Here is a 72,089-nt window from a genome sequence, read left to right on the forward strand (position 1 = left end):
GTAATGTGAGAAAAACAGAGAGAACAGATGGGAACATCAGTAAATGGGGAAAAATGAGGAAAAGGTAAGAGGCAGAGATGAGGTGAAGAGATAGAGTGAGTACCTTAAAGGAATGTTGTATGTATATGATGACAGAATGGCAGACACATGGTATCCAGGGTAGGAAGGTAGCTGAAGTAAGAGAGCCATGGCAAGTGGCGTGGTGAAAAGAGAAGAGGTGGTGAAAGCCTTGTGTATAATGAAATGTGATAGGGCAGCTGAAATGGATGGTACTGCAGTTGAATTTCTTAAGAGGGGAGGAGACTATTGTTGCTCATTTCCAGTGTGTGTGAGGATCACAGTGAGGCCCCCGAGGACTTGCAGAATGCATGCATAGTGCCACTGTATAGGGGCAAGGGGTATAAAGGTGAGCATTCAAATTACAGAGGTAAAAGTTTGTTGAGCGTACCTTGTAAGCTGTATGGAAGACTAGTGATTGAGAAGATGGTGGCATGCACAGAGAATAAGACTGGGGAAGAACATTATGATTTCAGAAGTGGTAAAGGATGAGTGGATCAAGTGTTTGCTTTGATGAATGTATGTAAGAAATATTCAGAGAAACAGAAGTACTTATATGTGGCATTCATGGGTCTGGAGAAAGCATATGATAAGGTTGATTGAGATGTTCGAAGGTAAAAAAAAAATATATGGTGTGGGTGGAAAGCCATTTGAAGAAATAAGTACTTTTTCTCAAGAAAGAAAGGCATGTGAGAAATGTGTGGAAAGGAGGGTGAGTGGTTCCAGGCGGAAGTGGGTCTAGAGCTGGGGGTGTCTAATGTCACCATGGCTGTTGGATCTGTTTATGGATAGGATTGTGAGGGAGGTGAATGCAAGGTTTTGGAGAAAAGAGCAGGAATGCAGACTTTTAGGAGTGTTAGGGCCTGGGAGGTAAGGCAGTTGTTTGCTGATGATATAGTCCTAGTGGCAGAGTCAAGTAAGAAACTGCAGAACTTGGTGTCTGAGTTTGGGAATGAAAGGAAAAAGTTAAGAGTAAATGTGAAAAACGTAAAGTCATTAGGTTTGCAAGTTATGGAGACTTACCATGAGGGAGTTCCCAGTATCAGAGATATAGATAAATAGATAGAAGGGACAAGTTGTTTGGAGTGTAAAATCTGAACATAGAGAACTTGGAGGAAGTGGAGTATCTTAGATACCTGGGAGTGGATATGGCAGCAAATGAAACCATGGGAGCTGAAATTAGCCATAGGGTGGGTGAGGAGGCAATATCTTGGGAGCAATGGAGAATGTGTGGAAGGATAGATCACTGCCTTAGTGCAAAGATTAGCATGTTTGATGGTACAGTAAGGTAGTTCCATTGGTGCTGTATGGATGTAAGGCATAGGCCTTAGAAAAAAATTATAGGATATTGTGGATGTGTTCGAAATCAAATATCTGAGGACAATATCAGGTGTAAGGTGGGTTGATTGAATAAGAAATGATAAGGTAAAAGTAATTTGTGGCCATGATAAGAGTAAGTATAAGAGAGCTGAAGAGGGTGTGCTTTAATGGTTTGGAAATATGGAGACGATGAGTAAAGAAAGGGTATACAAATAAGGAGAGGAAGGAACAAGGAGGTGGAAGGGTAGAGTGGAAGATGCTTTAAAGGTTCAAGGGTTAAAGATGCTAGGGGCTGCAAGGTGTGCAAAAAATGGAGTGAACTGGAGTGATGTGAATTACATGAAAAAATATACTGTCAATGGGCTGATCCAGGGCATATGAAGCAGTTAGTGGAAACCAAGGAAAGGTCTGTGGGGCTTAACTGTTGATAGAGGGACATGGTTTTAATGCATTATAAATGACAAAGAATGGATGTGAGCAAAAGAGGCTCTTCTTTTGTCTACATCTAGCACTACCTCATCTATGAAAGTATGAAATATATATACAGTCCTGGCAGAAAAAATTGACGTGATAGGGCCCGTGCCAGTATTTTTTGTCTATTTGTATTACCCCCCCAAAACATGACTCTGAAATGTTGAAAAATACTGGGCAGCTCACAGACATTGGTGTTGGTGGTGGGTTTGTGCTGCAATGCCTGGCCCTAAGGAATTGTCGAGTGGATACTGCTGCTAATGTAGCCTTATACAAGGCAGGAAAGTATTATAAAGAAATAGCTGAAACAACAGGGCTGGCACTATGAAGTGTGCAAGGATGGACAAAGTGCTTTGTTGACGGTGGTGGCATTAACATTCTTATCCAGAAGAAACAACCTGGACAACTTTGTATCACTTGCCAATGCACTTTGAAGATCATCCAATGTCAAGGAGACAAGAATCCATGTATGACAGTTAAAGGAGGACAATCCCAGGCTACTTGGTCATGTGTCTGTACATACTATTCGAAGCCCGCTTCATGACTTAAAATTCAAGAGGTGTATGCCTCACAATAAAACACTTCTGACGGACTACCAGAGCAAGAATAGACTCGCATTTGCCATGAAATATCTGCAGTAGGACGACAAAATGTGGAAGAAAGTGTTGTGGTCTGCTGAGGTTACATTTGATGTTACTAGCAGCCACAGATGCACAGTGGACTGGAGGCCAGGCAGTGACCCATACGACCTTAAGTACATCCAAGCAACTGTAAAATTTCCAGATTCACTAATGGTTTAGGGGGGCTTTTTTTTGGCTATAATGGTGTTGGAAGTCTTGTGTTTTTACCTAGAAATGTGACCACGAATCAGAATTAATACCTGGAGCTGTTGTGTGATGAATTACCTGACGTGTTTTGAAAAGACTGGTTGAGATAGTTTTATGCAAGATGGTGCACCATGCCACACTGCTAAATTAATATGTGAGTGGTTTGCATTTTGTGGTGTGACACTCATTCAGGACTGAACAGGTAACTCACCTGACTTTAACTCTATTGAGGACTTACAGTCGATTATAAAGTCACAGTTGTGTGAGTGGGATACAACCAGCATTCCTATGCTCCAGGACACCATCCAGGATATTTGGGACAACCTTGACCCTACAAACCTTTTGCATCTTGCAGCATCTGTTCCCAAGCATCTTTAGGATTGTCTTCAGGTCAAGGGATGTCATACAAAGTTCTAAGGGGGTAAGTACCTATTTTATCTTGTTTATTGATATTCTTTTATGTTGTGTCACACTGTAAGTAGAGCATGGCAATTTTTTCTGCCGAGACTGTATGTCATTAAATTATAATTAACCAGAAGCAACTTCTATAAAAAGAGTTCTGTGTTATTCAGGATATCTTTCTAAAAGGCTCCTGCCACCCCTGACTGCACTACTTCCACAAGCAGGAAAATATGGACTCCCTTGGAGTGAGAAGTAGTATATTCTATTTATATCTACCCCAGGACCAATTTCTATGAAACAGTTCTGGTGTTCCCTAGGACCTTTCTAATGACTCCTACAGCCAAAGGCTGCACTACTTCCCGTAGCAGGGAAATGCAGACTCTTTTGAAATGAGAAGTTATTTGATGAAACTGTGCTCCCAGTGATGCAGCCTCACCAAAGATGACATCAACATATTCTGCTGAGTTGGCAACTAACGTTGCTTGAGGATAATATATGGTGTAAGATGGTATGACTGAGTAATGAAATGGAAAGAGAGAGGTGTGGTAATACAAAGAGTGTAGGTAAGAGAGCTGCAGAGGGTGTGCTGGAATGGTTCAGACATATGGAGAATGAGGAAAGGTTTACAAAGAGGATATGTGTCATAAGTGCAGGGAACAAGGTCTGTGAGGCCTGGTTGTGGATAGGGAGCTGAGGTCTCAGTGCATTACACATGACAGCTTGAGAATGAATGTGGGTGGATGAGGCCTTTCTTCTCCTGTTCCTAGCACTAACTCACTAACGTGAGAAATGGCTATCAGTATGAAAAAGATTTATTTTCATACTTGTTTGGCATGTTCCACATTAACAAGGTAGTGCCATGAAGAGATGAAGAATGGAACCTTGGAAGTGGGTGTGAGTCAAAGGGTAGGTAAGGGTGGGGAGGGGAGCTCTGGGAGTACTGATGAATGCATAGATAGAAGAAATTTTTCTGGGATGGTGAAAATGTGTATGTCTAAAGGTTTAGCAGCCTACAATTATTGTATGGATGTAAGGCATGGGCTTCACATGAGAATGTGCAGAAAAGGGTGGATGTGTAAAAAAAGAAATGTTTGAGGACAATATGCGGTGTAAGGTTGAATAATCTATTGAGTAATAAAAGGGTAACTCAGAAAGGTGTGGTAACAAGAACAATGTGGTTGAAACAGCTGAAGAGGGTATGCTGAAATGGTTTGGACATTAGAAGAGAATGAGTGAAGAGAGATTGACAAAAAGGATATATGTGTCAGCAGTGGAGGGAAATAGGTAAAGGGGAAGACCAAACTGCAGATAGTAGGATGGAATGAAAAAGAGTTTGATTAGTTGGGGCCTGAACATATGGGAGGGTGAAAAGAGTGCACAGGATAGAGTGAATTGCAGAAATAAGATATAAAGTTGGCAATATGCTGTCAATGGACAGAACCATGGCATATTAAACACCTGGGAAAAACCAGAGAGAGGTCTGTAAGGCCTGGTTGTGTATATAGGGCTGTGGTTTTGTTGCATTACAAATGACAGCTAGAGAATGGATGTAAGAAAATGAGGTCTTTTCTTTGTCTGTTCCTGGCACTACCTCACTAATGAGGGAAATGATGAACAAGTAGGAAAAAAATTACATATATATTATTTCTTATTATTATACTTGATCGCTGTTTCCCGCATTGGCGAGGTAATGCCAGGAAACTGACGAAGAATGGCCCAACCACTCATATACATATATATATATATATATATATACATAAACACCCATACACACACATATACATAAACAAACATATACATATATACACACATATACATATTCATACTTGCTTGCCTTCATCCATTCCTGCAGCTACCCCCTGCTTCAGCGAGGTAGCGCCAGAAAGACAGACAAAAAAGGCCACGTTTGTTTACACTCAGTCTCTCGCTGTCATGTGTAAAGCACCGAAACCACAGCTCCCTATCCACATACAGGCCCCACAGACCTTTCCATGGTTTACCCCAGATGCTTCACATGCCCTAGTTCAGTCCGCTGACAGCACACCGAACCCAGTATACCAAATCATTTCAATTCACTCTATTCCTTGCACACCTCTCACTCTGCTGTATGTTCAGGCCCTGATCATTCAAAATCTTTTTCATTCCATCCTTCCACCTCCAATTTGGTCTCCCGCTTCTCCTTGTTCCCTCCACCTCCGACACATATATTCTCTTTGTCAATCTTTCCTCACTCATTTTCTCCATATGTCCACACCATTTCAACACACGCACTTCTGCTCTCTCAACCACACTTTTTTATTTCCACACATCTCTCTTACTCTTTCGTCACTTACTCGACCAAACAACCTCACAACACATATCGTCCTCAAACATTTCATTTGTAACACATCCACCCTCCTCTGTACAAAATTATCTATAGCCCATGCCTCACAACCATATAACATTATTGGAATTACCATTCCTTCAAACATACCCATTTTTGCTCTCTGAAATAATGTCCTCTCCTTCCACACATTCTTCATTGCTCTCAGAACCTTTGACCCCTCCCCCACCCTGTGACACTTCTGCTTCTGTTGTTCCATCCGCTGCTAAGTCCACTTCCAAATATCTAAAACACTTCACTTCCTCCAATTTTCCTCCATTCAAACTTACATCCCAATTAACTTGTCCCTCAACTCTACTGAACCTAATAACCTTGCTCTTATTCACATTTACTCTCAACTTCCTCCTTTCACACACTCTTCCAAACTCAGTCACCAACTGCAGTTTCTCACACGAATAAGTCAATAGAGCTGTATCATCGGTGAACAACAACTGACTCACTTCCCAGGCCCTCTCATCCCCAACAGACTGCATAATCACCCCTCTCTCCAAAACCCTTGCATTTACCTCCCTCACTACCCCATCCATAAACCAATTAAACAACCATGGGGACATCACACATCCCTGCTACACACAGACATTCCCTGGGATCCAATCATTCTCCTCTCTTCCTACTCATACACCCACCTTATATCATTGGTAAAAACTTTTCATTGCTTCTAGCAACTTACCTCCCACACCATACACTCTTAAAAGCTTCAACAAAGCATCTCTATCAACTCTATCATATGCCTTCTCAAGATCCATAAATGCTACATACAAATCCATCTGGTTTTCTTAGTATTTCTCACATACATTCTGTAAAGCAAACACCTGATTCACATATCCTCTACCACTTCTGAAACCACACTGCTCTTCCCCAATCTGAAGCTCTGTACATGCCTTCACCCACTCAATCAATACCCTCCCACATAATTTCCCAGGAATCCTCAACAAACTTATGCCTCCGCAGTTTAAACACTCACCTTTATCCCCTTGCCTTTGTACAGTGGCACTATGCATGCATTCTACCAATCCTCAGGCACTTCACCATGGGCCATACATACAATGAATATCCTTACCAAACAATCAACAACACAGTCACCCCCTTTTATAATAAATTCCACTGCAATACCATCCAAACCCAATGCCTGGCTGGATTTAATCTTCTGCAAAGCTTTCACAACCTTTTCTCTGTTTACCAAACCATTCTCCCTGACCCTCTCACTTCGCACACTACCCTGACCAAAACATCGTATATCTGTCAATCTATCACCAAACACATTCAACAAACCTTCAAAATACTCACTCCATCTCCTTCTCACTTCAGCACTACCTGATATTACCTCCCCGCTTGTCCCCTTCACCAATGTTCCCATTTATTCTCTTGTTTTATGCATGTTATTTACCTCCTTCCAATACATCTTTTCATTCACCCTAGAATTTACTGATACTCTCTCACCCCAACTCTTATTTGCCTTTTTTCAACTCTTGCACCTTTCTCTTGACTTCCTGCTGCTTTCTTTCATACATCTCCCAGTCATTTGCACTACTTCCCTGCAAGTATCATCCAAATGCTTCTCTTTTCTCTTTCACTAACAACCTTACTTCTTCATCCCACCACTCACTCCCCTTTCTAACCTGCCCACACGTAATCCAATAATGCCCTTTGACCATCTCTCCTACTCTTTTTTAAACCAGGTATTCTTAATCACCAGTCTTTTTTTCAGGAAACAAATCCACAAGTTCTTCACTGTTTCCATTTACAACACTGAACACCCCATGTACACCAATTATTCCCTCAACTGCCACATTACCCATCTTTGCATTCAAATCACCCATCACTAAAACCCGGTCTTGTACATCAAAGCTGCTAGCACATTCACTTAGCTGCTCCCAAAATACTTACCTGTCATGATCTTTCCTCTCAAGACCAGGTGCATAGGCACCAATAATCACCCACCTCTCTCCATCCACTTTCAGTCTTACCCACATCAATCTAGAATTTACTTTCTTACACTCTATCAAATATTCCCACAACTCCTGCTTCAGTAGTGCTACTCCTTCCTTAACTCTTGTCCTCTCACCAACCCCTGACTTTACTCCCAAGACTTCCCCAAACCACTCTTCCCTTTTACCCTTGAGCTTTGTTTTGCTCAGGGCCAGAACATCCAAGTTTCTTTCCTCAAACATACTACCTATCTCTCCTTTCTTCTCATCTTGGTTACATCCGCCCACATTTAGACACCCCAATCTGAGCATTTGAGGAGGATGAGCACTCCCCGCTTGACTCCTTCTTCTGTTTTCCTTTTTGAAAATTAAAATATAAGGAGGGGAGGTTTCCAGCCCCCCGCTCCCACCCCCTTCAGACGCCTTCTACAACACGCAGGGAATACCTGGGAAGTATATATCATCTATAATTACCCTAGCATCATTTTCTATGAATGAATCCTGACATTACCATGCTCCTGCAGCCTAAAGCTGCATTTCTTCCTGCAAATGGATTCCTTTTGGAGTGACTTCTTTGGTGAGACTGTACTTCCAATGATACAGCCCAGCCAAAGGTGACTTTTCACATGTGGTGTAACCTCAAGGTGGTGGACTCTTACAAATTAAATCTATCTATTCTAGTACATGATATTCATGTTTTTTGACACATTTGGCTATTACAGGGCTCCTCTTAGAACAGTGGGGTTGCATTCCCAGCAATCTGTTGCTATAGTAGAATGTCACTGTATGAGCATAGACAACCATGTTATAAGGGGCCATGTTATAGACGAAATATTTCCTCAACTTAATTCTCACGTATGGACTATGCCCAAAAATGCTTACCATCAAAATACCACACTCTATCACGATGCACGTGAGTCTCTTTGAATCAGCAACTGTTGCCATTTCACTTGTAAATTTGAATAAAGTTATGAATTAATGGCTCTTGCTGAGAATGCCAGTGATTAGGGATTGAGGTAGGTGGTGGTGGAGTGGGATGGGGGTGGAGTGAACAGTTTGCCTCCACAGGAAGTTTATGAGTCTCAGTATGTGACATCTACGTTTGTTGATGTATCTGGCCATTATATTACATATTTTTACTTTTCAAGTTATGCAAATCTCACATTTATGGCACATCTAGAACATGAAAACTTGGCTTTCCTAATAATGTGACTATCAGTGGTTGGAAAACGCGAGGAATGTAGTGTTTTTTACTTGAAATCATTAAAAATTTTATAACTGAAAAATTTTACAGTGTAGTTAAATATTTCATCAATAACTAAAGAGAGATATTTGAAAAAAATAAGTTTTCTTCAAATCTGTTGCTACTGTGAGAACTTAAATGTTATTCTATGAATTTGTACCCTAATATCTGGATGTTGCTAATATGAAACATCATTCGGTGAACTGTCATTCTGTGGAGATCATCAGTGTGTTATATATCTTTATGATTTCAAGTCAGGTAGATTTCACTTAAATGGCACATTAAGAATAAGGAAACTTGCTGTTCCAAATTTGGTGACCATCAATGGCTGGAATGCCGTAAGAATCATACTTTTTGCAGTTATATCATTATAAAAGGCATTATAACTGAAAACCCTTACAATATCATCAAATATTTCACTTTCAATCAACAAGAATACCTATTGAATATGAAATTTCTTCAAAATTATCATCATGCTGAGTTGTTAGTGTCATTTTATGATGCTCTATGAACTGTTATTCTACTGGAATCCCCTGTATTCTTCTGCTCATGACATTCATCCAAGTAAAGCAAATTTTCAACAAGTTACATTATTTGGTGTATCCCTTCCAAAATATGGGTATTTCTTAGCTACAGCAAAGTAACAAAACTGTCATACAAAAAGGATATATAGTACATAATATGAATAGTAAAAACAATAATAAAATTACTAACACTACTTCTACAGTACTACTACTATTACTGTACTAATACAAAATAGTAAAAAGATGTGTACAGTACTCACCATTTAGTTGAAATTCTGCTGCACATCCTCTATCTATCTTTAAAACTTCCGTAACTTTGAAATGCTAATACTAATACAGTAATCACAGCATGTACACATTCAGAGTAATCAGATTTTCCTTTTCTTTTTCTGTATTTCTAAAATATATCACAAAGCAGTTCTAAACTTTCCCTAATTAAGTTACTTATGCCATTTTTTTTAGTAACTCTGGTTATCATACCAGGCATTATATCTAAAGTATGTGGAGTATGTATAATGAAACAGATGCAGGTATCACACAGCTGGGAAACATATCTGCATAAGTGCAGTGACTTAAAAGAAATCAGTGATTCTCATTGCACTGTCCTTTTGATGTTCTTTTCTGACAAGTTTCACTCTCATTAATCTTATTACTTCATAATACAACTATATTTTTCAGAGTCACTAGAATAAGAAAGCCACTTAGCAGTTTCATATTATGACCAATAACCAACATATTGTTTTGCATTTTTTCCTAACAATTTTTTTCAAATATACAGGTCAAACCAACTCTCTTAAGTGACATATTGTTGGCACTATAACTGCAACATACTGAAATATATGAAAAAACTCATGGAGTTTGAGACTACATCACCACCTTGTGGGAACTAAGAAGGACTGGAAACTACTCGTGCTGGGTACCTTGTGATCCAACAAGGATGTTTTTCAAATTATTTCTTGATATCAGGACTTGCAAAATTGTGCTTCATTTCATTACTTCATGTTCAAAAATTCTTAATCATGAAAATTTGCTGTACTTCATCTGATTTGTACTTATGGCTTGAGTGAGTGAAAGAATTTCATACATACATACATACATACATATATATATATATATATATATATATATATATATATATATATATATATATATATATATATATATATGAGGTAACTAGAAAGTTTATTGTTTTTATAAACTGCTTTATGTAATTTTCAAGTTAATCACCTATGTCACCTTTGTAATTGCTTTCAGTAACAACTTCCCAGAATAAGGAACAAAGGAAATGTGATGTCACCTAAATCAATCTATACCAAGGAGTAATAATGTCCAAGGCAACATGATATTTTTTGAGATGTTTCAACTGGAATAAAAAAATATACCTAATTGCATAATCACGACATGTAATTGACAGAAAAACCACATATGAACATTTACCCCTTTGATGAAAAGTCAACTTCAGTAGTTGTTTTGCTTCAGATAGTTGTAAAAATTGGATATCATCTAAATGTATGATCTATATAAAATAGTGTATAAATTACCGTACATTCAACTAATTTTGATACTACCATCCCAAAGACTACTCTGAATATGCTATGACTAGCATTACCACGTCCCTTGATGGACACAATTATGAGCATTCATTTCTTCATGGAAATAATAATTCACAGAAATGGAGATTGCAGCACTGTAGTCTTCATAACTATCAGTTTTTGTTGAAAATCAAGTCTAATTATCTTTCAAATATTAAAAAATTTTGGCCTTTATAAACTACTAGAAAAATACACCAATAGCAATACTTGTCGCCTGGTAAACAAGAAACCAGAATCCTAATTATCCATGACAACATTTTAATGTGAGCTTTATTATCATGTTAGGCATGGATTAACCATCAAATACTTTTATTTCATAATTTATTCTTTACAATCAAGACCCTGGATTGTAAGTTGCAAGACTGCAGTGAAATTTGTTATTACGTATCTAAATGCACATTTGACTCCATTATGGACCCTATCACATATTCAATGATACTTAGGACTATAAGACTACTTTTATCATGACTCCTGCAGAAGAAGATGTGTGGCTGTGTTTACGTCATTGTTACAAGTCTGAAGGGCATTTATCACTCTTTGCCGATCAAATCCCATCTCAACCAACGTCTGGACTTGCTCTTCCGTGGGAGGTGGTGGAGGATGAGCTGTAAGTGAAAGAAAATGTAACTGCAAAATCAAGCCTTTTAGATCATCATTTAAGATAAAACAAATGTATAAAAAATTTACAGCACATTTCGAAGATGAGAAAAATGGCAAAATCTGCACAATGCCTTGTATTAGCAATGGGCAGCAAAGACCCCACAGAACAAATTAATAACCTCTTCCTGGATGGACTGTAAGAATCAACCAATCACAAACCAGGGCATCTTCAACTCTAATATAACAGAACTAGACATTTACTTGACTGGCAATTAAACTCACCCACCCAGGTAGTAAGAATGTGTAGCTAGAAGTAACATACTTGCTGTTCTACTTTCGATCAAACACATTTTTCAAAAGGTCAGTAACTGAGATATGTGGGATTACAAGATATATCCCCTATCTCTAGGGACAGGGGAGAATGAATACTGCCCACATATTCCCTGTGTGTCATAGAAGGCAACTAAGAGGAGCAGGAGCAGATGGCTGGAAATCCTCCCTTCCTGTATTACTTTTCAAAAGAAGGAACATAGACACTAGCTAAGTGAGGAATTTTCTTTTTATGGCTCAATCATGTGTTCCTGATGCTCCTTTCCTCAAGCAGGAAATGGCAAGCATGTATCTAAAAATATCCACCATTCATTCAATAAATAAATATATGAATATCATTCAATTTTAGAAGAAGGGACAGAAGTATCTAAAAATTCATTTTCAGTACTTACAAACAAACTGTAATAAAACATGGTAATGAGTCTATTGCATACCAGTCTCCCACAAAGGGAGGTGTCTACTTCATTCACTCTATTATTCATGCAATGAAGTGCTTACAACCTCACAGATGGGTCAAATTTACACAAATGTGCCTCTGTGCCATAAATTCATTGATGAAATACATTTACAATGAACCTAGCTATAATATGAGCTTCCTGTAGAAAACTGAGTCACAGTCAACAGTGGGGTGTGAAAGATCTCTACATCATACATTAGAATATCTGAACTCCATATCCTTCAAAATCATGGATAATTCTCTACCTAAAATCAATTACTAAAATGCTGCCATACTACAAAACAGGAATGGCACGGGAATTGCTCATCTGATAAATCAAATCTTGCAAACCAACATTTAGCATGAGTAAAACAATCTGTTTAAAAGCAAATAAGTGTAATCAAAAGGAATTCATTTACAGTTCATCAGTAATATGGAGGTAGGCCTACCATGCCCTTTCAGGCTGTGCCGATAATTTGTAAAGACTATGAGAATTCACACAAATTCGTTTTACATGAAATTGTGAATGTTAATGCTGCAAACATATTGTATATAAAAGAAGAGAAACAAATGGATAAGAAAAGAGTACAATAATCTCCTTTTGGTGAACATTACACTTGGCACAATATTTCTATCTATCTATTTGATGCCTGTTCCCAACTGGAACTCCCTCAAGGGGGTGGCCACAGAAATTGAGTCACCATAACTAGTGAACTCTATTGTCTGCTTCCTAGCCTTTGGTACCTCACCCTTAAAAGGCTACTGGTAAAGGGAACTCTGGTGCAGTGTTTGCACAGGATCCAACCTAATGTTCCTACTGGCTACATTCATTAAATGCTCCTAATATTCCTACATACTAATTCTACCTAACATTTCTTCCTAATATTCCTAACTATCATTTCTATCTATTGCCACTTCCAAATTGCCAAAAGGCAGGGCTATCACACAGTGCTCACCAAAAGAAAATCTAGACTTACAAAGAATGAGCTATGTGAGTTAAGTGTTCTGAATGACAAGGAGAGATTGTGTAATTGTGGATAGAATGCTAGTAGTCCACATGTGGGTGAGGCAGAAAGACAAGACAGTTACCTGGGTCAAGAGGAGTGCAAGCTTACAGCCATTAAAGTGCTGGCACACTACATCCATCGCTAACCCTCCCTATACCTAGGCGGGTAGCACTGGTAATATACCTCCCTAGTTGTTGGCTGCCTACCAACTACTACCTATTTGGTACAACGGTGATCATGATATTGTTTTTGTGATTAAATCTTTAGCAGCAAAATTCAAGTACTTGGTATATTATCTAAATACTAACATAATTCATCCATAGTAATGTAAGTCTGATGAACAATAGGTAGCAGTACTTATTCTATCTATCTATACCATTGACACCCGTTCCCCCGGGAACTCCCATTAAAGGGTGGCCACGGCAAAAGAGTCCCCACTTATCCCTGTCCTTACATGCCTTCCTTGAATACACCATTCCATGCATTCTTCCTCTTTCTCTCCTTCCAGTATTTATCCACCCTATTTGCCCATGTCATAGGTGGTCTTCAACTCACACCAACCCCTTTAACTATACTATCATACTCTTTCCTTGCAAACTCCTAGTCTTGCATTCTTTCCACATGTCCAAACTACCTCAAAGTATTGTATAAAGAGTGTTTCTGTTATTTCAGAAATGTGACTTTATTCATTAAGTAATTCTGCAATCTTTACAATTCAAAATGGCATCAAGTGATTGTAAGAGGCACAATGAAAGCAAGTAGTCCAACCTCACTTTATTATGAAGAAGTATCCTTTCAGAGGAGAGGGGTGGCATTACCTTTACCTCAGTCTGACTCCTGCCTCCAACTGCCTGACAGAGGAAAGCCATGGAACGCAATCATTTCCACTCTGCCAGGTGCCCGCAGCCCAACTATTGTACCACAAACTAAACCCTACACCCCCTCATGAAATTTTGGCTACTAAATGACATTTTGTTGCAACAAAACATAAAACAAAAGTAAAACAAACAAACAAACAAAAAAAGATTAAATTAAACTCTGATAAGGCACAATGCAAATATACACACAAATCACTGCTCAGCAACAATACACTTCCTTTACATGAGAGCAGAACAAAAATGATATAACAAATTAGTATGTTCACCCACCACAGGAGCCACCACATACATAACCTTGCAAGTGTGCGGGGAAGTATCTCACACAGTGAGGGCGATGCCACCTGAGGCTGGGTGTCACCACAACAGGGGGAAAAGCAACTGGTGCTATATACTCCCCTTGACCCACTGGTGTCAGGGGGATTGACAAAACCCAGGGGAATAAGTGACGTTGGTTCCACAAAGACAGGCGGCCACTGCCATTCAGCTTAACCAAGCCTTGTCTATGCAGCTTCACCTCCACTACCAAGCCCAACCTGTACCACACCTTCAGAGCGACATCCTGCACGCAGATGGGTGCCCACGGACAGCTGGGGCAGTGTAGCGGTGTCACCTGCTGGGCCTTCCTGCATATGAGCCTGGCTCTGTGCTATGGCCTACTCCCTGGTTCGCAGAGCAGTTCTCCATCACAGGTTCATCAGATAATGTTGCCAGGACACCATCTCACGTCTCACAAATGTCTTCCTACTGCTGCCAGCTATGCGGGTAACTTATCATTCTCCAACACCTGTCTGGCTGCCTTTACCACTGCTGCGGCACATCCATTGGACTGGGGGAAGTGTTCTAAGGAGATGCAGGCCATGATTCCCCATTTTCCTTTTTAGAAAGCTTCCATCTCCTCTCTGTCTAGATTGGCTCCCCCATCAGAGGTGATTTCCTAAGGTGTGCCCCAATAACTTGGGATTTTCTTGCGCAGGTTTGAATCCTAGTCACTGCGCCATGTTAAGAGGTGCAATGAAAGCAGGAAGTCCATTTTCACTTTACTATAAAGAAGTATCTTTTCACAGGAGAGGGGTGGCATCACTTCTCTCTCAGTCTGACTCCAGCCTCCAACTGCCAGGTGAGTGCTCTCACAATGCTGGGTGCCCACCACTCAACTATTGTATCACTAAACTCTACAGTGATAGAGAAGTTAAAAGAAAGCATGTGAACTAAATGTGTCACAGAAATAGGTTACATTCGATTTAATGGACTTACGGCATTAATGGACACCCCTTTCCCCTATTAGTCTGTTGAGTCGTGGGTTTACAATACAATAAAATTGTCATGTTCCTAGATCACAAAATCATATCAGACAGCCAACACAGTTTCCATAATAGAGGATCCTGCCTGACAAATTTGTTGGAATTTTTTAATGTCACTAATCAGAATTGGAATGAAAAAGTACCATCTGATGTAGTATATTCAGATTTCCAAAAGGCTTTTGATAAAGTACCTCACAAGAGACTTTTACATAAACTCAAATCACACGGAATTGGTAAACAATTCTGTACATGGATCAGAGACTGGCTTACAGGAAGAAAGCAGTGTGTAGTATTAAATGGCAAAGCTTCAGACTGGCTGGATGTAACGAGTGGTGTGCCGCAGGGTCGGTCCTAGACCCAATTCTTTTCATAATATGCATTATTTATTTTCATTATTATATTTTGTCGCTGTCTCCCGCATTAGTGAGGTAGTGAAAGGAAACAGACGAAAGAATGGCCCAACCCACCTCAAAACCCCTTTTCTGCTCCCCAAAACCACGCTCTTTTTTTTTCCCCCACACATCTCTCTTACCCTTACTTTACTTACCGATAAAACCCCACCTCACACCACACTTTGTCCTCAAACATCTCATTTCCACACATCCATCCTCCTGCGCACAACTCTATCCATAGCCCCGCCTCGCAACCATACAACATTTTTGGGAACCCAAACTACTCCCCCAAACACACCCACCCTGCTCTCAGAGATAATGTTCTCGACTTCCACACATTCTTCAAGGTCCAGGTTTTTCGCCCCATCCCCACCCCATACCCACTTCCGTTTCCCAGGGTTCCTCCGTTTCCAGATCCACCCCCAGATATCTAAAACACTTTACTTCCTCCATTTTTTCTCCATTCAAACTTACCTCCCAATTGATTGACCCTCAACCCTACTGTACCTAAAAACCTTGCTTTTATTCACATTTAACTTTTTAATTTTTCTTTTTTTCACACACTTTACCAAACCAGTCACCCTTTTCTGCAGTTTCTCACATGAATCACCCACCAGCGCGTATCTTCAGCAAACAAAAACTGCTCACTTCCCAAGCTCTCTCATCCCCAACAGTTTTTAAATACTTCCCCCTTTTTTCCCCAAAAACCTCTTGCATTTACCCCCCTAAAAACCCCCAAACCCAAAAAACAAATTAAAAAACCCATGGAGACATCACACACCCCTGCCGAAAAAACCAAACATTAAACTAAAGAACCAATCATTTTCCTCTCTTCCAAACCCCCGAAAAACAAAAGCCATAAATCCTCGTTTTAAAAACTTTTCACTGCTTCTAAAAAAATTCCCTCCCACCCCATATATTCTTAATACCTTCCACAGAGATCAAAAACAACTCAAATCATATCCTTTTTCCAAATCCATAAATGCTACATACAAATCCATTTGTTTTTTCTAATTATTTCTCACATAAAATTCTTCAAAGCAAAAACCGGAATCCACACATCCTAAAAACTTCGAACCCACAATGCTTTCCCCCAAAACTGGCTCTGTACATGCCTTCACCCTCTAAATAAATTTACCCTCCCTTTAAAATTTTCCCAGGAATCTCAACAAACTTATACCTCTGTAATTTGAAACACTCACTCTTATCCCCCTTTTCCTTTGACAATGGGACTATGCACCATTCCCCCAAACCTTTAGGCACTCACCATGAGTCATAATTCTTTAAAAACCTTACCAACCAGTTTAATAAAAAATTTACCCCCCTTTTTTTTAAAAAAATTTTACTGGGAATTCCATCCCAAACCCGCGGGCCTTCCGCTTTTTATCTTCCCCAAACTTTTTCCCCACCTCTTTGTTTACCAAATCATTCTCCCTAACCCTCCACTTTTGCAAAAACCACCTTTGAAAAAGACACCCTATATCTGCCACTCTAAACATCAAAAAACTTTCAACAAACCCTTTAAAATACTCACTCCATCCCCCTTCTTTACATCCCCATTTTTTATCACCTCCCCCTTTGCGCCCCTTTACTAAGTTCCATTTGCCCCCCCCTTGCTTTCGCACTTTATTTCCCCCCTTCCCCCAAAAACTTTTTTTTCTCCCTAAAAATTTTAAAGATAAATCTCTCACCCTAACTCTCATTTGCCCTCTTTTTCACCCCTTGCACCTTTCTCTTGCCCCCCTGTTTTCTTTTTTTTTAACATCTCCCAATTTTAATCGCATTTTTTCCCTGCAAAAACGCCAAATGCCTCCCTTCTCTTTCACAAATAAATTTTCTTCTTATTTCCCACCCTCACTCCCTTTTTTAATAACCCACCTCCCCCAACTTCTTCATACCCCAAGCATCTTTTTCGCCAAACCATCAGGGTTCCCCAAAAACATCCCCTGCCCCCCCCACTTCCCCTTACTTCCCTTTTTCTCAAAACCTTTTTCCATCTTGACTCAGTCTCTAAAACAAGTTCCCTTCCCCAAACCACTTACTCTAAACCCCCCTCTTACCCCAACAATTCACTCTTCTTTTCTGAAAAAACCCCTCCCAAAACTTCCCCAAGATAATGATCAGACATCCCTTCCCTTTTCCCCCTCTCAGCACAAATTAAAAATTCCCAAAAGGGCCCCTCTTTTGTTCGCCCGTTTAACTAACACGAAAACCAAAAACATTCCCCCCCCCCTCTGGCCATCTTTTCCCCACTTACATATGTATACTTATGTATATCTCGCTTTTTAAACCAGGTATTCCTAATCACCCGTCCTTTTTCAGCACATAAAATTTCAACTCTTCACCATTTCCATTTACAAAAACTGAACACCCCCTGTATACCAATTATTCCCTCAACTGCCACATTTCTCACCTTTGCATTAAAAACACCCATCACTATTACTGTTTGGGTTCCCCTTTCTTGAGGCATAACTTCCTTCAAAGTGTTCAAAGAAGTCTACACACTTTAACTGGCATTACTATTTAACAATAAACTTTCTGCAAGGATTGTTACTTAGTCATGAGATATCTTACTTAATGTAATGTATGGCTCATAATAAAAAAGACATTTGGGTTAAAAAACCTTACAAAGGAGGGTGTTTTGGTCGAGGTGGTGTGCAAAGTGAGAGGGTTAGGGAAATGATTTGGTAAACAGAGAAGAGGTAGTAAAAGCTTTGCGGAAGATGAAAGCCGGCAAGGCAGCAGGTTTGGATGGTATTGCAGTAGAATTTATTAAAAAAGGGGGTGACTGTATTATTGACTGGTTGGTAAGGTTATTTAAAGTATGTATGACTCATGGTGAGGTGCCTGAGGATTGGCGGAATGCGTGCATAGTGCCATTGTACAAAGGCAAAGGGGATAAGAGTGAGTGCTCAAATTACAGAGGTATAAGTTTGTTGAGTATTCCTGGTAAATTATATGGGAGGGTATTGATTGAGAGGGTGAAGGCATGTACAGAGCATCAGATTGGGGAAGAGCAGTGTGGTTTCAGAAGTGGTAGAGGATGTGTGGATCAGGTGTTTGCTTTGAAGAATGTATGTGAGAAATACTTAGAAAAGCAAATGGATTTGTATGTAGCATATATGGATCTGGAGAAGGCATATGATAGAGTTGATAGAGATGCTCTGTGGAAGGTATTAAGAATATATGGTGTGGGAGGCAAGTTGTTAGAAGCAGTGAAAAGTTTTTATCGAGGATGTATGGCATGTGTACGTGTAGGAAGAGAGGAAAGTGATTGGTTCTCAGTGAATGTAGGTTTGCGGCAGGGGTGTGTGATGTCTCCATGGTTGTTTAATTTGTTTATGGATGGGGTTGTTAGGGAGGTGAATGCAAGAGTTTTGGAAAGAGGGGCAAGTATGAAGTCTGTTGGGGATGAGAGAGCTTGGGAAGTGAGTCAGTTGTTGTTCGCTGATGATACAGCGCTGGTGGCTGATTCATGTGAGAAACTGCAGAAGCTGGTGACTGAGTTTGGTAAAGTGTGTGAAAGAAGAAAGTTAAGAGTAAATGTGAATAAGAGCAAGGTTATTAGGTACAGTAGGGTTGAGGGTCAAGTCAATTGGGAGGTGAGTTTGAATGGAGAAAAACTGGAGGAAGTGAAGTGTTTTAGATATCTGGGAGTGGATCTGGCAGCGGATGGAACCATGGAAGCGGAAGTGGATCATAGGGTGGGGGAGGGGGCGAAAATCTGGGAGCCTTGAAGAATGTGTGGAAGTCGAGAACATTATCTCGGAAAGCAAAAATGGGTATGTTTGAAGGAATAGTGGTTCCAACAATGTTGTATGGTTGCGAGGCATGTGCTATGGATAGAGTTGTGCGCAGGAGGATGGATGTGCTGGAAATGAGAAGTTTGAGGACAATGTGTGGTGTGAGGTGGTTTGATCGAGTAAGTAACGTAAGGGTAAGAGAGATGTGTGGAAATAAAAAGAGCGTGGTTGAGAGAGCAGAAGAGGGTGTTTTGAAATGGTTTGGGCACATGGAGAGAATGAGTGAGGAAAGATTGACCAAGAGCATATATGTGTCGGAGGTGGAGGGAACGAGGAGAAGAGGGAGACCAAATTGGAGGTGGAAAGATGGAGTGAAAAAGATTTTGTGTGATCGGGGCCTGAACATGCAGGAGGGTGAAAGGAGGGCAAGGAATAGAGTGAATTGGAGCGATGTGGTATACCGGGGTTGACGTGCTGTCAGTGGATTGAATCAAGGCATGTGAAGCGTCTGGGGTAAACCATGGAAAGCCGTGTAGGTATGTATATTTGCGTGTGTGGATGTATGTATATACATGTGTATGGGGGTGGGTTGGGCCATTTCTTTCGTCTGTTTCCTTGCGCTACCTCGCAAACGCGGGAGACAGCGGAAAAAAAACAAAAAAAAAAAACATTACAAATGAGTGAGAAACTATGCTTCAACAAATGAAGCTGGTTTGTGGATACAGGCTCACACATTCACCAATTCACATCAATCATACACTATGACGTGTGACATCCTGCATGGTTGGTCTCGAAATACTCGTTACTACCTCAACTTTAACATGAAATTCCCCACAATGGTTTTTACTTAGTCACTGAACTTAAAAATGAGAGTAAGACATAATACAAGTATATGAGAGTAGAATTTCAGATCACTGATTGATAATAGAATCAACATGTCAAAATCAGAAGCTACAATTAATCCCATTATAAGTGGATCAAATTAATAATAAAGTCTTACAAATTCTTACTCATTAACAAAAGTAAGAAAGAGGAAGAAGGCTTCGAGGCAGTGACTCCAAGTACCCACACTTTTGGCCAATGACCCAAGCACCTACACTTCCGAACAGTGACACAAGCAACCATGCTTTTGGATAAGGGTCCATGCACCTGAATAATTAGAGAAACTTCCTTAGTCTTCACAGTTCTAAGAAATTGAATTTAAGAAAATACTGATATGCCTACTTCAATGTCTATGCATACTAAGAAACAGTCACTTTTTGTCTTTTCAAATAAAATTTTTACATAATGTTTGCAATGCAACTCTCCAATAACTCAGTAAATGGGTATGCTCCCAAACCAGCTAGCAGAGATAAGCCAAAAAGGCAAAAGACATCAAAAAGCAAAAGGATGAAGAAACTAATGACAATGCTTATGGACAAAAATACATCTTTGAACATCACTTTATCTTTAATCTGAAGTTCAAAATGTGGCATAACCCGTAAGCTGAATCCTAAGTATGATAGCTGGTTAATTCTATGGATTGCACTTCATTTAAAGTACCTTCAACCACTGACTTTAGCAAATAAGGTCAGAAACTCCCTTACAAAGGTTTATGAATCTAATTGTGGTATGAGTCAGCAATGGAGGAAGGACAAAGGGGGGGATGCTTCATGAGCAGTGATGTGGTCTTAGCTTCAGGGGAAAGTAGTGGATATTCCTTTCAGGACGAATGAGGTAACTATGCTAAATCCACCCTACAAGTAAACCTGGTGATAAGTGAGAAAACTGGCCAGTTCCATAATGCTTGGCATCTGTGTTGGTTGGATTTTCTTGTGGTTTCTAGTGGACTCAAATAGTGCAAAAGCTTCTAAACACTGTTGAAATGAGATATAAGGGATCAAGCACCAACCTTACATCAACCCACTTGGTGCACATTTGATCTTTATGGTTTTCCTTCAGAGAACATAAAAAGGCAAAATCATTTACTTCTTTTTCATGCCTATGAAAGGATGGACAAAAAAATATTTTTTTTCACAAAATAGGAGTTAACCATTCCTAGTTTAAGCACAACACATTATTGACCATATTGGCAAAATGAAAATGAAATGAGAAAAAAATCATTTGGTGCATGAACAATATCAAAACCATGATTATTTCATCTTGAATTAAGAATTAAGCATTCCTTGTTTAGGAAAATCATATAATTTGATAGCCTGGCCATAAGAATGCCTTTTGATGTGCAAACGACTTCTAAGGCCTTCCCAAATGAGTACAAAACAGTGAAATAATTCATATTTTTCAATTCATCAAGAGCTGCACAAAAATTAACCATCATCTTTTGTTATGCATTAAGAGTTACTCATCTCTAATTTTTGGGAAAAAGCCTCCTTTTTACTGGACTAGCCAATCCTAATTAAACATAAATTGAATTTCTTTTTTAAGAGTAAGTGCACAAAAAATATCAAAACCATTGTTTTTCTCATGAAAATCTTAAGGTCATATCTGGAGTGGACCACATATAAACAACCATCAGTAAAGATGCAGTGACAGGAATACTGACTGACATGAACACACAGCAAGTATACAGGAAACATTTCTACATCAGCATATCAATAACTATACTACAATAAGAGGAACTTATCCATCATCATTAGTAAATCTTACACACACTGTAGTATGTAACTGTAAAATGTGATCATTATGGAATACTGAGGGAGGGCAGTACATACCACCGAATGCAACAGCAGTTGCTAATCCTCAAGGTAAGAGATTTGGATCAAGAACCTGAAAGGGCATATTTCTATGGGATGGATCTGACTATCTTGCAAAGCCCTCTAAAAAATAGTCTGCTATAGATGCTTAAGATAGTCATGGTAAATGAAGGGAGAATCAATTAAATCTGATATGGCTATATTAGAATCTTCATTGCACAGGTTATAAAACTTTTAATGATGTAGCCTCTTTTTTTTATCCAACGTTCTTAAGAATTATTCACTGAAATTCCTTCTGGAAAATCCTGTGGCACAGAGGCCAGTTTTGGATGTAAAGTGTCTTGACAGACTCTTTTGGTCAAAGGGTATGACCAACCTAATGCCAATAATCCTTCATGAAAAGTGTGGTGACATGGACTAGATTTTATGAATAGGAGAAAGTATTAACCTTTACTCTTACTAAAAATGTGCCTAAAATGATGCTGAGGATAAGTCTGATTAAGATTCAACTAGCAATGACAGCAGAGAATAGAAGGGTTCGGAGTAGGTTGAAAAAAATCTTGGCTTTAATCCTAACCATGTAAAAGAGGTTGTTACAGTAGATGTATAAAAGGCAAGGTTTGCCTTCGATGGCATTCCAGGATGATTAACAGAGAATCATAGAAAAGAAACCCCTAAGCAAAACAAATTTTGTTAGATGTTATATAAGCTCTCTGCTGGACTATATCACATGCTTTGTCCTGTTCTGGCATTATGAACATAATTAAAAGGTACCACTAAAGCACCTCAGTAGTGTAGTTGGTGGCATTACTGGCCCAGGTTGAAAGCACAGGCATAAGCCAACTCTACCCTTCATCTTTCCTCTATCTAGAATGTAAAGGGGTACCAACTTCAGATGGGGTAAAGTACCAGAGGTAACAGGGTTAACTGCCTAAATGCTTGTACAACAGCTTGAGTTACCCTAAGAGTGTCTTTCCTAGGAACAATGGCAGGACTCCAGTCTACGAGGGTTTAGAACTTTATAACAAAGCTTAGAAATTCTTACTAGTACTTTGATTCTCGCTCCATGGTCAAAAGAGAGAAATTTCTCAACAAGTGGGAAAATGCTAAAGATCTGCCAACCAGAAATTTACAGCAGGAGACATACTTTGACAAATTATTCCATACTTAAGAACCTTACTATAGCTCATGACTTGCAATATGATCAAATGACAAGGCTTTTAGGTCTCACAGGACTTTTGATACAGAATAATCACATACAATATATCTCGCAGCAAGAATGAGAGAGAGGCCCTAAGAAGACAGCCAAGCTAGGATGTTAAAGAAACTTCCTCTTCACAACAGAGTTAACATGAAGATATTTGTTTTTCTGTAAATAAATGCTCCTCCCCTGATGATTCCTCTGGTAAGACTACATGAAAGGGAAGAGCAAGTGAGGGAGTTTGCTTACCTTCCAATGAAATTCATGGGGTAAAAGACTGCCATGTATGTTAGCTGGTTTTAGTGTTGTGACATCAGTTATAGTACCACTAGTTATCTATATTTTAGTGTATGATAGTATTATTTTGAAACATTTTCAGCCTTCCCTCCAAATTAGTCAAAATTTTTGCATGCATTATGCATAACTACTGTATTGCATAATGATCTATGTTCTCCTTTGTCAAGGGTAACCAGACTTTCTATAAGAGACCTACATGAAAGGAAGGGCCAAGTAAAATGTCTATGCCTTTCACCAGCTCAAAGCCAACTTTTTTGCCTATTTTGCTTCAATGTACATTTAAGTAACATCAATTTGTGATTGTTGAGTGCTAACTCTAGTAAATGAAGAGGTGATAACTGAGTGATAGTATAATTTTCCATTTTCTGGGATATAAGCTGCCTTTCACCAACAAATCATATGGTATATGTCTCTGCAGTTGGTTGAAAAAATGAATAAATAAATAAACTGGCCCAATGCCTATTTTCCATTGCTTTGATCTGATGGCACTTATAGCACTACCTATATAAGATTGTAAAATTAAGCATAAAGAGTATGAAGGAATACTGTTGTCCAGAATACATTATTAAAGATCTTGCACAAAAGTGGGATGATAGCTAAATCAATGTGAAAATTATATGCTAGGTCTTTAGTGACATATGACCTCTCTCAAGAATAGAAAATCCTTTATTATTTCGATACCCACCTGGATTGTTTTGTCTTCTGCCTAAAAAGTTCTGCATGAAAGGATGAACAGCACCATTTGCCTGAAATACAGACAAATAACTTACATTATACATCTAATCTGACGTGCCCTGAAATTACTAATCAGTCTGATATCCAAAACACAAATCATAAATCTTATATGTTACCTATGAAATGCAAGCAACTGTTTCGACGTTAACTAAATATATGAAAGGACATATAAACCAGAAACTGATGACTACAATATTCAACACATCTTACTCTGGAAGACAGAACATACTCTGATTATGAAATCTAGTTCTAAAAGTAAGGGAAGTCTAACTAGTAACTTCAAAACAATATATGAGGACAGACAAACAAGTTATCATAACCAATCTATTTTCAGTGACTGTAATGTGAAAGACTTTAATCTAAAATCATGTGAACATAAACAATGTAAAAGTGTTGTTAGGATATGAGATTAGATATGCTATGGCGGCAAATTGAGCATAAGAGTAAAAACAAAATGCTTATATTGTAATCCAGAATGGTGTATGTGAAAAGCATGAATGCTGATGAAAACAAGATTGGTTTAAAAATGGGAGACTTTGCAGCCACAATCTTTCAAAAAGAGAAGAATGCAAAGAGTTCAAACTCAAAATATATCTATTTTGCTATCTAACCATAACGAACTCTCTCAAATATAAGGATGACATGTAATTTCATTAATCAAAACCAATTTCTAACTACAAATGCCTACACAATTTGTCTCATTTCAAAATCACTTTTAATTCATCTAATTCATCGAAGGCTCAGATTGGGGTGTCTACATGTGTGCGGATGTAACCAAGATGAGAAAAAAGGAGAGATAGGTAGTATGTTTGAGGAAAGGAACCTGGATGTTTTGGCTCTGAGTAAAACAAAGCTCAAGGGTAAGGGGGAAGAGTGGTTTGGGAATGTCTTGGGAGTAAAGTCAGGGGTTAGTGAGAGGACGAGAGCAAGGGAACGAGTAGCACTACTCCTGAAACAGGAGTGATGGGAGTATGTGATAGAGTGTACGAAAGTAAACTCTAGATTGATATGGGTAAAACTGAAAGTGGATGGAGAGAGATGGGCAATAATTGGTGCCTATGCACCTGGGCATGAGAAGAAAGATCATGAGAGGCAAGTGTTTTGGGAGCAGCTGAGTGAGTGTGTTAGTAGTTTTGATGCATGGGACTGGGTTATAGTGATGGGTGATTTGAATGCAAAGGTGAGTAGCATGGCAGTTGAGGGAATAATTGGTGTACCTGGGGTGTTCAGTGTTCTAAATGGAAATGGTGAAGAGCTTGTAGATTTATGTGCTGAAAAAGGACTGGTGATTGGGAATACCTGGTTTAAAAAGAGAGATATACATAAGTATACGTATGTAAGTAGGAGAGATGGCCAGAGAGCACTATTGGATTATGTGTTAACTGATAGGCGCGCGAAAGAGAGACTTTTGGATGTTAATGGGCTGAGAGGTGCAACTGGAGGGATGTCTGATCATTATCTTGTGGAGGCAAAAGTGAAGATTTGTAGAGGTTTTCAGAAAACAAGAGAGAATGTTGGGGTGAAGAGAGTGGTGAGAATAAGTGAGCTTGGGAAGGAGACTTGTGTGAGGAAGTACCAGGAGAGACTGAGTACAGAATGAGAAAAGGTGAGAGCAAAGGGCATAAAGGGAGTGGGGAAGGAATGGATGTATTTAGGGAAGCAGTGATGGCTTGTGCAAAAGATGCTTGTGGCATGAGAAGCGTGGGAGGTGGGCTGATTAGAAAGGGTAGTGAGTGGTGGGATAAAGAAGTAAGATTATTAATGAAAGAGAAGAGAGAGGCATTTGGATGATTTTTGCAGGGAAATAATGCAAATGACTGAGAGATGTATAAAAGAAAGAGGCAGGAAGTCAAGAGAAAGGTGCAAGAGGTGAAAAAGAGAGCAAATGAGAGTTGGGGTGAGAGAGTATCATTAAATTTTAGGGAGAATAAAAAGATGTTTTGGAAGGAGGTAAATAAAGTGCATAAGACAAGGGAACACATGGGAACATCAGTGAAGTGGGCTAATGGGAGGTGATAAAAAGTAGTGGTGATGTGAGAAGGAGATGGAGTGAGTATTTTGAAGGTTTGTTGAATGTGTTCGATGACAGAGTGGCAGATATAAGGTGTTTTGGTTGAGGCAGTGTGCAAAGTGAGAGGGTTAGGGAGAATGATTTGGTAAACAGAGAAGAGGTAGTAAAAGCTTTGTGGAAGATAAAAGCCAGCAAGGCAGCGGCTTTGGATGATATTGCAGTGGAATTCATTAAAAAAGGGGGTGACTGTATTGTTGACTGGTTGGTGAGATTATTTAATGTATGTATGACTCATGGTGAGGTGCCTGAGGATTGATGGAATGCTTGCATAGTGCCATTGTACAAAGGCAAAGGGGATAAAAGTGAGTGTGCAAATTACAGAGGCATATGTTTGTTGAGTATTCCTGGGATATTACATGGGAGGGTATTGATTGAGAGGGTGAAGGTATGTACAGAGCATCAGATTGGGGAAGAGCAGTGTGGTTTCAGAAGTGGTAGAGGATCTGTGGATCAGGTGTTTGCTTTGAAGAATGTATGTGAGAAATACTTAGAAAAGCAAATGGATTTGTATGTAGCATTTATGGATCTGGAGAAGGTATATGATAGAGTTGATAGAGATGCTCTGTGGAAGGTATTAAGAATATATGGTGTGGGAGGCAAGTTGTTAGTCAAGGATGTAAGGCATGTGTACGTGTAGGAAGAGAGGAAAGTGATTGGTTCTCAGTGAATGTTGGTTTGCGGGAGGGGTGCATGATGTCTTCATGGTTGTTTAGTTTGTTTATGGATGGGGTTGTTAGGGAGGTAAAGGCAAGAGTTTTGGAAAGAGGGGCAAGTATGCAGTCTGTTGTGGATGAGAGAGCTTGGGAAGTGAGTCAATTGTTGTTCGCTGATGATACAGCACTGGTGGCTGATTCGGGTGAGAAACAGCAGAAGCTGGTGACTGAGTTTGGTAAAGCATGTGAAAGAAGAAAGCTTAGAGTAAATGTGAAGAAGAGCAAGGTTATTAGGTACAGTAGGGTTGAGGGACATGTCAATTGGGAGGTAAGTTTGAATGGAGAAAAACTGGAGGAGGTGAAGTGCTTTAGATATCTGGGAGTGGATTTGGCAGCGGATGGAACCATGGAAGCGGAAGTGAGTCACAGGGTGGTGGAGGGGGCGAAGGTTCTGGGAGCATTGAAGAATGTGTGGAAGTCGAGAACGTTATCTTGGAAAGCAAAAATGGATATGTTTGAAGGAATAGTGGTTCCAACAATGATATGTGGTTGCGAGGCGTGGGCTATAGATAGAGTTGTGCGGAGGAGGTGATAATAAAAAGAGTTTGGTAATAAAAGAGGTGGTAATAAAAAGAGTGTGGTTGAGAGAGCAGAAGAGGGTGTTTTGATATGGTTTGGTCACATGGAGAGAATGAGTGAGGAAAGACTGACAAAGAGGATATATGTGTCAGAGGTGGAGGGAATGAGAAGTGGGAGACCAAATTGGAGATGGAAAGATGGAGTGAGAAAGATTTTGAGTGATAGGGGCCTGAACATGCAGGAGGGTGAAAGGTGTGCAAGGAATAGAGTGAATTGGAATGATGTGGTATACAGGGGTCAACGTGCTGTCAATGGATTGAACTAGGGCAGGTGAAGCGTCTGGGGTAAACCATGAAAAGTTCTGTGGAGCCTGGAAGTGGAAAGGGAGCTGTGGTTTCGGTGCATTATACAAGACAGCTAGAGACTGAGTGTGAACGAATGTGGCCTTTATTGCCTTTTCCTAGTGCTACCTCGTGCACATGCGGGGGGAGGGGTTGTTATTTCATGTGTGGTGGGGTGGCGACGGGAATGAATAAGGGCAGACAGTATGAATTATGTACATGTGTATATATGTATATGTCTGTGTGTGTATATATATCTATACGTTGAGATGTATAGGTATGTATGTGTGTGTGTGTGGATGTGTATGTATATACATGTGTATGTGGGTGGGTTGGGCCATTCTTTTGTCTGTTTCTTTGTGCTACCTCGCTAACACAGGAAACAGTAACAAAGTATAATAATAAAAAAAATAAACAATATTTTATCAATTCACCTAGGAAGCCATTGGGAACCAAGTTATCCTACTTTATTCTGTCTACCATAACCAAATCTCCTGTTCATTAATATGGACATTGTATTTTGAAAGTGTGAGGTAAAAATATATATACAATTTTTGATAATTGGGGAGCAGATCAGAGGTTTCCCGAAATTCACTGCAAATGACCAGCACAGATGTCTATCCCACCCAGCAACTATTGTGCAATGATGATCTAACATATTAAGATAATCTTGGGTTACATACTGTAACATGGTGTATCTACCTGACTTGGGAGTTGTACTTTTAATATCCATAGCCAGTGTGAACGGTTAGCGATAATGGCAGTTCACTCATCCAATACCATAAAATGTATAAAAGACTAGTTATTTTACATGTTGTTGTACTAGATAGGGAAGAATTTGTTAGAATCAGCTTATCAACTTAGGATATCATTTGGATATTTTTTCATGACAGAGGCGACAAAGGCCTTACCTCAGGGGATGCCGCAACAATCAGGAAGTTGGCTCTGTCCAACAGTTGAGGCCATTGGTCAAGAGGTGTGGTGATGTGTGCATGTTTGTGTAAGGCAAGCACAAGACAACTGAAGAGTAAGTATTCGGTTCCACTGATTATAATGTGGGAAATAGCATACAAGTATGAAATAAGAGAAATTAATGACACAGCACTTGAGGCAGATACAAATGAGAAATTACATAAGCTGGTGGGAGTTTGGGAATGTGTATGAAGGGATATATTGAGAATAAACGTACATAAAAGCAGTGAAAGAGACAGGTTAATTGGTGTGTGGGCCCTTAGAGGAAGTGTAGTGTTTTAGATAACTGGAAGTGAATATGGTAGCAGATGGAACCATGGAAGCTGAGGTAAGTCACAAGGGATAAGGTACAGGATGAATTAAGGAGTGGGTGGAAAGAAAAGTCACCGTCTTTGGGGTGGGAAAGATGAGTATGTCTGATGGTCTAGTAGTCCCAGTGGTGCTGTATGGATGTGAAGTATGTGCCCTAGATAATAAATTATGAAAGAAAATGGATGTGTAGAACATGAAATGTTTTACAACAATATATGGTGTGAGGTCAGTTATTCAGGAAGGGGATGATTGGGAAAGCTGAAGAAGGTGTGTTAAAATGGTTTGGACAAATGGATAAGATGATTTTGGAGAGAATAACTAGGGAGTATATTTGTCAAAAGTGGAGAAAACTAGAAAAAGAGAAACAAAGGAGGTGAAGGGAAGGATTGAAAATTGCTCTGAATTTTCAAACCCTGAACATGCAAGAGCTAGAATGAACTGGAGAAATGTGGTACAAAGGGGATGATGTGCTGTCAATGAGCTGAATTTGGGCATGCCAAGTCGAAAAGAGAAACCATGGAAAGTCTATTATGTGAGGTTGTGGATAGGGAGCTTTGGTTTTGGCAGATTATATATCACAGCTATAGTTGATGTTAGGATATTGGGCTTTTTCTCTGACTGTTCCTGGTGTGAGTTTGCATGGAGAAAATTTGAAGGAACTGAAGTGTTTCAGATACCTGAAAGTGGACTTGAGAGCAAATGAAATCATGGAAGTGTAAGTAAGTAAGAGAGTGGGTGAGGAGCTGAAGGTTCTTGGAGCATTAGGGAATATGTGGAAAGATAGGTCATTATCTGAAAGAGCAAAAATGGGTATGTCTGAAGGTATAGTTGTCCCAGGGATGTTGTATGGATGCAAAGCATAGGATATAGATGAGGATGCTGAGAGGAAGGTTGTGTTGGAAATTAAATGTCTGAGGACAATATGAGGTGTGATATGGTTTGATCAAATAAGTAATAAAAGGGTAAGAGAAAGGTGTGGTAATAACAAAAGTGTGGTTGAGACAACTGTTGGGGATGAAAGGGCCTGGGAAGTAAGTCAGTTGTTGTTCGCTGAAGACACAGCACTGGTGGCTGATACGAGTGAGAAACTGCAGAAGTTGGTGACTGAGTTTGGAAAAGTGTGTGACAGGAGAAAGTTGAGAATAAATGTGAATAAGAGCAAGGTTATTAGATTAGGTTTAGTACAGTTGAGGGACAAGTTAATTGGGATGTAAGTTTGAATGGAGAAATATGGAACCATGGAAGCGGAAGTGAGTCACAGGGTGGGGGAGGGGGTGAAAGTTCTGGGAGTGACGAAGAATGTGTGGAAAGAGAGCATTACTTCGGAGAGCAAAAATGGGTATATTTGAATGAACAGTAGTTCCAACATTATCATATGGGTGCGAGGCATGGGCTACAAATACGGTTGTATGGAGGTGGGTGGATGTGTTGGAAATGAAATGTTTGAGGACAATATGTGGTGTGAGGTGGTTTGATCGAGTAAGTAATGAAAGGGTAAAAGAGGTGTGATAATAAAAAGTGTGACTGAGAGAGCAGAAGAGGGTGTGTTGAAATGGTTTGGACTTATTGAGAGTATAAGTTAGGAAAGGTTAACAAAGAGGATACATATGTCAAGAGGTAGAGGGAACAAGGAGAAGCAGGAGATCAAACCGGAAGAGGAAGGATGGAGTGAAAAAGATTTGAGTGATTGGGGAATGAACATACAGGAGGGTGAGAGGCAGTGCAAGGAATAGAGTGAATTGGAATGATGTGGTGTACAGGGGTCGACATGCTGTTGATGGACTGAACCAAGGCATGTGAAACGTCTGGAGTAAACCATGGAAGGGTCTGTGGGGCCTCAATGTGGACAGGAGGCTGTGGTTTTGGTGCATTACTCATAACAGATAGAGGTTGAGTGTGAACGAATGTATCTTTTTTGTCTGTTTTCCTAGCTCTACATCACTGAAGCAGGGGGTAGCGATGCTATTTCTTATCAGGCTGGTAGCACCAGGAATGGATGTAGGCAAGCAAGTATGGATATGTGCATGTGTATATTTGTATATGTCTGTGTATGTGTAGGTAAATGTGTAAATGTTGATAAGTATATGTATGTATATGTTTGTGTATGGGTGTTAATGTATATTTGTATATGAGCAGATGGGCCATTCTTCATCTGTTTCCTGGTGTTATCTCACTGATATGAGAAAAACAATCAAGTATAATGAATAACAAAAAATCTTTTTTCGTTAGCCCCTTCACCGATGTTCCCTTTTGTTCTCTTGTCTTATGCACTTTATTTACCTCCTTCCAAAACATCTTTTTATTCTCCCTAAAATTTAACAATACCCCAACTCTCATTTGCCCTCTTTTTCACCTCTTGCACCTTTCTCTTGACCTACTGCTGTTCTTTTATACATCTCCCAGTCATTCGCACTACTTCCTTGCAAAAATCATCCAGACGCCTCTCTCTTCTCTTTCACTAACAATCTTACTTCTTCATCACACCACTCACTACCCTTTCTAATCTACCCACCTCCCACCTTTCTCATGCCACAGGCATCTTTTGCACAAGCCATCACTGCATCCCTAAATACATCCCATTCCTCCCCCACTCCCCTTACATCATTTGCTCTCACTTCTTCACTTCTGCACTCAATCTCTCCTGGTACTTCCTCACACAAGTCTCCTTTCCAAGCTCACTTACTCTCACCACTCTCTTCACCCCAACATTCTCTCTTCTTTTCTGAAAACCTCTACCAATCTTCACCTTTGCCTCCAAAAGACAATGATAAAGGTTTTGGTGCATTACACATGACAGCTAGAGACTGAGTGTGAATGATTGTGGCCTTTGTTGTCTTTTCCTAGCACTACCTCACACTTGCACGGGGGAAGGGAGGTGCCGTTTCATGTGTGGTGGGATGGCAACAGGAATGGATGAAGGCAGCATGAATGAATATGCACATGTGTATATATGTATATGTCTGTGTATGTATACGGTGAAATGCATAGGTATGTATATGTGCGTGTGTGGACGTTTATGTACATACATGTGTATATAGGGTGGGTTGGGCCATTCTTTCATCTGTTTCCTTGTGCTACCCTGCTAATGTGGAAGACAGCGACAAAGTATAATAAACACAATAAAATATTAGTGAAGGGCGCAAATGGGGAGGTGATAACAAGTAGTGGTGATGTGAGAAGGAGATGGAGTGAGTATTTTGAAGGTTTGTTGAATGTGTTTGATGATAAAGTGGCAGATATAGGGTGTTTTGGTCGAGGTGGTGTGCAAAGTGAGAGGGTTAGGTAAAATGATTTGGTAAACAGAGAAGAGGTAGTAAAAGCTTTGCGGAAGATGAAAGCCGGCAAGGCAGCAGGTTTAGGATGGTATTGCAGTGGAATTTATTAAAAAAGGGGGTGACTGTATTACTGACTGGTTGGTAAGGTTATTTAATGTATGTATGACTCATGGTGAGGTGCCTGAGGATTGGCGGAATGCGTGCATAGTGCCATTGTACAAAGGCAAAGGGGATAAGAGTGAGTGCTCAAATTACAGAGGTATAAGTTTGTTGAGTATTCCTGGTAAATTATATGGGAGGGTATTGATTGAGAGGGTGAAGGCATGTACAGAGCATCAGATTGGGGAAGAGCAGTGTGGTTTCAGAAGTGGTAGAGGATGTGTGGATCAGGTGTTTGCTTTGAAGAATGTATGTGAGAAATACTTAGAAAAGCAAATGGATTTGTATGTAGCATTTATGGATCTGGAGAAGGCATATGATAGAGTTGATAGAGATGCTCTGTGGAAGGTACTAAGAATATATGGTGTGGGAGGCAAGCTGTTAGAAGCAGTGAAAAGTTTTTATCGAGGATGTAAGGCATGTGTACGTGTAGGAAGAGAGGAAAGTGATTGGTTCTCAGTGAATGTAGGTTTGCGGCAGGGATGTGCAATGTCTCCATGGTTATTTAATTTGTTTATGGATGGGGTTGTTAGGGAGGTAAATGCAAGAGTTTTGGAAAGAGGGGCAAGTATGAAGTCTGTTGGGGATGAGAGAGCTTGGGAAGTGAGTCAGTTGTTGTTCGCTGATGATACAGCGCTGGTGGCTGATTCATGTGAGAAACTGCAGAAGCCGGTGACTGAGTTTGGTAAAGTGTGTGAAAGAAGAAAGTTAAGAGTAAATGTGAATAAGAGCAAGGTTATTAGGTAGAGTAGGGTTGAGGGTCAAGTCAATTGGGAGGTGAGTTTGAATGGAGAAAAACTGGAGGAAGTAAAGTGTTTTAGATATCTGGGAGTGGATCTGGCAGCGGATGGAACCATGGAAGCTGAAGTGGATCATAGGGTGGGGGAGGGGGCGAAAGTCCTGGGAGCATTGAAGAATGTGTGGAAGTTGAGAACATTATCTCGGAAAGCAAAAATGGGTATGTTTGAAGGAATAGTGGTTCCAACAATGTTGTATGGTTGCGAGGCGTGGGCTATGGATAGAGTTGTGTGCAGGAGGATGGATGTGCTCGAAATGAGATGTTTGAGGACAATGTGCGGTGTGAGGTGGTTTGATCGAGTAAGTAACGTAAGGGTAAGAGAGATGTGTGGAAATAAAGAGCGTGGTTGAGAGAGCAGAAGAGGGTGTTTTGAAATGGTTTGGGCACATGGAGAGAATGAGTGAGGAAAGATTGACCAAGAGGATATATATGTCAGAGGTGGAGGGAACGAGGAGAAGTGGGAGACCAAATTGGAGGTGGAAAGATGGAGTGAAAAAGATTTTGTGTGATCGGGGCCTGAACATGCAGGAGGGTGAAAGGAGGGCAAGGAATGCAGGAGGGTGAAAGGAGGGCAAGGAATAGAGTGAATTGGATCGATGTGGTATACCGGGGTTGACGTGCTGTTAGTGGATTGAACCAGGGCATGTGAAGCGTCTGGGGTAAACCATGGAAAGCTGTGTAGGTATGTATATTTGCGTGTGGACGTATGTATATACATGTGTATGGAGGTGGGTTGGGCCATTTCTTTCGTCTGTTTCCTTGCACTACCTCGCAAACGCGGGAGACAGTGGAAAAAAAAAATATATTAGTGATGAAGTGAGTATTTTAAAGGTTTGTTGAATGTGTTTGATGATAGAGTGGCATATGTGGGGTGTTTTGGTCAAGGTGGTGTGCAAAGTGAGAGGGTCAAGGAGAATGGTTTGGTTAAGAAAGAGGTGGTGAAAGCCTTGCACAAGATGAAATCTCTCAAGGCAGCAGGTTTGGATGGTATTGCAGCTGAATCTATTATAAAAGAGGGTGACTGTATTGTTGATTGGTTGGTAAGGATATTCAATGTATGTATGGTTCACAGTGCAATGCCTGAGGATTGGCAGAATGCATGTATAATGCCAATGTACAAAGGCAAAGGGGATTAAGGAGAGTGTTCATACTACAGTGGCATAAGTTTGTTGAGTATTCTTGGGAAATTGAATGGGAGGGTACTGACTGAGAGGGTGCAGGCATGTACAAAGCATCAGATTGGGGAGGAGCAGAATGGTTTCAGAAGTGGCAGAGGATGTGTGTATCAGGTGTTTGCTTTAAAGAATGTGTGTGAGAAATACTTAGAAAACAAATGTATTTGCATATGGCATTTATGGATCAGGAGAAGGCATATAATGGGGTTGATAGAGATACTTTGTGGAAGGTCTTAAGAGTATATGGTGTGGGAGGTAAGCTGCTAGAAGCAATGAAAAGTTTTTATCATGGATGTAAGGCATGTGTATGAGTACGAAGAAAGGAGAGTAATTGGTTCCCAGTGAAGGTCGATTTGTGGCAAGGGCATGTTATATCTCCATGGCTGTTTCATTTGTTTATGGATGGGGTGGTTAGGAAGGTAAACCCAATAGTTTTGGATAGAGGAGCGAGTATGCAGTCTGTTGGGATGAGGGCCTGGGAAGTGAGTCAGTTGTTGTTCGCTGATGATACAGCACTGGTGGCTTATTCGAGTGAGGAATTGAAGAGGTTGGTGAATGAGTGTGGCAAGTGAGAAGTTTGTCATAAAAACATGGTTTTCAGACTTTTCCCTTGGCCAGAAATCACCAGTAGATTTGGCACTGAAGAATCCATAATAGTGACCAGAAAGAAGGTAAAGGCATCCTAAGCGTTTAATAAAGTGAGAGTTACATAAAATTTCAAACACTTTGTAAATTTTAGAAGTGAGAGTAATGGGAAAATAGTTAAGGAGGTTACAGTGATCTTGTTTCCAAGATGGGAAGCACAAAAACGCTTTCATGAGGGAGGAAAAGTCTGGGTTTTCAGACAGAAATGAAATTGACGAGGAAGAATTGGGGCTAGCTCAGAGGCACACTCCTTCAGAAGTAGTAAGACTCTAATGTAAGCAAACCTATTCAAGTGTAATACCGAGAATATGCTAAAGACTGGAAAAAGATTAACAAAATCTGAGATCTTTCTCAAGCAGGTATTAAGTGTGCATTACCACATCACGTTATTCATAATGCTGAGAGGTCCTGATCTGTTAAGTAATACGGAAAGTTCTAGGCAATGAAACTGATGGGTTCATATGGAAATCAAAATATACTAACTTACATTCTAAAAGTGTTATACTAAAGTTGTCATTAAGTATGAAAAACTCACCCCTGGTCTATTCCGCATTTCTCTTGCCCTGTTCATCATCATTTGTTGCTCCCACATCTCAATTTGCTCTTGTCGCTGCAGCTCTAATGTAGCTCCTGCTGGACCTTCTGGTGGGGGTGGGGATGCTAAAAGACGAGCAAGAGTTGCACTGGCACCACGAGCTAGCCAACCTGGTACCCATGGTACTTGTTGTACATACAATATATTGTATCGATAGAAAATTCCTGCTATCTGAAAGGGGAGTAAGAATGAAAAGTGTATGGTACATAAGATCTAAAATACCACATACAACATGAAAGCAAAAAAACAACTAGATCAAATAAATATTCACAAAATTTGCAAATAAATATATAATTCATTTTTCATTTCTATAACTATTTGATTACCACATAAAAAAAGCTCTCTGCAAAATAACAGGCTGTACCAAATCCACTTATATCAATTAGCCATGTGCTTAAGTATAAATTCTCCAACCCTATCACAGAGATATGAAAAATTCACAATACACTACATCCACACCCTTGACAACATTCCTCCTCTAATAAACACCACCATCAAACATAAACACATTCTGGAAAGCACAAATCAGCATTCTACAAATGTACGTATTCCATGAAAAAATTATTTATATTATTCATTCTATTATACTTTGTCACTGTCTCCCGTGTTAGCGAGGTAGCGCAAGGAAACAGATGAAAGAATGGCCCAACCCATCCACATGTATATACATACACGCCCAAACACGCACATATACATACCTATACATTTCAATGTATACATACATATAAATACACAGACAAATACATATATACACATATACATATTTGTACTTGCTGCCCTCAGCCATTCCTCTCGCCACCCCGCCATACATGAAATGGTACCCCCTCCCCCCACATGTGCACGAGGAAGCTCTAGGAAAAGACAACAAAGGCCACATTTGTTCACACTCAGTCTCTAGCTGTCATGTGTAATGCAAAAATATCGTGTGTAATACATGATTTTCTTGCAGTGTGAAATGACTGATATCATGCCTCTGAAAACGGGACAACAAATATCTTACAATTTTTTTTTTCAATTCTTCTCAAGTTAAAGTAAAATTCTCTTGATCTGGTGATTTTTCTCTTACCTTACACAAAATGGTGGGTAACTTACTTTTAGAAGCAAAGTCCTTCCTAAAATAATCTCAGGTTGTTATGAGTTATAGATCTTAATTCTTATTGTCTGGAAGGTATCAATATCTTGCAAAAGGGATACAAAAATTTTCTCTATATCAATAACAAGACAAATAATAACTGAAATATAAACACACTTACAATGCCTGAGAAAGCTGATATTGCAGTTGCAGCTGATGTGGAACACACTTGTAGTCCTAATAAATAAGTGAGAGTTTTACCAGTGATTGGGATACCTAATACACTTGTCTGGGCTACTCTTGGGATATCAAAAAGATAATTTACGAACAGTGGGAATATGACACCATATCTGAAAGGCAAACATTCAATACATTGCAGTTTCTGCTAAAACATCACTTCATTATAATGATTAATTTACAAGAACCCCAAGCAAGGTAATGTACAGCTTAAAATTAACAAAATCAATATCTATAGGTACTATCATAATTTCTGCATAAGAAAAGTTATACTGTGAAGTAACGTTAAATAAAAAATCTAGATAACTTATGAGTGAAAGTGCAACAACTGCACCAGAGGGAAGGACTCTGTTCCTATGCTTTGTTTTAACTTCCGATTGTCTGATTGGAGTAAGTAAAGTAAATACAATTATCATAAGACACATTCACTGAGGTCAATACCTTGCTGAAGTAACAAGGCAAACACAATGATTACATGACAAGATCAACTGAGATTTTCACTCATTAATGAATAAATCCCTTACGATTTCATATTCATGTTTCATAATAACAAACTAGCATCAAGGAATAAGTGGGATTCATGATAAGCAAATGATTAGCCTTAGGTATTAAAAATATATTGAACAGCAAGATTAAAAAAAAGAGAAAAGAAAAATCATAAGGGCAGAATTTGAGAATGCACTCACGGTCCTGGGGGAAGATATCCGCCTGAGTGAAGGTCCAATGAAAACCATTGTAGCGTCAATATAGTCAGGACCTCCAATACAGTGGTGAGGACCTGTGAGGCCACCAAACAAGAAGCAAACTTGCGGGATCCATAACGACGTTCAAATACTCTGTGATAAGAGTTAGATAACATACAAAATGAATAAATTGAATACTTCAAGTTCCATTACTGACTATGGTAGAATCTTTGTTACATCACTGTATAAGTTAAGTCACTTTACAGGGGTAAAAGAGGTGTTCATACCACAGCAACCATAGTTCAATGCTGGCATTAGTTTGTAATATAACCTTGACAAGACTGGAGTGAAACATGACCCTAAAACCTCAAAAATAAAAGGTAATGTTTATCTGTCTGCTAAAAACCAGTAGTCTCTCTATTCTAATTCAACTCAATGTTCCTTTACCTGTTATTATCCAAATTATGTTATCAGGTGTATAATCAGTAAGGTGGTTTAGTCAATGTTTATCAACTACAGGGGTACAGTATGAAGTTCCTATTCACATGCTGTGCTGTATATCAAGACCCACATGAACAATGCAGCTCCTGTACTGCATCCAGGACTCACATAAGATCATAATAAAAGACTACAAGAAATACAAAAGAACATGTAGTATGTTGAATCATTCTGGGAGGTAATGTTATGTACCAGAAAGCTTTTCAAACCTACAGCTTATTGATATTCAGCCAATGATGTAAATATCCAAGTCTATGGCTCAGTAAGCCAGTCTTAGTGAACCATTTCCCGCATTAGTGAGGTAGTGCCAGGAGCAGGCAAAGAAAGGCAGCATCTGCTCACATCCATTCTCTAGGTGTCGTGTGTAATGCACCAAATCCACAGCTGTCTATTCACAACCAGGACCCACAGACCTTTCCTAGGTTTACCCTGGGCACTTCAAATGCCCTGATGTAGTCCACTGACATGTTAACCCCAGTAAACAGCATCGTTCCATGCACGCCTTTCACTCTCCTGCATGTTCAGGCCCTATCACTCAAAATCTTTTTCACTCCATCCTTCAATCTCAAATCTGGTCTCCCAGCTCTCCTTATTCCCTCCACTTTTAACACATAACCTATCTATCAGTTTCTCTCTCTCTTGATAGTAGTAATGAGATGGCATTGATTAGGACTTCAGTTGCCTGTGCTGTGGCAGCAACATAAAAAAATATATATTTCTGAAGCCTGTTCCCTCAAGAAGCTCCCATCAACTGGGTGGCCACAGCAAAAGAGTTTCCCTGTCCTTACATGCCTTCCTTGCATGCACTAATCCATGAATTCTTCCAATATTTCTCTCTCTCCAATACTCTTCCATTCTATTTCCCTATGCCACAGATGGTCTTCCTCTCCTTCAATTGTACTATCATACACTTTCCTTGTTTAGTCTCCAGCTTGCATTTTTTCCATATGCCCAAACCCCTCAAAGCATTACGTTTTACCCACTCTAACACTCTGTAATTCATTCCCTTTGCAACTCTTGCCATACCAAATATCTCATACAACCCCTCATTATCTTCCTAAAATCGCATTATTTCATTATTAAGGGAAAACATTTTTCACCTTTTTTTTTTTTCAAATCCATTGCAATTGAAAGGAGTTGCATGGCAATTAATGAATTCATTCCCAAACCCTCAACAATCATAAGTATAAAATTTCACTCAATGAATCGTTAAATGAGGAATGGCTGTAAAGTGGCTTACCATTCTTCAACACAACATGTTATGTATGTATCAGAAAACGTCTGTTTGCAGTACTAAAAACTTACTTGAACAGTACATCCAATAAGTATTCACTTGGATGCATTGAGAAATAGTGAGAACTGGTATGCTTCTGAACCTCAAACAATAAAAATGATGAAAGTATGTGTATGTGCACATGTGGGTGTTTATGTACATATATGTAAACCATGGAAAGTTCTGTGGGGCCTGGATGTGGAAAGGGAGCTGTGGTTTCGGGCATTATTGCATGACAGCTAGAGACTGAGTGTGAACGAATGGGGCCGTTGCTGTCTTTTCCTAGTGCTACCTCGCACACATGAGGGGGGAGGGGGACGTTATTCCATGTGTGGTGAGGTGGCGATGGGAATGAATAAAGGCAGACAGTGTGAATTGTGTGCATGTGTATATATGTATATGTCTGTGTGTGTATATATATATATGTGTACATTGAGATGTATGGGTATGTATATTTGCATGTGGGGACGTGCATGTATATACATGTGTATGGGGGTGGGTTGGGCCATTTCTTTCGTCTGTTTCCTTGCGCTACCTCGCAAACGCGGGAGACAGCGACAAAGCAAAATAAATAAATAAATAAATAAATATGTGTATACGAGTGGATGGGCCATTCTACGTCTATTTCCTGGCACTACCTCACTGACACAGGAAATGGTGATTATGTATAATAATGATGATAATAATTACATCTGACTTACCTGAAATAATAAATTAGCAACGAACCACACACCAGATCCTTTGTGTCGACAAAAGATATCTTGGCTGAAGCTATTCGCCATATCTGAAAAAAGTAAAACATTACCAAGACTCTTACTTCTCAATGGTCTGTACAAGCAACTAAAATCCAAATTAGTGAGTACCTGTAATCTTAAATTCACAATAATTCTCACTCTCACCTATTCTGTTGGGCTTCAGACCCAAACACTATACCACCACACTACACATCCTAGATGGATTCATCCAACCACTACCCCTCATCCTGCAGAGTACTAATGGCAACAGACATCAACAAAGCATACAACATTGTCCCTTGACACATCCTCACAGAAATAATAATAGGCACTACCTCCCACAACAATGATAAAAAGTGGTTGGCCAATTTCATAGCAGGCCGCCACATCAGACACTTACAATGGCTTCACCTTTAAAACAATTAAACTCTACAGTGGGGTACAGTTCCCTTTGGAGCAATTCTTTCTCCTACTCTCGTCAATCTCTTCATACAAGACCTCCCATTAGCTCAGGCAAACCTTGACAGGAAGGTCCTTCGGCATACAATCACATCACAACATCCTGACACTACAGTAGCAACACGAGACATGCAGCTCTAAATCACATATCTGGAATAATAGCTCAATTAGAAAAGAATGTCATTCACTCTTTTAACTCCCTTAACATCCATCCTATTAAAACAAGAGAGAGAGAGAGAGAGAGAGAGAGAGAGAGATAAGGGGGGGGGATGATAACATTACCCCACAGGACACAATAGACTTCAGAGGGTCCTAAACCCCTATACATCCAAGGGATACTGCTCAAGGGGTGATTTAGGAAAGGAGAGAAACAGCATGTTTTTATGGATTTTTGTTTATATCTTTTATGAGGTCCTCATTGGCTTTCCTTTTATTTACAATTATGATTATTTTCCTTGACATCTTAAAAACTTATGCTACCACTCATTTTTGGCTGAAGATGATTTCTGAGAACCCAATTTTTGAAGGCAGAATCTACAATTCATCAAACTGAAGCTGAAGAAATGCTTTCAAAGTTTGCTATGGCTACAATGAAAAAGTTTTCCACGATTTACCACATCCCTCAAGGGAGATGTGATAAAACATGAAAAAAGCTCCAGAAATGATGAAACCAGGGAAATCCATTAATTTCAGATGAACACAGTCATTGTAAAACTATTCATTACAACACCTTTAAAATGTTTTAATCCAATACTGATAGGCATTCTGAACATGTTGGAAAGATAATCATCATAGGCAACACTAATAATACTATGTAACAAATTACATTATAGCAATCTCATCAATTCTATGCTTTAGGAAACAGGTGTTCCTACGTCTCCAAAGAGCTTCTGAATAAGGGGTCTTAAGAGGCAGAAAAAGTGTTCCTTACTCTACATAGTGATCTTACAGCTCAGGTCAAGGGCCATTCTCACTACTCCCTTACCTTGACTACACCCTTGACACTGATGGAAAGATTAAGATGAGAGAGAAAAATAAAAGGAAACTGTATTTTTGTATGATAAATATTTTTGGTGGCTTACCAACAGACAATACAATTACTGTATTAAATCTTTACATTTCAATGGAAAAAGTATTACCCAAAAGGGAGGGAAAAAAATCATACTAACCTCTCCCTTTAGAAAGACATCAGGAAGCTTGCATATAAGATATTTCCTGAGGTGTGCCAGAAGTGGGACATTCAGAGCTGTGCAAGTCAAAAACATGCACCCCATTAAGCCTTTGCTTACAGGTGCATTGTCTGAAACAAAAGATGCAACCATAATCAGGAAATCCACTATAGTTGAAGAACTATTCACAAAATTAGTCTGAGATGAGCACACGCTCATTATTTTCATAATATAAGTTCATGGATTCTAAGTGATAAAGGTGACCCATTAAAGTTGAAAAGTAAAATTACAAGTTTTGCTGTGATATCGAGATTACTGATCATGAATATTTTCTAGGATGAAGTTCACACTAAAAATTTAGCAAACCTAGTCTAAGCCCACTGATATAAATAAAAGAAATGTTAGAACATGCCCTGGGGCAACTCATCTGACCCACTGGCCTTGCTCACACACTTTTTGGTGTATAATGCTGAAACATTTACAAACTTCACATTAACAGTGAAACTCAGAGACCATATATTTTTTAATTATTTTCTTTTTTTTACAATGTTATAAATATCCTGATACTGTAATGCTAAGTACAGTTCATATATAACATGAAAAACTGATATTCACAAGGTTAGAAAGAAAACCTCAGTGAGGACTTAGGGTTTGATGTTCTAATGTGTGAAAAAGAAACAACCAAATATGAATTTCAAACAAGTGGGACTGTTCAGGTTAAACTTTGTTAGATGAATTTTAACAAAAACAGCCAAAAAAACAATACACAGTGGAAAATAACAAGGAGCTTCATGTAGTATTGAAATCAAAATTTGTAACAGATCAAATACTTAGGTATATATCCTAAGAAATCATTCAAGGTGCATAACAACAGAAAAGAGTATTTCCCCAAAATACCGGGAACACAATAATGAGACAAGTAAAAACAATTCTTAACCAAATCTATCACAAGAAATTCATTGCTTACTATTTTTCAAATTACAAATATAGAATTAGGTCTTTACCTAGGCTGGAAGATGAAACAATTTTTAATGTTTTTGCAAAATTTGAAACAGATACCGAAACTGTATGCTTACTTTTAATTGTTTCAATGAAAGAACAGTAAGCTGTTCATTAGGATATTCCCCATACTCCTTCATTATCAAAGAACAACTGCTTATCTTTGTAAGGTAACTTATGAAAACATTTGTTGGGTAAAGAAAGCAATAAATAATCATCATCAACATGTAAATTTTCTATTTCAGTGTCCCTTTTGAGCTCAGCACACATTATTAACCTAAATGTAAGTATCATTAGCATGATTAACTTAAATGTAAATATCTATTTTTTTTTCTTTTTTATACTTTGTCGCTGTCTCCTGCATTTGCGAGGTAGCGCAAGGAAACAGACGAAAGAAATGGCCCAACCCCCCCCCATACACATGCATATACATACGTCCACGCACGCAAATATACATACCTACACAGCTTTCCATGGTTTACCCCCCTCGATAAAAACTTTTTCACTCCATCTTTCCACCTCCAATTTGGTCTCCCTCTTCTCCTCGTTCCCTCCACCTCCGACACATATATCCTCTTGGTCAATCTTTCCTCACTCATTATCTCCATGTGCCCAAACCACTTCAAAACACCCTCTTCTGCTCTCTCAACCACGCTCTTTTTATTTCCACACATCTCTCTTACCCTTACGTTACTTACTCGATCAAACCACCTCACACCACACATTGTCCTCAAACATCTCATTTCCAGCACATCCATCCTCCTGCGCACAACTCTATCCATAGCCCACGCCTCGCAACCATACAACATTGTTGGAACCACTATTCCTTCAAACATACCCATTTTTGCTTTCCGAGATAATGTTCTCGACTTCCACATATTCTTCAAGGCCCCCAGGATTTTCGCCCCCTCCCCCACCCTATGATCCACTTCCGCTTCCATGGTTCCATCCGCTGCCAGATCCACTCCCAGATATCTAAAACACTTCACTTCCTCCAGTTTTTCTCCATTCAAACTCACCTCCCAATTGACTTGACCCTCAACCCTACTGTACCTAATAACCTTGCTCTTATTCACATTTACTCTTAACTTTCTTCTTCCACACACTTTATCAAACTCAGTCACCAGCTTCTGCAGTTTCTCACATGAATCAGCCACCAGCGCTGTATCATCAGCGAACAACAACTGACTCACTTCCCAAGCTCTCTCATCCCCAACAGACTTCATACTTGCCCCTCTTTCCAAAACTCTTGCATTTACCTCCCTAACAACCTCATCCATAAACAAATTAAACAACCATGGAGACATCACACACCCCTGCCGCAAACCTACATTCACTGAGAACCAATCACTTTCTTCTCTTCCTACACGTACACATGCCTTACATCCTCGATAAAAACTTTTCACTGCTTCTAACAACTTTCCTCCCACACCATATATTCTTAATACCTTCCACAGAGCATCTCTATCAACTCTATCATATGCCTTCTCCAGATCCATAAATGCTACATACAAATCCATTTGCTTTTCTAAGTATTTCTCACATACATTCTTCAAAGCAAACACCTGATCCACACATCCTCTACCACTTCTGAAACCACACTGCTCTTCCCCAATCTGATGCTCTGTACACGCCTTCACCCTCTCAATCAATACCCTCCCATATAATTTACCAGGAATACTCAACAAACTTATACCTCTGTAATTTGAGCACTCACTCTTATCCCCTTTGCCTTTGTACAATGGCACTATGCACGCATTCCGCCAATCCTCAGGCACCTCACCATGAGTCATACATACATTAAATAACCTTACCAACCAGTCAACAATACAGTCAACCCCTTTTTTAATAAATTCCACTGCAATACCATCCAAACCTGCTGCCTTGCCGGCTTTCATCTTCCACAAAGCTTTCACTACCTCTTCTCTGTTTACCAAATCATTTTCCCTAACCCTCTCACTTTGCACACCACCTCGACCAAAACACCCTATATCTGCCACTCTATCAACAAACACATTCAACAAACCTTCAAAATACTCACTCCATCTTCTCACATCACCACTACTTGTTTTCACCTCCCCATTTGCGCCCTTCACTGAAGTTCCCATTTGCTCCCTTGTCTTACGCACTTTATTTACCTCCTTCCAGAACATCTTTTTATTCTCCCTAAAATTTAATGATACTCTCTCACCCCAACTCTCATTTGCCCTTTTTTTCACCTCTTGCACCTTTCTCTTGACCTCCTGTCTCTTTCTTTTATACATCTCCCACTCAATTGCATTTTTTCCCTGCAAAAATCGTCCAAATGCCTCTCTCTTCTCTTTCACTAATACTCTTACTTCTTCATACCACCACTCACTACCCTTTCTAATCAACCCACCTCCCACTCTTCTCATGCCACAAGCATCTTTTGCGCAATCCATCACTGATTCCCTAAATACATCCCATTCCTCCCCCACTCCCCTTACTTCCATTGTTCTCACCTTTTTCCATTCTGTACTCAGTCTCTCCTGGTACTTCCTCACACAGGTCTCCTTCCCAAGCTCACTTACTCTCACCCTCCTCTTCACCCCAACATTCACTCTTCTTTTCTGAAAACCCATACAAATCTTCACCTTCGCCTCCACAAGATAATGATCAGACATCCCTCCAGTTGCACCTCACAGCACATTAACATCCAAAAGTCTCTCTTTCGCACGCCTGTCAATTAACACGTAATCCAATAACGCTCTCTGGCCATCTCTCCTACTTACATAAGTATACTTATGTATATCTCGCTTTTTAAACCAGGTATTCCCAATCATCAGTCCTTCTTCAGCACATAAATCTACAAGCTCTTCACCATTTCCATTTACAACACTGAACACCCCATGTATACCAATTATTCCCTCAACTGCCACATTACTCACCTTTGCATTCAAATCACCCATCACTATAACCCGGTCTCGTGCATCAAAACCACTAACACACTCATTCAGCTGCTCCCAAAACACTTGCCTCTCATGATCTTTCTTCTCATTATAATTAGTTGCTGTCTCCCACGTAGCCAGGTAACGCAAGGAAACAGATGAAAGAAAGGCTCAACCCACTCACATACACATGTATATACATAAATGCCCACACACGCACATATACATACCTATACATTTCAACGTTTACATACACATACATACACACATATACATATTTGCACATGTACATATTCATACTTGCTACCTTCATCCATTACTGTCGCCACCCCGCCACACATGAAATGGCACCCCCCTCCCCCCTGCGCACAAGCGAGGTAGCACTAGGAAAAGACAACAAAGGCCACATTCATTCACAGTCAGTCTCTACCTGTCATGTGTAATGCACCAAAACCACAGGTCTCTTTCCACATCTAGGCCTTGTAAAACTTTCTATGGTTTACCCCAAATGCTCACATGCCCTGATTCAATCCATTGACGGCACACTGACCCCATTATACCACATCATTCCAATTCACTCTATTCCTTGCATGCCTTTCACCCACCTGTATGTTCAGGCCCCGATCGCTCAAAATCTTTATAAATCCATCCTTCCACCTCCAATTTGGTCTCTCACTTCTCCTCATTCCCTCCACCTCTGACACATATATCCTCTTTGTAAATCTTTCCTCACTCATTCTCTCCATGTGACCAAACCATTTCAAAACACCCTATTCTGCTCTCTCAACCACACTCTTTTTATTACCACACATCTCTCTTACCCTTTCATTACTTTATCAAATCACCTCACAACACATACGGTCCCCAAACATTTCATTTCCAACACATCCACCCTCCTCCGCACAACCCTACCTATAGCCTATGTCTTGCAACCAAATTACATTGTTGGAACCATCATTCCTTCAAACATACCCGTTTCTGCTCTTCAAGATAATGCTCTCGCCTTCCACACATTCTTCAATGCTCCTACAACCTTCGCCCCCTCCCCCACCCTATGACTCCCTTCCACTTTCATGGTTCCATCTGCTACTAAATCCACTCCCAGATATCTAAAACACATCACTTACTCAAGTTTTTCTCTATGCAAACTTACCTCCCAATTAACTTGTCCCTAAACCCTGATGAACCTAATAACCTTGCTCTTATTCACATTTACTCTCAGCTTTCTTCTTTCACACACTTTACCAAACTCAGTCACCAACTTCTGCAGGGTCTCACCTGAATCAGCCACCAATGCTGAATCATCAGCGAACAACAACTGACTCACTTCTCAAGCCCTCTAATCCACAACAGACTGCATACTTGCCCTCTCTCCAAAACTCTTGCATTCACCTCCCTAACAACCCCATCTATTACCAAATTAAACAACCAAGGAGACATCATGCACCCCTGCCACAAACGGACATTCACTGGGGACAAATCACTTTCCTCTCTTCCTACTCGTACACACGCCTTACATCATTGATAAAAACTTTTCACTGCTTCTAGCAACTTACCTCCCACACCATAAACTCTTAATACCTTCCACAAGACATCTCTATCAACTCTATCATATAACTTCTCCAGATCCATAAATGCTACATACAAAGCCATCTGTTTTTCTAGGTATTTATCGCATACATTCTTCAAAGCAAACACCTGATCCACACATCCTCTACCACTTCTGAAACCACACTGCTCTTCCCCAATCAGATGCTCAGTACACACCTTTACCCTCTCAATCAATACCCTCCCATATAATTTACCAGGAATACTCATCAAACTTATACCTCTGTAATTTGAACAATCACCTTTATCCCTTTTCCCTTTGTACAATGGCACTATGCATGCAATCTGCCAATCCTCAGGCACTTCACCATGAGCCATACATACACTGAATATCCTTACTAACCAGTCAACAACACAGTCATCCCTTTTTTAAGTTCCACTGCAATACCATCCAAACCAGCTGCCTTGCCAGCCTTCATCTTTCGCAAAGCTTTCAATACCTCTTCTCACTTTACCAAATCATTCTCCATGACCCTCTCACTTTGCACACCACCTCAACCAAAACACCCTATATCTGCCACTCTATCATCAAACACATTCAACAAACCTTCAAAATACTCACTTCACCTCTACTTGTTATTACCTCCCCATTAGCCCCTTCACCGATATTCCTATTTGTTCTTGTCTTATGCACTTTATTTACCCCCTTCTAAAACATCTTTTTATTCTCCCTAAAATCTAATGATACTCACTCATCCCAACTCTCATTTGCCCTCTTTTTCACCTCTTGCACTTTTCTCTTGACCTCCTGCCTCTTTCTTTTGAACATCTCCCAATCATTTGCACTACTTCCCTGCAAAAATCATCCAAATGCCTTTATCTTCTCTTTCACTAACAATCTTACTTCTTCACCCCACCACTCACTATCCTTCCTAATCTGCTTACCTACCACCTTTCTCATGCCACATGAATCTTTTGTGCAAGCCATCACTGCTTCCCTAAATACATCCCATTCCTCCCCCACTCCCTTTATGTCATTTGCTCTCATCTTTTTCCCTTCTGCACTCAATCTCTCCTGGCACTTTCTCACAAAGTCTTCTTTCCACCCTCACTTACTCCCACCACTCTCTTCACCCCAACACTCTCTCTTCTTTTCTGAAAACCTCTACAAATCTTCATCTTTGCCTCCACAAGATAATTATCAGATATCCTTCCAGTTGCCCCCCTAAGCACATTAAATGTAAGTTATATTATCTTTTTATTATACTTTGTCGCTGTCTCCCGCGTTTGCGAGGTAGCGCAAGGAAACAGACGAAAGAAATGGCCCAACCCACCCCCATACACATGTATATACATACGTCCACACATGCAAATATACATACCTACACAGCTTTCCATGGTTTACCCCAGACGCTTCACATGCCTTGATTCAATCCACTGACAGCACGTCAACCCCGGTATACCACATCGCTCCAATTCACTCTATTCCTTGCCCTCCTTTCACCCTCCTGCACGTTCAGGCCCCGATCACACAAAATCTTTTTCACTCCATCTTTCCACCTCCAATTTGGTCTCCCTCTTCTCCTCGTTCCCTACACCTCCGACACATATATCCTCTTGGTCAATCTTTCCTCACTCATTCTCTCCATGTGCCCAAACCACTTCAAAACACCCTCTTCTGCTCTCTCAACCACGCTCTTTTTATTTCCACACATCTCTCTTACCCTTAAGTTACTCACTCGATCAAACCACCTCACACCACACATTGTCCTCAAACATCTCATTTCCAGCACATCCATCCTCCTGTGCACAACTCTATCCATAGCCCACGCCTCGCAACCATACAACATTGTTGGAACCACTATTCCCTCAAACATACCCATTTTTGCTTTCCGAGATAATGTTCTCGACTTCCACACATTCTTCAAGGCCCCCAGAATTTTTGCCCCCTCCCCCACCCTATGATCCACTTCCGCTTCCATGGTTCCATCCGCTGCCAGATCCACTCCCAGATATCTAAAACAATTCACTTCCTCCAGTTTTTCTCCATTCAAACTCACCTCCCAATTGACTTGACCCTCAACCCTACTGTACCTAATAACCTTGCTCTTATTCACATTTACTCTTAACTTTCTTCTTCCACACACTTTACCAAACTCAGTCACCAGCTTCTGCAGTTTCTCACATGAATCAGCCACCAGCGCTGTATCATCAGCAAACAACAACTGACTCACTTCCCAAGCTCTCTCATCCCCAACAGACTTCATACTTGCCCCTCTTTCCAAAACTCTTGCATTTACCTCCCTAACAACCCCATCCATAAACAAATTAAACAACCATGGAGACATCACACACCCCTGCCGCAAACCTACATTCACTGAGAACCAATCACTTTCCTCTCTTCCTACACGTACACATGCCTTACATCCTCGATAAAAACTTTTCACTGCTTCTAACAACTTTCCTCCCACACCATATATTCTTAATACCTTCCACAGAGCATCTCTATCAACTCTATCATATGCCTTCTCCTTGTTAAAATTTACCGATACTTCACCTACTTATCAAAAGTGGCTACTCATATTTTAGGTGGTTTATAAAGTTCTTTGTAATTATGAAAATGCCTGAAGAGGACTAATTTCTCATACATTTTGTGTCATAAGCATCAAATAAGGTGCAGTAGAATATCATGAAAAATACAGTTTAACTGATGTACAAAAATGAAATAAACTAGTACAAAAATCTGAAGAACCCTACCTAAGTAGTCAAGATTTATCTTATTATTAAATATTTTTATCAAAATATAGCAGTCATACCCATGACTGGGTATTGTGCAAATGGCTCCTGATATCAATAAACTGACAACAAAGCGAGTGGACATGTGACCCCCAGCAGCAAACTAATGTTAGTATATTTCTATGATTATCTCAGCAACTACGTGAGGTTTTTATTGGTTCTGCTGAGTCTCTACAAGTGTTTACTTTTGTATCAATGACCCAAAAATATTCTGATACACATAATCCTCACTACTATCACCCTATTTCATACTGTTCAACACAATTATAATGCTTAAATTCATACTCTGCAACTGTCACTGTATTATCCAAACACAATACTAGCACTGGTGAACAAAGCTGTTAATATCCAAAAGTAATAACAATGAGGAGCAAAATCACACAGCTACCAGTATCGTAATCAGAGGCAGTAAATTATGCTATCTGGCCAAATATAAATATCACACAGTTACCAGTATTGTAATCAGAGGCAGTAGATTATGCTATCGAGCCAAATATAAATATCAGGCAAATCCAGTATTCAGCAAGATAGTAAAGATCACTAGTCAGTGCACCCCTGAAGTTACGATACAATGCACAACTAAAAACTGCATGAAAAAATTAAGAGGATAAACATTCATGTGCCATGCCTCTCTCCACCTAGTTCATCTGGCAACATGAGAGTTAAAATAACCACAGGTAAGTTCTCTCTAACGACGCCATCAGACTTGATGAAAATTAATTTATTTGCTCATCAGAATTGGTATTTGATAAAAGCCTTTGATTTCTGCAATAATTTCCCTGACAGTGGAGAAGTTGACAAATCCAATGATGACGCATACCCCATGGAAAAAAAGCGTCAGCATTAAACTATCTGAAGCATAAGTGTCAGTATTCTGGCATAGTAACCACTGCCTTGAAAAAAAAAAAAAAATGGGCAATCACGCTCCTCCAACATTTTTTTCTCATAACAAGAGTAATAAAACCGTTTCGTCATACATAATCCACAGTTATGAATCGTGGCGGCGATTTACCTACAAAGTTACTATGGGAAGAACAGGTTCTTGAAAACCTCCAACTATTTCTAGATAGTGTGACACTGTGTGTCAAGGAAATATCGTAAGATGCTGTAATACAGGAGTCAAGTTCGATCCCACAGTGACCTCCCCGAAAGTTCAAATGGAGGAAATCTTACATAACTTACAAAAGCCTGTTGTACTATATTGCGAGAGTATGGTCGCCATGTCTATAGATTGTTCGTATCGCTCTTAATCACGTTGCTTTAGACACTTGGGTAATGATAATTTCCTCTAGCGGGACTCCGTCACCCTATCGCTGTCTACAGACAACAATAATGCCAGAAGAATAGTAATGTCAGTGACCTACGCTAGGTAATTATTGGCTCTTTATTTCTTAAATACAGTACATAAGACAATTTAGATTACACTTTCAGCATTGCATTAGGTATACATAAAAAGATATAAATGGGATGCATTCATAAGATCATCTTTTCACATGACTATTATTCTGCCGTTCGTGACTAAAGACGTTCAAGCTCCGCACTGATGACAACAAATGATTTTTACGGAAAGAAAAGAATAAAATATGATTTTGCATTACTGTGATTCCAAATATCCAAAAAGATGAAATACTGAAGTATATGTTGTGCCAAGAACATAACATAAAAAAAAGTTTGTATATATATGGTAATCAGCTGATCAGCAGATGACAGACACACACACAACAGATTGTTTACATATCACAGTTTCCATAAGTCTAGACGTGATAAATTGTATATTCTTCTTGAGGCTATATTTAAGAAAAATCATCTTGCTAAGATTTTGTGGTAAGAGTGTTGGACAAACTTATTACTTAAGCAGTGTTACCGTTGATGTATATCAAGCCTAGAAATATAGCTTTTCCATTAAATGTTGGATATTTTGCCGACTAGAGGGTATCAAAGGGTCGGATATTGTTTTGTCGGCATTTCCATATACTGCAGGCCCAGGTTAGTTCTGCATCGCTATTAGCTAAGTAAAGAGAGATTTAGTACTCTGATGCAAGTGATGCCTTTAGTTTACGAGTACATGAACAGTTGCCTACCAATGATTTGGATCATTAGATTTTGTTGATATTAATTAAGGTGGTGTTTATATTTGTGAATATAAAAGTTGGTGATGCACATGTAAAAATCAGTAGAACCTATGGAAACTCTACTAACGGTAGATATATACTTTAATGTTTGATTCTTGTTGAAACATACCAGTTAAATGGATAAGGGACCTTAGTGCTACAAGCGTCACAAAGAATAGTCACCACAAGCCACTGTATAAAGACAGCAGTCCATTCAGTACTCACCCTAACGTAATCCAAAGTTTTGCGGTTATTTTAAGGGTATGGAAGAGTAAATATTTGTTCCTTTATCAGTCATAAACTCATTAAAAGTACTTAAAATATAATGCCTCATGGTACTCACCAAACTTTCAATACTCTGAAAACCAACCACCTTTATAGTCAAGATCAGGTTTAGGAGGTAATGCTGTACTTCATGTTAAAGGCAGTATGATTTAATTGTTAGGCTCCGGTTTTTGGAATCAGTTTTCAAGATCTTGGGATTAGTTCATGAGTTTTTTCCTGCTGAAATGCAAGGGAGAGCAAAGTATTTGAGAGGTAGGGACCACCAGTATTGTCATTGTATTTGTGGAAGAACTGAATGTTGTGAGGATGGTAAGATATTTGTAAGAAAAAGTGCTTCATTCAGAGAGAAAGTAAGAGAAGAGTTAGTATACCCTATACCTTGTAAAGTCTTCGGAGGGTCTTCATCCCTACAGCCTAGTCTGGGACCAGGCTGCTGGAATGGGTCATTGATTGACCAAGCTGTTGGAAGCCACAGCCCTCAGGCTTACAAAGCCCCCCAAAACATGGATGGTATGAAACATTTTGTAGGTACTTGTCCAATGGACTCTTGAACTAAGCTACTGTGCAGCCCATGCTGTATCTGAAGGTAGATAGCAAGGTGTTGAGGAGTCTTGGACCCTGAATGTTTAAGTTGTTCTCTCTTTATCTTCACATCACACCTTTGGATTTCAGAGATAGCATGCTTTTCCCATTTGCACTCCTGGGAGTATAGCCTCAGAGATTTCATGTACATGTGTATATATGTTTGTATATGTTGATATGTATATATGTGTGTATGGGTGTTTATGTATACATATATGAGTGGATGGGCAGTTCTTCGTCTGTTTTCTGGCACTACCTGTCTGATGCAGGAAACAACAATAAAGTATAATAAATAGATGAATAATTATAAGAATTAAGAAAAGAGTGTGAAGAGAGATGAAAGAGTATGTGGAGTATGAAGGATGTGGAAGTATTTTGAAAGGGTAAATGGAAAACCTAATAGCTCATATCACATACAAGGGTTACTAATCATGAAGTGCTCTTCTAACTTTGTTACTGTGATGTATATTTAAGATGTGTGCCAAGACTGAGGTTTCTACCTCATGAGCTTTCTTATGTAAATGGAGTCACAGGTTGGGGAGAGAAGGATAAACTAATTTCTATATGGTTTTCATGCATGAATATCATGCCTTTACCCCTTTTTGGGAGACTAGAGAAGGAGGATCTTCCTTAACCCTTTTGGTGCTGATGGCATCAGCTGACATTTATGTGGCAGAGTGCTACTAGTGTCAGTCAATCTCCCTTAGCATTTTGATGATCACTGAATACCCGGGTTGAAAAATTTGGGCGAAGGGTATGGAAACATTGTCAGAAATGCCCTACTCTGGTGTTTATTATGTCCAGGATTTTAAAATGTCCCAGCCTGTAAACAGCACACTCATAATCAACTGCTGTACCTCACCACAAAGTGGTATGCATTGTAATTGTGTTTTAAGAAAATAATTTTCACTGATATGAGACCACTTCTTCCATATTTGGACTTTCATAAGTAATCAATTAAAATCAATCTGCTGTGTTTTCAAGACTAAAGTGAATTTAGTTATTATGTACTTTTTTTCCAGGTTGAGAGCATAAGCACTATGAGTATTGTGTGGTTGCTCAAGTCCTGTGAAGAAAGTGATAGTCGATATAAGGACACTTTAACCCGGAATGGCTTCTCACCAGTGCACATCCCCGTCCTTAGTTTCCGATTCTGCAATCAAGGGCCTTTGAAGAACTCACTGCAAAATCCTCTTGACCACAGTGGAATTATCTTTACTAGTCAGAGAGCAGTGGAAGCAGTTGCTGAGATATATTCCAAGTTGAGTATCGACTGCCATCATGCATGGAGTGAGAAAAAAGTGTTTGTTATTGGAGAGGCTACAGGGAGAGCTGTTCAGAGGCTTCTGAAGCTCAGTTACATAGGACAAGAATCAGGAAATGCACAACAACTAGCTCCAATCATAATCAGGGAGACAATAGCATTTGACAAACCTCTCTTATATCCTTGTGGCAATTTAGGGAGGGATGAGTTACCTAAGCTACTTGTAAAACATGACCGGGACTTTAGGGCACTCATAAGCTATGAAACATCACAGCACACTGAGCTCAAGTGCACCATACAAAAATTAATCTCTGAAAGGCTGCCATCCTATATGGTGTTCTTCAGTCCATCTGGTGTAAATTTTACATTATCTGTCCTCAAATCTTTAGATGTAAGTGTGACAGGTGTCAAGATTATTGCCATAGGACCAACAACAAATACTGCCCTGGTGGAGCAGAATATTCCTGTTTCAGGAGTGTGTCCCTCCCCAACTCCTGAGGGTCTATTGCATGTTTTGAAAATCCCATTGTGAGTTGATGGTGGAGATCCAGTTGAGGGTTTGAATATTGGGCAATTTCTCACTTAAAATCTTTCAGAGATAAAATTTAACTGTTCACCATAATGTGGGTTAAGGTCTGGTTGAAAGGTCAATAGATACATAGTATTTTACAATATCAGAATAGCCAAGCATAATGTACAAAATATCTTGAGTAAAAAGTAAGGATAGAAATTATGGTTGCTGGTGCTGCATAGATATGTGGTATGGCTGATGAGGGTATTGCATACATTTGTACTCACAAATGTGCATCTTTTATATTCATAAATTCAGTGCATAAAAATTAATTCTGAATGTGATGCAGAGTTACATCATCTGGGACATCATTTTGTTTAAGTACTATATATTTGTAATGAAATAATGTTATTTTTAGTATGAATTTGGTGTCTTTTTATTTCCTGCAGTGTAGGCAGAACTTTACTGAGCTTTATGAATTTGGAATTATGAAGAGGGTATAGAATATGCAATATGTGACCAGAGCAGTATATCATAAATGTATATATATTAAGAAAGCTAAAGAGAAAGTGATTGAGGATAATCAGAAAGTAAAAATTTCTGGGCTTGATGATACCCATTTGCACCATCTTGCATAATACAGCACTGGAACTCTTATCGCTGGCCGTGATCATGTAAGTAGGCTCTTTGAAGCTTATATTGGTTAACAGGCATGAGAATTGAACAAGAAGAAGATTTCTGTGATGTCTAATTGATTTGATAATATGGAGTGGGGTAATCAGATTTACTATGCCACTTTAAGGAAGCAGATAAGCTCAAACTTTAGAGATGGATACCTCAGTAACCAAACTGGATTTGAATGAGTAATGACTTATGCCTGTAGTTTAAAAAATGACATCATTTATACAGATTGAAAGCTTCAGACTAAATAAGTATTGTTTTAAAGAACCAGTTTGCAAGGTACTGCAAGAAATCTATATGCATGTCCTTTCAAAAAATTATTTATCTTTGCAGAAATCTAGAGGAAGAATGACAAGCAATCTCCTACAAAAATATATTCAGTTATGTGTGCATACTATATAGGAGGCATCTTTCTAATTATGCTTTTCTGGTAGGATGGGGGATTTCTTTAGCTACTGATAACCAAACATACCAGCTCTTGAAAAATAGTATTTTCTAATCCCTGTTTTTTATTTGCGATACTTAAATATCTCATAATGCTGTAGTTATAATCATCTTAATTATGCAACAATTATTGAGATTTTTTGAAAGTGCTTTGAATGTGGGCTGTGAATTTGTTATATAGGTAAAATTTTATATATATTATATATATATATATATTTTATTTATTTATATATTATACTTTGTCGCTGTCTCCCGCTTTTACGAGGTAGCGCAAGGAAACAGACGAAAGAAATGGCCCAACCCCCCCCCCATACACATGTATATACATACGTCCACACACGCAAATATACATACCTACACAGCTTTCCATGGTTTACCCCAGACGCTTCACATGCCCTGCTTCAATCCACTGACAGCACGTCAACCCCGGTATACCACATCGCTCCAATTCACTCTATTCCTTGCCCTCCTTTCACCCTCCTGCATGTTCAGGCCCCGATCACACAAAATCTTTTTCACTCCATCTTTCCACCTCCAATTTGGTCTCCCTCTTCTCCTTGTTCCCTCCACCTCCGACACATATATCCTCTTGGTCAATCTTTCCTCACTCATCCTCTCCATGTGCCCAAACCACTTCAGAACACCCTCTTCTGCTCTCTCAACCACGCTCTTTTTATTTCCACACATCTCTCTTACCCTTACGTTACTCATTCGATCAAACCACCTCACACCACACATTGTCCTCAAACATCTCATTTCCAGCACATCCATCCTCCTGCGCACAACTCTATTCATAGCCCACGCCTCGCAACCATACAACATTGTTGGAACCACTATTCCTTCAAACATACCCATTTTTGCTTTCCGAGATAATGTTCTCGACTTCCACACATTCTTCAAGGCCCCCAGGATTTTCGCCCCCTCCCCCACCCTATGATCCACTTCCGCTTCCATGGTTCCATCCGCTGCCAGATCCACTCCCAGATATCTAAAACACTTCACTTCCTCCAGTTTTTCTCCATTCATACTCACCTCCCAATTGACTTGAACCTCAACCCTACTGTACCTAATAACCTTACTCTTATTCACATTTACTCTTAACTTTCTTCTTCCACACACTTTTCCAAACTCAGTCACCAGCTTCTGCAGTTTCTCACATGAATCAGCCACCAGCGCTGTATCATCAGCGAACAACAACTGACTCACTTCCCAAGCTCTCTCATCCCCAACAGACTTCATACTTGCCCCTCTTTCCAAAACTCTTGCATTTACCTCCCTAACAACCCCATCCATAAACAAATTAAACAACCATGGAGACATCACACACCCCTGCCGCAAACCTACATTCACTGAGAACCAATCACTTTCCTCTCTTCCTACACGTACACATGCCTTACATCCTCGATAAAAACTTTTCACTGCTTCTAACAACTTTCCTCCCACACCATATATTCTTAATACCTTCCACAGAGCATCTCTATCAACTCTATCATATGCCTTCTCCAGATCCATAAATGCTACATACAAATCCATTTGCTTTTCTAAGTATTTCTCACATACATTCTTCAAAGCAAACACCTGATCCACACATCCTCTACCACTTCTGAAACCACACTGCTCTTCCCCAATCTGATGCTCTGTACATGCCTTCACCCTCTCAATCAATACCCTCCCATATAATTTACCAGGAATACTCAACAAACTTATACCTCTGTAATTTGAGCACTCACTCTTATCCCCTTTGCCTTTGTACAATGGCACTATGCACGCATTCCGCCAATCCTCAGGCACCTCACCATGAGTCATACATACATTAAATAACCTTACCAACCAGTCAACAATACAGTCACCCCCTTTTTTAATAAATTCCACTGCAATACCATCCAAACCTGCTGCCTTGCCGGCTTTCATCTTCCGCAAAGCTTTCACTACCTCTTCTCTGTTTACCAAATCATTTTCCCTAACCCTCTCACTTTGCACACCACCTCGACCAAAACACCCTATATCTGCCACTCTATCATCAAACACATTCAACAAACCTTCAAAATACTCACTCCATCTCCTTCTCACATCACCACTACTTGTTATCACCTCCCCACTTGCGCCCTTCACCGCAGTTCCCATTTGCTCCCTTGTCTTACGCACTTTATTTACCTCCTTCCAGAACATCTTTTTATTCTCCCTAAAATTTAATGATACTCTCTCACCCCAACTCTCATTTGCCCTTTTTTTCACCTCTTGCACCTTTCTCTGGACCTCCTGTCTCTTTCTTTTATACATCTCCCACTCAATTGCATTTTTTCCCTGCAAAAATCGTCCAAATGCCTCTCTCTTCACTTTCACTAATACTCTTACTTCTTCATCCCACCACTCACTACCCTTTCTAATCAACCCACCTCCCACTCTTCTCATGCCACAAGCATCTTTTGCGCAATCCATCACCGATTCCCTAAATACATCCCATTCCTCCCCCACTCCCCTTACTTCCATTGTTCTCACCTTTTTCCATTCTGTACTCAGTCTCTCCTGGTACTTCCTCACACAGGTCTCCTTCTCAAGCTCACTTACTCTCACCACCCTCTTCACCCTAACATTCACTCTTCTTTTCTGAAAACCCATACAAATCTTCACCTTAGCCTCCACAAGATAATGATCAGACATCCCTCCAGTTGCACCTCTCAGCACATTAACATCCAAAAGTCTCTCTTTCGCACGCCTGTCAATTAACACGTAATCCAATAACGCTCTCTGGCCATCTCTCCTACTTACATAAGTATACTTATGTATATCTCGCTTTTTAAACCAGGGATTCCCAATCATCAGTCCTTTTTCAGCACATAAATCTACAAGCTCTTCACCATTTCCATTTACAACACTGAACACCCCATGTATACCAATTATTCCCTCAACTGCCACATTACTCACCTTTGCATTCAAATTACCCATCACTATGACCCGGTCTCATGCATCAAAACCACTAACACACTCATTCAGCTGCTCCCAAAACACTTATATATATATATATATATATATATATATATATATATATATTTTTTTTTTTTTTTTTTTTTTTTATACTTTGTCGCTGTCTCCCGCGTTTGCGAGGTAGCGCAAGGAAACAGACGAAAGAAATGGCCCAACCCCCCCCCCCCCCCATACACATGTACATACACACGTCCACACACACAAATATACATACCTACACAGCTTTCCATGGTTTACCCCAGACGCTTCACATGCCTTGATTCAATCCACTGACAGCACGTCAAACCCTGTATACCACATCGCTCCAATTCACTCTATTCCTTGCCCTCCTTTCACCCTCCTGCATGTTCAGGCCCCAATCACACAAAATCTTTTTCACTCCATCTTTCCACCTCCAATTTGGTCTCCCTCTTCTCCTCGTTCCCTCCACCTCCGACACATATATCCTCTTGGTCAATCTTTCCTCACTCATTCTCTCCATGTGCCCAAACCATTTCAAAACACCCTCTTCTGCTCTCTCAACCACGCTCTTTTTATTTCCACACATCTCTCTTACCCTTACGTTACTTACTTGATAAAACCACCTCACACCACACATTGTCCTCAAACATCTCATTTCCAGCACATCCATCCTCCTGCGCACAACTCTATCCATAGCCCACCCCTCGCAACCATACAACATTGTTGGAACCACTATTCCTTCAAACATACCCATTTTTGCTTTCCGAGATAATGTTCTCGACTTCCACACATTTTTCAAGGCTCCCAAAATTTTCGCCCCCTCCCCCACCCTATGATCCACTTCCGCTTCCATGGTTCCATCCGCTGACAGATCCACTCCCAGATATCTAAAACACTTCACTTCCTCCAGTTTTTCTCCATTCAAACTCACCTCCCAATTGACTTGACCCTCAACCCTACTGTACCTAATAACCTTGCTCTTATTCACATTTACTCTTAACTTTCTTCTTCCACACACTTTACCAAACTCAGTCACCAGCTTCTGCAGTTTCTCACATGAATCAGCCACCAGCGCTGTATCATCAGCGAACAACAACTGACTCACTTCCCAAGCTCTCTCATCCCCAACAGACTTCATACTTGCCCCTCTTTCCAGGACTCTTGCATTTACCTCCCTAACAACCCCATCCATAAACAAATTAAACAACCATGGAGACATCACACACCCCTGCCGCAAACCTACATTCACTGAGAACCAATCACTTTCCATATATATATATATATATATATATATATATATATATATAAATATATTTATTTTCATTAATTTATTTATTTATTATACTTTGTTGCTGTCTCCCACGTCAGCGAGGTAGCGCAAGGAAACAGACGAAAGAATGGCCCAACCCACCCACATACACGTGTATACATACACGTCCACACACGCACATATACATACCTATACATTTCGATGTATACATATATATACATACAGACATATACATATATACACATGTACATAATTCATACTTGCTGCCTTTATTCATTCCCATCACCACCCCACCACACATGAAATGACAACCCCCTCCCCCCGCATGCGTGCGAAGTAGCGCTAGGAAAAGACAACAAAGGCCACATTCACTCACACTCAGTCTTTAGCTGTCATGTATAATGCACTGAAACCACACCTCCCTTTCCACATCCATGCCCCACAAAACTTTCAATGGTTTACCCCAGATGCTTCACGTGCCCTGGTTCAATCCATTGACAGCACGTCGACCCCAGTATACCACATCGTTCCCATTCACTCCATTCCTTGCATGCCTTTCACCCTCCTGCATGTTCAGGCCCCAATCGCTCTAAATCTTTTTCACTCCATCTTTCCACCTCCAATTTGGTCTCCCACTTCTCCTTGTTCCCTCCACCTTACACATATATCCTCTTTGTCAATCTTTCCTCACTCATTCTCTCCATGTGACCAAACCATTTCAAAACACCCTCTTCTGCTCTCTCAACCACACTCTTTGTATTACCACACTCTCTCTCTCCCTTTCATTACTTACTTGATCAAACCACCTTACACCATGTATTGTCCTCAAACATCTCATTTCCAACACATCCACCCTCCTCTGCAAAACTCTGTCTATAGCCCACGCCTCGCAACAGTATAACATTGTTGGAACCACTATTCCTTCAAACATACTCATTTTTGCTTTCTGAGATAATCTTCTCGCCTTCCACACATTTTTCAACGCTTCCAGAACTTTTGCCCCCTCCCTCACCCTGTGACTCACTTCCTCTTCCATGGTTCCATCTGCTGCCAAATCCACTCCCAGAATCTAAAACACTTCACTTCCTCTAGTTTTTCTCCATTCAAACTTACCTCCCAATTGACTTGTCCCTCAACCCTACTGTACCTAATAACCTTGCTCTTATTGACATTTACTCTCAGCTTTCTTCTTTGATATGCTTTACCAAACTCAGTCACCAGCTTCTGCAGTTTCTCATCCAAATCAGCCACCAGTGCTGTATCATCAGCGAACAACAACTGACTCACTTCCCAAACTCTCTCATCCACAGTGTATGTATGGTTCATGGTGAAGTGCCTGAAGATTGGCGGAATGCATGCATAGTGCCATTGGACAATGGCAAAGGGGATAAAGGTGAGTGTTCAAATTACAGAGGAATAAGTTTGTAGAGTATTCCTGGGAAATTACATGGGAGGGTATTGATTGAGAGGGTGAAGGCATCAGATTGGGGAAGAGCAGTGTGGTTTTAGAAGTAGTAGAGGATGTGTGGATCAGGTGTTTGCTTTGAAGAATGTATGTGAGAAATACTTAGAAAAACAGATGGATTTCTGTGTAGCATTTATGGATCTGGAGAAGGCATATGATAAAGTTGATTGAGATGCTCTGTGGAATATATTAAGAGTATACGGTGTGGGAGGTAAGTTGCTAGAAGTAGTGAAAAGTTTTTATCGAGGATGTAAGGCATGTGTACGAGTAGGAAGAGAGGAAAGTGATTGGTTCTGAGTGAATGTCGGTTTGCGGCAAGGATGCGTGATGTCTCCGTAGTTGTTTAATTTGTTTACGGATGGGATGGTTAGGGAGGTGAATGCAAGAGTTTTAGAGAGAGGGGCAAGTATGCAGTTTGTTGTGGATGAGAGGGCTTGGGAAGTAAGTCAGTTGTTCGTTGATGATACAGCGCTGGTGGCTGATTCGGGTGAGAAACTGCATATGCTGGTGACTGAGTTTGGTAAAGTATGTGAAAGAAGAAAGCTGAGAGTAAATGCCAATAAGAGCAAGGTTATTAGGTACAATAGGGTTGAGGGACAAGTCAATTGGGAGGTAAGTTTGAATAGAGAAAAACTGGAGGAAGTGAAGTGTTTTAAATACCTGGGAGTGGATTAGGCAGCAGATGGAACCATGGAAGCAGAAGTGAGTCACAGGGTGGTGGAGGGGGCGAAGGTTCTGGGAGCGTTGAAGAATGTGTGGAAGGCGAGAACGTTATCTCGGAGAACAAAAATGGGTATGTTTGAAGGAATAGTGGTTCCAACAATGTTATATGATTGTGAGGCATGGGCTATAGATAGGGTTGTGCAGAGGGTGAATGTATTGGAAATGAGATGTTTGAGGACAATATGTGGTGTGCAGTGGTTTGATTGAGTAAGTAATGAAAGGGTGAGAGAGATGTGTGGAAATAAAAAGAGTGTGGTTGAGAGAGCAGAAGAGGGTGTATTGAAATGGTTTGGTCACATGGAGAGAATGAGTGAGGAAAGATTGACAAAAAGTATATATGTGTCAGAGGTGGATGGAACGAGGAGAAGCAGAAGACCATATTGGAGGTGGAAGGATGGAGTGAAAAAGATTTTGAGCGATCGAGGCCTGAACATACAGGAGGGTGAAAGGTGCGCATGGAATAGAGTGAATTGGAATGATGTGGTATACTGGGGTCGACGTGTTGTCAGTGGATTGAACCAGGGCATGTGAAGTGTCTGGGGTAAACCATGGAAAGTTTTGTGGGGCCTGGATGTGGAAGGGAAGCTGTGGTTTTGGTGCATTACGCAGGACAGTTAGAGACTGAGTGCGAACGAATGTGGTCTTTTGTCCTATCCTAGCGCTTCCTCGCGGGGGGAGGGGGAATGCTATTTCATGTGTGGTGGGGTGGCGACGGAAATGAATAAAGGGAGCAAGTATGAATTATGTGCATGTGTATATATGTATATGTATGTGTATGTATATATATATATGTATACATTAAAATTGTGAATGAAGAGTGAGTGTTGGGGTGAAGAGGGTGGTGAGAGTAAGTGAGCTTGGGAAGGACACTTGTGTGAGGAAGTACCAGGAGAGACTGAGTACAGAATGGAAAAAGGTGAGAACAATGGAAGTAAGAGGAGTGGGGGAGGAATGGGATGTATTTAGGGAATCAGTGATGGAGTGCGCAAAAGATGCTTGTGGCATGAGAAGCGTGGGAGGCAGGTTGAGTAGAAAGGGTAGTGAGTGGTGGGATGAAGAAGTAAGATTATTAGTGAAAGAGAAGAGAGAGGCATTTGGACGATTTTTGCAGGGAAAAAATGCAATTGAGTGGGAGATGTATAAAAGAAAGAGACAGGAGGTCAAGAGAAAGGTGCAAGAGGTGAAAAAGAGGGCAAAGGAGAGTTGGGGTGAGAGAGTATCATTATATTTTAGGGAGAATAAAAAGATGTTCTGGAAGGAGGTAAATAAAGTGCGTAAGACAAAGGAGCAAATGGGAACTTCAGTGAAGGGCGCTAATGGGGAGGTGATAACAAGTAGTGGTGATGTGAGAAGGAGATGGAGTGAGTATTTTGAAGGTTTGTTGAATGTGTTTGATGATAGAGTGGCAGATATAGGGTGTTTTGGTCGAGGTGGTGTGCAAAGTGAGAGGGTTAGGGAAAATGATTTGGTAAACAGAGAAGAGGTAGTAAAAGCTTTGTGGAATATGAAAGCCGGCAAGGCAGCAGGTTTGGATGGTATTGCAGTGGAATCTATTAAAAAAGGGGGTGACTGTATTGTTGACTGGTTGGTAAGGTTATTTAATGTATGTATGACTCATGGTGAGGTGCCTGAGGATTGGCGGAATGCATGCATAGTGCCATTGTACAAAGGCAAAGAGGATAAGAGTGAGTGCTCAAATTACAGAGGTATAAGTTTGTTGAGTATTCCTGGTAAATTATATGGGAGGGTATTGATTGAGAGGGTGAAGGCATGTACAGAGCATCAGATTGGGGAAGAGCAGTGTGGTTTCAGAAGTGGTAGAGGATGTGTGGATCAGGTGTTTGCTTTGAAGAATGTATGTGAGAAATACTTAGAAAAGCAAATGGATTTGTATGTAGCATATATGGATCTGGAGAAGGCATATGATAGAGTTGATAGAGATGCTCTGTGGAAGGTATTAAGAATATATGGTGTGGGAGGCAAGTTGTTAGAAGCAGTGAAAAGTTTTTATCGAGGATGTAAGGCATGTGTACGTGTAGGAAGAGAGGAAAGTGATTGGTTCTCAGTAAATGTAGGTTTGCGGCAGGGGTGTGTGATGTTTCCATGGTTGTTTAATTTGTTTATGGATGGGGTTGTTAGGGAGGTGAATGCAAGAGTTTTGGAAAGAGGGGCAAGTATGAAGTCTGTTGTGGATGAGGTGGATGAGAGAGCTTGGGAAGTGAGTTAGTTGTTGTTCGCTGATGATACAGCGCTGGTGGCTGATTCATGTGAGAAACTGCAGAAGCTGGTGACTGAGTTTGGTAAAGTGTGTGAAAGAAGAAAGTTAAGAGTAAATGTGAATAAGAGCAAGGTTATGAGGTACAGTAGGGTTGAGGGTCAAGTCAATTGGGAGGTAAGTTTGAATGGAGAAAAACTGGAGGAAGTAAAGTGTTTTAGATATCTGGGAGTGGATCTGGCAGCGGATGGAACCATGGAAGCGGAAGTAAATCATGGGGTGGGGGAGGGGGCGAAAATCCTGGGAGCCTTGAAGAATGTGTGGAAGTCGAGAACATTATCTCGGAAAGCAAAAATGGGTATGTTTGAAGGAATAGTGGTTCCAACAATGTTGTATGGTTGCGAGGCGTGGGCTATGGATAGAGTTGTGCGCAGGAGGGTGGATGTGCTGGAAATGAGATGTTTGAGGACAATGTGTGGTGTGAGGTGGTTTGATCGAGTAAGTAATGTAAGGGTAAGAGAGATGTGTGGAAATAAAAAGAGCGTGGTTGAGAGAGCAGAAGAGGGTGTTTTGAAATGGTCTGGGCACATGGAGAGAGTGAGTGAGGAAAGATTGACCAAGAGGATATATGTGTTGGAGGTGGAGGGAACGAGAAGTGGGAGACCAAATTGGAGGTGGAAAGATGGAGTGAAAAAGATTTTGAGTGATCGGGGCCTGAACATGCAGGAGGGTGAAAGGCGGGCAAGGAATAGAGTGAATTGGATCGATGTGGTATACCGGGGTTGACGTGCTGTCAGTGGATTGAATCAGGGCATGTGAAGCATCTGGGGTAAACCATGGAAAGTTCTGTGGGGCCTGGATGTGGAAAGGGAGCTCTGGTTTCGGGCATTATTGCATGACAGCTAGAGACTGAGTGTGAACGAATGGGGCCTTTGTTGTCTTTTCCTAGCGCTACCTCGCACACATGAGGGGGGAGGGGGATGGTATTCCATGTGCGTCAAGGTGGCGATGGGAATGAATAAAGGCAGACAGTGTGAATTGTGTGCATGGGTATATATGTATGTGTCTGTGTGTGTATATATATATATGTGTACATTGAGATGTATGGGTCTGTATATTTGCGTGTGTGGACATGTATGTATATACATGTGTATGGGGGTGGGTTGGGCCATTTCTTTCATCTGTTTCCTTGCGCTACCTCACAAACGCGGGAGACAGCGACAAAGCAAAATAAATAAAATATATAATACATTAAAATGTACAGGTATATATATGTGCGTGTGTGGATGTGTATGTATATACATGTGTATGTGGGTGGGGTTGGCCACTGTTTTGTATGTTTCCTTGTGCTATCTTGCTGACGTGGGAGACAGCAACGAAGTATAATAAAAATAATAATAATGTATATGGATGGGGTTGTTAGGGAGGTGAATGCAAGAGTTTTGGAAAGAGGGGCAAGTATGAAGTCTGTTGGGGATGAGAGAGCTTGGGAAGTGAGTCAGTTGTTGTTCGCTGATGATACAGCGCTGGTGGCTGATTCATGTGAGAAACTGCAGAAGCTGGTGACTGAGTTTGGTAAAGTGTGTGAAAGAAGAAAGTTAAGAGTAAATGTGAATAAGAGCAAGGTTATTAGGTACAGTAGGGTTGAGGGTCAAGTCAATTGGGAGGTGAGTTTGAATGGAGAAAAACTGGAGGAAGTGAAGTGTTTTAGATATCTGGGAGTGGATCTGGCAGCGGATGGAACCATGGAAGCGGAAGTGGATCATAGGGTGGGGGAGGGGGCGAAAATTCTGGGAGCCTTGAAGAATGTGTGGAAGTCGAGAACATTATCTCGGAAAGCAAAAATGGGTATGTTTGAAGGAATAGTGGTTCCAACAATGTTGTATGGCTGCGAGGCGTGGGCTATGGATAGAGTTGTGCGCAGGAGGATGGATGTGCTGGAAATGAGATGTTTGAGGACAATGTGTGGTGTGAGGTGGTTTGATCGAGTAAGTAATGTAAGGGTAAGAGAGATGTGTGGAAATAAAAAGAGCGTGGTTGAGAGACCAGAAGAGGGTGTTTTGAAATGGTTTGGGCACATGGAGAGAATGAGTGAGGAAAGATTGACCAAGAGGATATATGTGTCGGAGGTGGAGGGAACGAGGAGAAGAGGGAGACCAAATTGGAGGTGGAAAGATGGAGTGAAAAAGATTTTGTGTGATCGGGGCCTGAACATGCAGGAGGGTGAAAGGAGGGCAAGGAATAGAGTGAATTGGAGCGATGTGGTATACCGGGGTTGACGTGCTGCTGTCAGTGGATTGAATCGGGGCATGTGAAGCGTCTGGGGTAAACCATGGAAAGCTGTGTAGGTATGTATATTTGCGTGTGTGGACGTATGTATATACATGTGTATGGGGGTGGGTTGGGCCATTTCTTTCGTCTGTTTCCTTGCGCTACCTCGCAAACGCGGGAGACAGCGACAAAGCAAAAAAAAAAAATAATGTATATGAATATATATATATAAAGCTCTGAGTTTTTTAATCTCCTTCATAACATGCACATTTCTATATATCCACAGCAACCTGTGGTGGATACCATGAAGCCACATATATGTCACTAGAAAAACATTTACTGAAGAGTGACTTTTTAAGTTATGATACCACCTTTACAAAGTTCCCTTCAGAAACACCTTACTCAGCGCTAATACTATGAGAAGTAATCATGATTTAAACATAATTATAACTCATAATTACACCACTCATAAAAGTTGCTAGACAGGCATGCTTACCAAAAATTATCTTCCTAAAATGAATTAGCAGCATTCTTTCAGTCTTACATTAATTTTTACCCAGTTCCCTTTGGAGATATCTTATCTAAATCTTGAACTAATAAAATGAGTAATAATTATAATGCAAATGAATAATCATAGCACATAGTTACACTAAATATAATGTATTTTTTATTTTTTACATATATCCCCTCAGAAACACCTTGCTTAACTTGTAATTGTAAATTAATGATGCAGAAAGTAATCCCAACATAAGTGCATAATTATTGCTCATGATTCCACTGATTCTGAAGTTGTTCAACCTGCATGCTAATTGTACTATTCATTACCATTCACTTATCAAAAAGATATAGTAATTATTCTTTATTCTACATTAATTTTTATGTATTTCCCTTCAGAAATGTCTCAGCTAACCTAGATACTAATAATATGGGATATATCTTTATTCTACATTAATCTTTATGCATTTCCCTTCAGAAATGTCTCAGCTACCCTCGAAACTAATAATATGTGATACAATCACAACATAAGTGCAAGATTATCACTCAAATTAAACCACTCTTAAGTTGTCCAGCTTACAAGCTGATCATTTCATCTGCTTGTCAAAATATAGAGTACTTTTTTTTTTACATTGATTTTTATGGTATCACCTTCAGATACATTTTACCCAAGTCATGAACCCAAAAGTATTGTAATACCAACAAAAACAATTGTGATTTTGTGTAAAAGTAAGAAGTGGAGCCTGGCCATGCCACCCAGGATGGCAGCATTGGATACCTGTGCAGCAACATATGTTGCTGGGGCTTTCCTATTCAAAGGGTTAATATAGTGATCTAAAGAATTTATAAGCCATTGATAACAGACCATATCATATCTCTTGAAAACTGAAGGTAGAAATATATCTTTGAATTGAAATCAGATATCAAAATGTCAAATATTTCCATCATGTACACAGCAATTGTTACAAGTTTCATGCTAATGGACTGAAAACTAGGTGGATCTGAATATAAAAACTGCATATCTTGGTAAATAGCTTGAAAAGACACAGTTGAAAAAACAAAAAAAATCTATTTTTAGCTTTTACCAATTGTTTGTGAGCATTATGTACAGAGCATTGTTTAAAAAATCTAATAAGAAATGTTGAAACATGCCATATATAAAGAAAAAAAAAAGAGAGACAATTGTACTAGAAGAAAAATATTTGATCGGTATCACTAAATTTTGGTTAGATAAAAGAAATAAAGATTTTCTTGCCAATACATTAGTCTACATAACAGTGACAGGAAACAAAATAGGTGGTTTTTTGCTGTTTGTTAAAATTAGCATCATTCTTGTATTGGAAAATAATGTCTGTTGATAGTGATTTGATACTTATGGCGATAAAAGACACATTCCACAGGAAACCAACAGGATTAGTTTACTGGCCCGAAGCAGAGACACCAGAGGGAGAAGAAAGACTTTGTGACTAGTTAGTAGAAAACTGTAACGAACAACTTACCAGCAATGAAGTGGAGAAAATCACTTTGTAGTACATCTGGGCCAAAATTCAACCTAGTTTTGCTTAACATAACTTGAGAAACCTACTGTCAACTTGAAAGATACAGTATCAGGCATAGAACCTGCTACAAACAAGAATCTTGTTGATAATGTTAAAATGGAGAGTAATTTGGTACAAGTGATCATAAACAAATTAATTCTGACTCTGAAGAAGCTTTGAATACTGCTTCCAATGTGGATCAACATGACAGTCATGAAAAACATCATATTTTAGACTCGCAAACTTTGATGGTCTTTACCCTGCTCTTGACAGGATAAGTTGGGATGACATTGGAATAATTTTAGCAAGATATTCAAAGTAGTAGAGGAAATACATGTGCCAGTTTGTAGTAAATGGTCAATATCCAAAACTCAGCATTCATACCCAAGATCTCTGAGGTGAACTACCCATAAACCAACTGCAGCCTCTCAATACCCTCAACCTATGCAACCCGCACCATCAAGCAACCAACCTTACCCATCACCTGTTCACTAGCAGTATACATACGGAACATATTAAGCATGCTACAGGAACTGTCCTCTGACCAACTGCCCATCCTTGAAACACTCCACCTGGGCACCCATCCCACAAAAAGACTTACACAAACTACAGGAAAGTAGACTAGCCAGCCTTCATACATGGAGACAAAGCTCCAAAACCAGATCTGCTTGCTTCAGGTTATTTCACAGGTGAAAAGTCATCTTTTTCATCAGCCATTTTCTGCCCACTTCTAAATTTCCACTTACTGGAGATATTCAGAGTACTGTTGCCTTCTAACTCTTTGCTTAGCATGTCCTTTCTTTTCTTGCTCAAAGAAGTGGTTCAAGGTGCTGATCGCTGATCTATATGAATGAACATTAAGTCCCATGCCAGGCCTCTAAAGGAAATGCTGTATATCATCTATTTCTCTCAGACCCGAATGCCAGAAGCAAATGTGTGCAATGAATATGCATGGCAGAATGGACAGCAGGAGGCAGACAGTGTCAGAAACAGTGCCCTCAAAATCTTCCATCATGGCAGTAACTACATCAAGATGGAACCAACACCATGTTTTGCAGAAATGCTTTGACACTCACTTTTCATGGGAGACACTTTTTGTGAATAGAAGAGAAAATGTAGATGTCAAGAATCCCAAAGAAAGTGATGGCAATGCTAGAAGTTAAGCAGCAGGCATCCCAGCTAAGTTTGAAGGATGGCTGTTGCATGGCACAAATGCACACATGGGGTGATCTAAAATTCTCTGCTGTACACCTGAGTGCACACCAGCCATGGTGGTTGCATTATCACAGCCTTGTCCCCTCATGTCTCTGATTTTCAACCCTTCATCTTCCTACATTGACATGATCTTATGTGGCTAAAGATTGGGTTTTCTTCTCTGTGAGCAAGAAACCAAGGAAAGATTCTTTGACAGAAAACAAGGTGGCATCCAAGGGTGGCAAACACAAAAGCCTAAGGCAAGGCATTTGCTCTTTGTTTGCCAGCCTGTGCTTAATTGGATGGTGGTTATGCTCCTGTGGGTATCATAATCATCTGACTTGTATTAAAGGCCCTTGTTACACCTCCAGGCATGTTCTATTCAAATGTTGTTGGGTACTAAAAGGACCAGAATCGTGCATCACAGAACAAAATATCATCATCCTCACCCAGCTTTTCCTTGTCCTTCTCATGTGGCTTTTTTTTTTTACTGTTGTTGTCAGCAATAATTGCAAGCCATCCACAAAAGCATTATTTCTTATTCTCTCTCTCCCTTGTCTCTGTCCACGGCAGGGTCATTCCCTAAAATTTCATCACTGATGGCTGCCTTTCTCCTGTTTCTCATCACAGCAGTCTCACCAGCTGCTTTAATTGTTTCTGTTGACAAATTCATGATCAGTAGGTATAGCAAAGAATATTTGGAGTGCAGTAGCTCCCTGCTTCTCATACACAAATCATTTTAAGTTGTACGAAGGAAGAACAAGTGTCCTTGCTCCTGCTTGAGTGGGATGGTCAATTAAAGGGGACTAGTAGCTTATAGATGAGATGATGAGCAGAGAGTAACTGCCCTATGAAAGTTCTTTGTCATTCCTATTGATCCCCAGAATGTCAACAGGAACAGGAGAGAAGCAGCTGGTGGTGCCAAAGGGATCTCTAATGATGATACTCCTGTGGGGTGAGAAAAGAGAGAGGCAGGTAATGACACCCCTATGGACAAAGACAAGGGAGAGACAGTTAGTGATGATGCTGATGTGGACTTGCTTCACAACTATGACACCAGCAATGAGAAAAAGCACAATTTAGGACCCTGGACTCATTTGGTATCCAACAGAACTTGTCCAGAGATGTTCAAAATTTGTCAGGCACTTTTTGTGTCTGTTCAAGATTGCAATAATAATAGCACACGCAAGAGCTTGACCACCACATGGTTCAAATGGAGGAAGGCCAACAGAAAGTGAGTGCCTCACCTGTAGCTTTTGTATTCACCACCCTTTGATGCCACCTGTTTTTATTGCTATATATCAGGATAAAAAAATGTATGTTTTTGGCATAAAATTTGATTGAGCAACAGGAGGAAGCTGAAACCATGATCATGAAGCATGTCCAGTGCAAGTGGTATGGCAATAGTGGACTGAAATTTGTTTAAGGGTGGGCAAAGAAATGACACTTAACCATGAAAATGAATGGACTGCATCCTCAATCTGGCAAAACCTGAAGGCAGCTTCTTGGAGTTGATCTATCTCCATGGCAACTACAACTTCGTCATTTGTGAAAACATTATTTGGATCTGTGAGAGACCAATTTCTCTGATTTTGTGCATGCCAATGATTCAAAATGAATTCACTTTCATTCCTGGAGAGCAATTTTAACTTGCTATCCTAAACAATGTATGCATAAAGTATTACACCATGATATTTGACATTATCCCAGACATTGCCTATCATGACTAGTTGTTACATGCAATCCATTCTGTAAAGATCAGCAATGCATCTATTGAAATC

At 40.0% G+C, this 72,089-nt stretch overlaps 2 protein-coding genes across 4 annotated transcripts; one reads left to right on the forward strand and one right to left on the reverse strand.

Annotated features, from left to right (window-relative positions):
* Positions 1-9,534: 9,534 nt before the first annotated feature.
* LOC139753393 (ubiquitin-associated domain-containing protein 2-like) lies at positions 9,535-51,654 on the reverse strand. Of its 2 annotated transcripts, none has more exons than XM_071669841.1 (8): positions 51,496-51,654; positions 42,062-42,192; positions 40,401-40,483; positions 37,932-38,081; positions 37,190-37,358; positions 35,877-36,107; positions 24,311-24,371; positions 9,535-11,352 (listed from the first exon to the last, which is right to left on the reverse strand). In XM_071669841.1, the coding sequence occupies exons 1-8, from the start codon at positions 51,533-51,535 to the stop codon at positions 11,210-11,212; spliced, it is 1,008 nt and encodes a 335-aa protein (XP_071525942.1). In that variant the 5' UTR covers positions 51,536-51,654; the 3' UTR covers positions 9,535-11,209. The 2 variants fall into 2 exon arrangements, with proteins under 2 accessions (XP_071525942.1, XP_071525941.1); XM_071669840.1 differs by having other exon boundaries at positions 11,061-11,352; positions 51,487-51,630.
* Positions 51,655-52,009: 355 nt separating this feature from the next.
* On the forward strand, positions 52,010-55,490 carry LOC139753394 (uroporphyrinogen-III synthase-like). Of its 2 annotated transcripts, none has more exons than XM_071669842.1 (2): positions 52,010-52,137; positions 54,314-55,490. In XM_071669842.1, exon 2 carries the CDS (start codon positions 54,332-54,334, stop codon positions 55,085-55,087), a length of 756 nt encoding a protein of 251 aa, XP_071525943.1. In that variant the 5' UTR covers positions 52,010-52,137; positions 54,314-54,331; the 3' UTR covers positions 55,088-55,490. The 2 variants fall into 2 exon arrangements, with proteins under 2 accessions (XP_071525943.1, XP_071525944.1); XM_071669843.1 differs by lacking the exon at positions 52,010-52,137 and adding an exon at positions 52,173-52,299.
* The last annotated feature ends 16,599 nt before the right edge of the window (positions 55,491-72,089 follow it).

This window comes from Panulirus ornatus, chromosome 14, assembly GCF_036320965.1.
Source record: "Panulirus ornatus isolate Po-2019 chromosome 14, ASM3632096v1, whole genome shotgun sequence".
Taxonomy (NCBI): Eukaryota; Metazoa; Arthropoda; class Malacostraca; order Decapoda; family Palinuridae; genus Panulirus; species Panulirus ornatus.

What these genes read in the sequence shown, in the direction of transcription:
- LOC139753393 (XM_071669840.1), bottom strand. Translation starts at nt 51,535, where the DNA reads ATGGCGACCATACTCTCGCAATATAGTACAACAGGCTTTTGTAAGTTA. An exon ending in AACAGGCTTTTGTAAGTTAT is followed by an intron (nt 42,193 to 51,486) that starts GTAAGATTTCCT and finishes CTTTTGTTTCAG; the next exon opens with ACAATGCACCTGTAAGCAAA. An exon ending in GGATATCTTCCCCCAGGACC is followed by an intron (nt 37,359 to 37,931) that starts GTGAGTGCATTC and finishes TTTGCCTTTCAG; the next exon opens with ATATGGTGTCATATTCCCAC.
- LOC139753394 (XM_071669842.1), top strand. Translation starts at nt 54,332, where the DNA reads ATGAGTATTGTGTGGTTGCTCAAGTCCTGTGAAGAAAGTGATAGTCGA.